This window comes from Euphorbia lathyris, chromosome 10 (genome assembly GCF_963576675.1).
Source record: "Euphorbia lathyris chromosome 10, ddEupLath1.1, whole genome shotgun sequence".
NCBI classification, from domain to species: Eukaryota; Viridiplantae; Streptophyta; class Magnoliopsida; order Malpighiales; family Euphorbiaceae; genus Euphorbia; species Euphorbia lathyris.
Genome location: NC_088919.1, coordinates 6,571,788 through 6,643,876, shown reverse-complemented (window position 1 = coordinate 6,643,876; position 72,089 = coordinate 6,571,788). Strand labels below are relative to the sequence as shown.

At 40.1% G+C, this 72,089-nt stretch overlaps 1 protein-coding gene across 1 annotated transcript; it reads right to left on the bottom strand.

Annotated features, from left to right (window-relative positions):
- Positions 1–34,571: 34,571 nt before the first annotated feature.
- LOC136209820 (thioredoxin-like protein AAED1, chloroplastic) lies at positions 34,572–36,690 on the bottom strand. The gene is made up of 4 exons (XM_066001419.1): positions 36,336–36,690; positions 35,920–36,051; positions 35,793–35,838; positions 34,572–35,656 (listed from the first exon to the last, which is right to left on the bottom strand). Exons 1-4 carry the CDS (start codon positions 36,377–36,379, stop codon positions 35,555–35,557), a joined length of 324 nt encoding a protein of 107 aa, XP_065857491.1. The 5' UTR covers positions 36,380–36,690; the 3' UTR covers positions 34,572–35,554.
- Between the last annotated feature and the right edge of the window lie 35,399 nt (positions 36,691–72,089).

Sequence of the window (72,089 nt, the reverse complement as noted above, 5' to 3'; positions counted from 1 at the left end):
TTTTTTTATTGCTTCATATTTTTATATTTTATACTATTAATTATAATTATAGTTATTAATATATATTAATTATGTCTGTGTACATTTAAATTTATAAATATTAATTATAATAAAATCAATTCCAATTTATGAATCTATTATTTATTATATTATTATTTTTTTTAAAAGGTCATTTGATACCTACTGATGAAAAAAATGTTTGTATTATTGACGGAATAATTTTGGTGAAACGTGTTGTCAAAGGTTCCGACGGTTTGAACGTCTATAAATGCATCAACACAATCTAACAGATACGAATTGTCAGAACAAGCGTTAAAATATATTGACAGAAATATTCTGTGAAATGGCATGTTAGACTAGTTTCCACAATATTCCATCAGAATTATTTCTAACGTGTGTTTACCTGATGGTTTCCATTCCGTCTACATGCTGTCAAACAAGTGATTTACTGATGGATTTTTTTATGTTTTCTGACAGAATTTTCTTGAAAACGGGTATTTTCTAGCAGTGAATAGTTTCTTTTGAGCCAATGACGAATTTAAAAGAAACTTAATGATACGGATTGAAAGCGAGAAATGAAGGTTTTAGTCGTAAACCAACAAAGATGTTCTTCTCAAGCTTAACTTGAAGGAGTGAATCCCGATAACAAGGTATAAACCTTAATTCTCAAAGAGAAATGATATTTGATTGATAAAAGTTGCCATATCCTTACAAAATGAGGGTTTAAATACAACCTCTAAAAGATAAGCAAAGGACAGGGACTACCCCTACTAGGGTTACAATATAGTTAATAATAAGAGGGTAAGATAGGTAATGCGCCCAGACAACAGGTACAGAGGTGCAGGTACGGAATGTCAGACTGTCTGTTGGTCGACTTCCTGAGGAAGGAATCTTGGCGATCCGCCCATGCTCATATGTGGATACGCCTTCTGGCGTACTCCTAGATCCGCCTTGCTCGCATGTCTTGGGGATCCGCCCTTCCAGGTGCATCCTCTGTGAGCTTGATTCTTGAAGACCCGCTAGAGTCCGCGCGATCAGTGTGGCCAGTTCGGATGTCCGCATCATTCTCTCCTTCTTTAAAAGAGTCCGGCACTGATTCGTTTTTGTTGAGCTCTAAAGGACCATCCGATTTCCATGGGCTAAGGTCACAGATGTCGAACGATGGTGAGACTTTGCCAAGCCAGTTTGGCAATGCTATATGATAGGCATTGGCGTTGATCTTTTTGGTGATTTTATATGGCCCATACCTCCTAGGCCGAAGTTTGCTGCTTGCGGTGTTGGCGAGCCTCTCCTTGCCCAAATATACCATGACCTCATCTCCAACTTCAAATTGTAGGTCCCTACGGTGCTCATCCGCCTTAGCCTTTAACTTCTGATTTCTATCCTCAAGAGTCTCCCTTACCTCTTGGTGCATCTGCATATAGTCCTGGGCCAGCTAGTTGGCAGCCACATTTCCCTTTGGAAGGTATGCTATATCAAGGGCATGGTTTGGGGTCTTTGTGTATACTACCTCAAATGGTGATCTCCCGGTTCCCGAATGTACAGAGCCGTTGTAGGCGAACTCAGCTTGGGCTAGAACCACATCCCACATCCGGGGCTTATCCTTGCACTTGCTACGCAGTAAGTTTTCCAGAGTTCTATTGACCGCTTCTGTCTGTCCGTCTGTCTGAGGGTGGGCAGTGGTACTAAACTTCAGAGAAGTATCAAAAAGAGCCCACAAGGTCCGCTAGAAGTGACTCAGAAACTTCGTGTCACGATCTGAGACAATACTCTTTGGTATGCCATGTAGTCTGACGACCTCCTTGAAGAACAGTTTAGCAGTTGCCGATGCATCATTGGTTTTTCGGCATGGTATGAAGTGTGCCATTTTTGAGAATCGGTCAACAACCACAAAGATGGAATCCATGCCCCTCTGAGTTCTGGGTAACCCTAGGACAAAATCCATGGACAGATCCTCCCATATAGTTTCTGGTACAGGTAGTGGTAGTTGCAAACCAGCATTAGTGGGGTGTCCCTTGGCGGTCTGGCAGATATAGCATCGTTCTACTAGGTACGCCACATCTCTCCTCATCTTGGGCCAGAAATAACGGGAACTTACTGCTTCATAGGTCTTGTTTCGCCCAAAATGTCCCCCCAGGGATCCGCCATGCAGATCGCGGATAACTTTTTCGCGGATGGAAGTGCAAGGTAAACAAAGTTGGTTACCCCTCATTAGATACTCATCCGTGATGTGATACGCTCCATCTCCATGCTGGGTTTTACATTTCTCCCAAATGCTACCGAAGTCGGGATCCGCCAGGTACTCTCCTCTGATATGTTCGAAGCAGTTGGTCTCCAGATTGACGGTTTTTATTAGTGCAACCCTCCGACTCAAGGCGTCCGCCACTACGTTTTGTTTTCCCGCCTTATGGATAAGCTTATAGGGGAACTTATCTATGAAGGCGGACCATCGGGCATGCATGGAGCTTCGAAGTTGCTTCTGACTTCCTAGATACTTGAGGGCCTGATGGTCAGTGTAGAGAATGAATTCTTTCCTCACTAAGTAATGCTCCCATACTTTCAATGCCCTCACTATGGCATACAATTCTTGATCATACGTTGCCCACTTTTGCCGTGCGTCACATAGCTTCTCACTGAAGTACGCAATGGGCCTTTTCTCTTGCATCAAAACACCACCAATCCCAATTCCACTGGCATCACACTCAACTTCAAACAGTTTATCAAAACCAGGATACGCCAGCACTGGCGCTGTACTCAGTTTTTCCTTGATCAAGGCGAAGCTCTCTTCTTGGGCGTCCGCCCACTCGAACCCCTTTCCTTTCTTCAAACATTCTGTCAATGGGGCCACTATGGAACTGAAGTTCTTAATGAATCTTCGATAAAATGTTGCTAGCCCATGAAAACTCTTGATGTCCCCCACATTCCTCGGAGTCGGCCATTCTCGGATGGCTCTCACCTTCTCTCCATCCACTTGGACACCGTCGCCACTAATCACGAATCCAAGGAAAACCAAACTTTCCATGACAAAGTCACACTTCTTGGTGTTGGCGAATAGCTGGTGTTTCCTTAACAGATCAAATACTGTCATGATCCGCCAAGGTCTGGCTATGAATCAAAATATCATCAAAATACACAACTACGAACTTCCCAATCACCGGGCGAAGCACCTGATTCATTAGCCTCATAAAAGTACTAGGGGCATTGGTCATCCCAAATGGCATCACTAACCACTCATACAATCCATCCCTAGTCTTGAAAGCAGTCTTCCATTCATCCCCAGATCGAATACGTATCTGGTGATAACCGCTCCTGAGATCAATCTTGGAGAAGACTTTAGATCCGCCAAGCTGGTCCAGCATATCATCCAACCTTGGAATGGGAAACTTGTACTTGATGGTGATCTTGTTGATGGCCCTACTATCAACACACATCCGCCAAGACCCATCCTTCTTCGGCGTAAGTAAAGCTGGAACGGCGCAAGGACTCATACTCTCCCTAACGTATCACATCTCGATGAGTTCCTCCACTTTCTGTCTCATGATGTCGTTCTCCTTCGGACTCATTCGATAGTGTGGGAGGCTTGGTAAGCTAGCCCCAGGCACAAGATCGATATGATGTTGGATGTCCCTCAAAGGTGGTAACCCACTGGGTAGCTCTTCCGGGAACAGATCTTGATACTCACCAAGTAGGCGGGTCACTTCACTCGGCATTTCCCTTTCGTCCCTTTGGGCGGATTCGTGATTCGCCTTAACCATTACCGCGTATACCATCTGGCTTTCTTCACATTCGCTGACAAACGATTTGTGTGTAGGACAGACTACCAAGGTAGACTTCTCGTCGGCCTTTGGCTCTCTCACCATTGGTGTAAGGACAAACTTCACCCCATTCTTCACAAATCTGTAAGTGTTCTCTCTTCCGGCGTGGGTGGCGTTGTTATCAAACTGCCAGGGTCGGCCCAACAATAGGTGGCATGCGTCCATATCGACCACATCACAACAGACTTCATCATGATAGTTACCAATCTCAATCAGTACCTTGCATCTCTGGGTCACCCTCAACTCGCCAACGTTCTTGATCCATCCCACCCTGTAGGGATCAGGATGTGCCCCCGCCAGCAATCCAAACTTCCGAACGGCGCTGCTACTCACAATGTTCTCCTGACTACCATTATCAATGATTACGTTGCATCGCCCTTTGTTCACAAGGCAACGAGTCCGGAATAGTTGATGCCTCTGATCGCCCTCTAGTCGGCTGGAGACTAATAAGCGTCTAACCACATGAATGGCGTATCTCCCTTCATCCGCCTCATCATCATCCTCTCCCAAGGGTTCACAATATACTTCATCCCCTTCTTCATAGTATTCTTCACATCTTTCCACCATGTTAGCACTCTTCCTCCTAGGACACTCGTTGGATCTATGGCCTGGTTCATTGCACCTGAAACATTTAAAAGGCGCGGGCCTCGCATATGGATTGTTGCTCTTAGGTGGTGTAGGTACCTCCTTGTTTGGCCTAGTATCTCCAACAGATCCTCTTCCCACACTGTTAACCCTGACTCCATTGGCACTCGCCACTTGCTTGCCTTTGTCATAAGACTTCACGTTATCTCTTCCTCCAGGCGTATACTCAGTAGCGGCGGATCTCCGGGTTCGCCCGCTTAGTTGAGATTCAGCCTTCAGGGCCAAATTCCTGGCATCTTGCACTCGAACCACCATCTGTGTGCCAATACGATCCTGGATGTTGTATCTCAACCCTTCTAGGTACCTAGAGGTCTTTTGGTTTTCAGTTTCAGACAAGTTGGTCCTAGCCGATAGCCTTAAGAATTCTGAGGTATACTCATGGACACTTCGGGCACCTTGAGAGCATCCTCTGTAGGAACTGTAGATATACTGCTCATAGTCCGGAGGTAAGAACCGCTCCCTCAACATCGCCTTCATTCGTAGCCAAGATCTAATTGGATCTCTGCCCCCTCTTCTTCTTTCTTCCCTCATCTGATCCCACCAAACTGATGCGCCACCCTTCAGGCGATACGCCACCAGCCTTACTTTCCTCTCATCAGGAATCCCAGCATATTCAAAGAAGCGCTCAACTTCCGATAACCAATCTAAGAACCCCTCTATATCCAGTTCACCACCAAAAGACGGTATGTCACGTCCGTGTCTAAATTTCTAGAATTTATATCTAGATATTAATATATATTATAATTATGGGGTATGTGATTTTTATTTGGTGTTATAGGAAAAAATTTGGAGTTAATTTGATGGGTTTAGGTGTAAATTAAAAGTTTAGGGTAAGTTTTAAAAGATTATATAAAGATGAAGGACCAAAATGGATATTTGCCAAATTTGGGATATAAATCCCAAATCCAGAATGTGTCGAGCATCTCTTTCTCTTTCTTTTTCTTTTCTGTGTTTTTTTTTCTGCTTTTATCCGTTCTTCGCCGTTCTTCGACCGTTTCTCCACCGTTTCTTTGATTTGCGGAGATTCGACCGTCCAAATCACTTGAAATTTAAACTATAGCATCCTTAGGCATAGATCTAAGTCCTAACCGAAGAGTTTTTGAGTTTTGGAAGCGTTTGGAGGGAAAACGTCTTAGACAGGATTTAGAGGCGAATTGAACAAGTTGTTTTCTTCAATTAGCAGTCAAGGTAAGTCACTATTAACTATAGTTTGAGTTTTATGTATAGAGATATATATATAATCAAAGAATTTCTAGAAATTGATATTTTAGGGTTATGCCGGAATTTTGTAAAATTGAGGTTTCATTGGTTGATTAATTTTGGAAATTTTATTTGAGTAAGGATTGATATTTTGGAGAATTGAACACTTGTGAACTTGATTATGATCAAGTGAAGTATATACATATATACATATATGTTTTTGGTTTCAATCTATATATATATATATGGAATTAAATGTTTGGTATCCATTGAGAGTAGTCCGGTATGGTGGATTTAATTTTCAAAGACCATATTTAGTGAGAAATACGGCCTGTGTACACAGTCTGAAGACCTATTGGGTATGGCAGAGAAGTGTTGGGTAAGACCATATGGGATAGGCCATGTTAAGAGACGTCTCGTATATGTTGTGAATTGTGATTTGAATTATAAGGGGATAAACTCAAGAATGGATACAAGATTATATATTTTGGGTTTTTGGTTTAATACCTTGATCCTATTATAAACTTTAGTTTGGAGTATATTTTACAAGGTTTTGATTAAATCCTTTATAAATGTATATATAAGTCGTTATATTAAGTAAAGTTGATTTTTATAGCTGATAGTTTCTTATTGAGATTTTTGTCTCATGTTTTCCAAATGTTTTTAATGTTTTGTTTTAGGCGAAGAAGTGCAAGGTACCGAGAGGGGTACTCGATCCTAGGGCGTGGTTCGGTTACAGCTACGAGGTGCAAGTCGTCTCTAGGGTATTGCATCCATTTTGTTCATGTACATATATGTGGATAGTATAAGGACACTTGTATAACTTATTTTTGGTGGTGTCCTTTGTTTGGTTTGTATTATCTACATGTATATATATAATTAGTTGAAGTTGAGAAGTTGTGGAATAGTGTGATATCGGTTATGATTAAGTCATAACTTTGAGCTAGATATAATAAAGAATTGTCTATATAGGTGATGCGGAAGAATTAGATTCATATCAGAATCTTGTAATGCATTTTTCGACCAGATATAGGCTGAATCTATCATGGAGTCCTAAATGAAAGTTCTTTATTATTATCTTACGTTTCCAGGGGTTTTTGAATCGCCTTAATCGGACTCCGTATGAAAAAGTTAAGCTGGAAACGATATATGTTATTCATTTTAGCTTTAAACCAGAATTTGGTTTTTGATTTGATTTTTCTCCTTAATTGAGAGATATTGCTACTGGTTTATATAATAAGTCAGTGGTAATGTCTCACCGTCTTATCTGATCTTATTTTGGGTCGGGTTTGACATTTTGGTATCAGAGCATAGGTTTAATCCATATCCATAAGTGGATATATAGGTAATATAATATGATTCTTTGTATTTCTTGTGTTGCACACATGACATCCATGCATAGCATATATCTACATATAATTATAATTGTGTCTTTATCATATAGATGCATCCGAGACGACCGCGTGGCCGACCGCCTCTAAATAGAGGTAGAGGTAGAGGTAGAGATGAGGAAAGAAGAGAGTTAGGATGGGATCTTGAGGGCATAGGGGATAGTGAAGCCTCTGATGCTAGAGTTCCACCCATTAACCAACCCCAAAGACAACAACAACCATTGCCTCCACGTCGACCTGTTAATCTTCCAGCTGAACAACCTGCACCGTATGTGGCTCCACAAGCTGCAATGCCACAAGTAGTACAACTTGAACCCCGAGCTTTAGTTGAAGCTTTTGTTACTATAATGGAAACACGGGAAGCACATAGAAGGCCCAGTGAGCTAATTGAGGATGCTAAAAATTGTGGGGCATTTGATTTCAAAGGTACAATTGACTATGTGGAAGCTGACAATTGGTTAAAGGCTACAGAAAAAGCCTTTAGTACTATGCAGTTACGTGATGAGGATAAAGTCAGGGTTGTGTTTGGTTTATTACATGGACCAGCAGATGCATGGTTAACTCGAGTCAGGGGTTTGTATCCTGAAGGTTTGAATTGGGGAGTTTTCAAACATGAGTTTATGAGAGAATATCTGACTGAAACATTCCAGAAAGCGAAGAGAAATGAGTTCTTTAATTTGAAACAGGGGACTATGGCTGTGAAAGAGTATGTGGACAAGTTTGATGATTTATATCGTTATGCTAGTCAGTGGTTTCCTACTGAGGAAGTGAAATGTGAGAGATTTAAGGATGGATTGAGTGCATTTTATCAGAATGAGCTGAGTTTATTCGAGGGTGTACATTATCGTGGCTGGGTAGAGAAAGCATTACAGAAAGAAAAGTTAAAGGGGAAGTTAGAATCTGAGACCAGTCAGAAGCAGTCAGAGGAATTTGGGAGATCAAAGTTTGCTAGAGGAGGACCATCTCAGTTTCGGGGTAGTCAGATACAAAGTCAGGCTTCAAGGGGAGCATTTGTGAATCGTAGTACTTTTCGAGCACCTGATATTTTTAGCCAAGCTTCACACAGTCCTTCAATTGCTAGCAGTGGTAATGTTTTAAAATGTAGTCAGTGTGGGCAATTTCATTCAGGTGAATGCAGAAAGAGAACATTACAGTGTTTTCAGTGTGGCGGAAGTGGTCACTTAAGAAGGGATTGTCCTTCAGGGAGGACAACTGAACCTCAGAGAAGAATTGTTTGTTATGAGTGTGGTGAGGAAGGACATGTACGTACTCGTTGTCCTAAACTGAATAGAGCTGGAAGGGGTAGAGGATTACAGACTGACAGAGGAAGTAGAGGTAATTTGTTTGGGAGAGGAAATAATCAGGGTAATGGTAGAGGTAATAACATGGGAAGAGGAGCTGGTAATACTTCTCAAGGAGCTAGGAATCAGGGTAATCAGTCAGATAGAGCTGCAACTCAACCTCGAGCTTTTGCTATGACTCCACAAGAAGCTGTTGCATCTGCAGAAGTTATCACTGGTACGATTTCTTTATTTGGAAAAGATGCTTATCTGCTTATTGATCCTGGTGCTACACATTCTTTTGTGTCTCCATTATTTATGTCTGATATAATTTGGGAGTCAAAACTTATGCCAGAACGTTTAACTGTTAGCATGCCTATGGAGAATCTTTAGTATGTACACATGTGTATCCTAATTGTGAAGTGAAGTTAGGAGAGTCTTTTATAGATGTGAATTTGATACCTTTGATGGTGCAAACATTTGATGTCATCTTAGGCATGGATTCATTATCTAAGTATCAAGCAATGGTAGATTGTTCTAAAAAGAAAGTTAATCTAGTATTAGCTAGTGGAGAGGGATATGTGTTTCATGGTGAGAGAGGTGTACGTAGAAGTATAGTCACAGTTATGACAGCTATGAAAATGCTAAGGAAAGGATGTGACGCTTTCTTGGCATATGTGGTAGATAGTAATAAAGAATCTCCCAAATTAGAAGATGTGCCAATTGTGAATGAGTATCCAGATGTCTTTCCGGATGAAATACCAGGGTTACCACCAGTAAGAGAAGTAGAGTTTGCAATTGATTTGCAGCCTGGTACTGCTCCTATATCACTTGCACCATATAGAATGGCACCGGCAGAAATGAAGGAATTGAAAGTGCAGTTGCAGGAGTTATTAGATAAGGGATATATTCGACCTAGTGTATCACCATGGGGAGCTCCAGTTTTGTTTGTAAAAAAGAAGGATGGTACAATGCGGTTATGCATTGATTATCGTCAACTGAACAAGGTTACTATTCGTAACAAGTATCCATTACCTAGAATTGACGATTTGTTTGATCAATTGCAAGGAGCAACCATGTTTTCGAAAATTGACTTAAGAACTGGGTATCATCAATTGAAGGTCAGGGAAGAGGATGTTCAGAAAACAGCTTTTAGAACTCGATACGGGCATTATGAATTCTTGGTTATGCCATTTGGATTAACTAATGCACCTGCTGCTTTTATGGACCTTATGAATAGGATTTTTAAACCTTACTTAGATACATTTGTGATTGTATTTATTGACGATATTCTTGTGTATTCTAAGGATAAGGAAAATCACAGTAAGCATTTGAGAACAGTTTTGCAGATTCTAAGGGAGAAACAATTATATGCAAAATTTAGCAAATGTGAATTTTGGCTTGATGAAATGATGTTTTTAGGTCATGTGGTCTCAGCTAGGGGAATTTTAGTTGATCCTAAGAAAGTTGAAGCTGTAGCTAATTGGGAAGCACCGTCGAATGTACATAAAGTACGTAGTTTCCTAGGATTAGCGGGTTATTACAGAAGATTTGTGAAAGGATTCTCGCTTATAGCTTGTCCGATGACACGATTACTGCGGAAGGGTGTTAAATTTGAATGGACACTTGAATGTCAAGAAAGTTTTGATATATTAAAGTCCAGACTTATCAGTGCTCCTGTGTTAGCACTACCTATAGTGGGTGAAGGTTATACAGTGTACAGTGATGCATCAGGGCAAGGTCTCGGAATTGTATTGATGCAGAATGATAAAGTTATTGCTTATGCGTCACGACAATTAAGGCCACACGAATTGAATTACCCGACACATGATCTTGAATTAGCTGCCGTGGTGTTTGCTTTAAAGATTTGGAGACATTATCTTTATGGTGAAAAGTGTCTAATATTCACTGATCATAAAAGTCTGAAATATATAATGACACAGAAGGAATTGAATTTGAGGCAAAGGAGATTGATTGAGTTATTGAAAGACTATGACCTGACTATTGAATATCATCCTGGTAAAGCTAATGTTGTAGCTGATGCCTTGAGTCGCAAGAACGTTGGAAGTTTGAGTTATATACAATCAGTGAGAATGTCTTTATTGCTTGATATGAGAGCTTTGAATGTTGAACTGGTTTGTGGAGATGAGGCAGTATTATGTGCAATGCTGAAGGTGAGACCGATTCTTCGAGACAGAATTAAAGAAGCTCAAAATCAAGATGAATTTTTAGAACAAATCAGAAAAGACGTTAGCGAGGGGAAGAAGATTGAATATAAGGTAACAGGAGATGGCATGTTAATGTTTGGAGACAGAATGTGTGTTCCAAATGTTAATGATATCAAGAAGGAGATATTAGAAGAAGCTCATGATTTGTCATATGCAATGCACCCTGGGAGTACTAAAATGTACAGAAATCTTCGAGAGCATTTCTGGTGGAAAGGAATGAAAAGGGAGATAGCTGAATATGTGGGTAGATGTTTAAGTTGCCAACAAGTCAAAGCAGAACATCAACGACCTGCTGGTACTTTACAACCACTTCCTATTCCTGAATGGAAGTGGGAACATATTACAATGGATTTTGTCAGTGGATTACCTCGTACACAACATGGTAATGATTCTATATGGGTAATTGTGGATAGATTAACAAAATCATCCCACTTTCTTCCGGTGAAAGTGACTTTTTCTTTAGAGAAGCTGGCACAGTTGTATATCAAGGAGATTGTTAGACTTCATGGTGTACCGGTTTCTATTGTTTCTGACAGGGATCCTCGCTTTACATCAAGGTTTTGGCCTAGTTTTCAAGATGCATTAGGCACGAGATTGAATTTCAGTACAGCTTTCCATCCACAGACTGACGGTCAAAGTGAACGTACCATTCAAACTTTGGAAGATATGCTGAGAGCTAGCATTTTGAATTTTCACAGTAGTTGGGATGTACATTTGCCTTTAATGGAGTTTGCATATAATAACAGTTATCAATCTAGTATTGATATGGCACCTTATGAAGCCTTATATGGAAGAAGATGTAGAACTCCATTATGTTGGTCTGAAGTAGGCGAGAGACAGTTATTAGGGCCTGAGATAGTGCAGTTGACAACAGAAAAGGTGCAAATCATACAACAAAGGTTAAAAGAAGCACAAGATAGACAAAAGAGTTATGCAGATCTGAAACGGAGACCAATTGAATATGATGTGGGAGATAGAGTATTTATGAAAGTATCACCGTGGAAGGGTTTACTTCGGTTTGGCAAGAAAGGGAAGTTGAGTCCTAGATTCATTGGTCCATATGAAGTTGTGGAACGAGTTGGGCCAGTTGCATATCAATTACAATTACCTCAGAATCTCTCCAATATACATAATGTATTCCATGTTTCAATGCTACGGAGGTATAGGAGTGATCCGAATCACATCATTCAAGAGCAGCCAATTGAATTGTCTGAAGACTTGTCCTATAAAGAGGAACCAGTAGCTATCCTAGCTAGAGAACAGAAAGTCCTCAGGAACAAAACCATACCACTTGTTAAAGTTATGTGGCACAGACACTCTCATGAGGAAGCAACCTGGGAAAGAGAGGAGGATATGAGACAACAATATCCCCATTTATTCACCTAGACAGGTAAGTACAATTTCGTGGACGAAATTTCTTAAGGTGGGGAGGATTGTCACGTCCGTGTCTAAATTTCTAGAATTTATATCTAGATATTAATATATATTATAATTATGGGGTATGTGATTTTTATTTGGTGTTATAGGAAAAAATTTGGAGTTAATTCGATGGGTTTAGGTGTAAATTAAAAGTTTAGGGTAAGTTTTAAAAGATTATATAAAGATGAAGGACCAAAATGGATATTTGCCAAATTTGGGATATAATCCCAAATCCAGAATGTGTCGAGCATCTCTTTCTCTTTCTTTTTCTTTTCTGTGTTTTTTTTTTCTGCTTTTATCCGTTCTTCGCCGTTCTTCGACCGTTTCTCCACCGTTTCTTTGATTTGCGGAGATTCGACCGTCCAAATCACTTGAAATTTAAACTATAGCATCCTTAGGCATAGATCTAAGTCCTAACCGAAGAGTTTTTGAGTTTTGGAAGCGTTTGGAGGGAAAACGTCTTAGACAGGATTTAGAGGCGAATTGAACGAGTTGTTTTCTTCAATTAGCAGTCAAGGTAAGTCACGATTAACTATAGTTTGAGTTTTATGTATAGAGATATATATATAATCAAAGAATTTCTAGAAATTGATATTTTAGTGTTATGCCGGAATTTTGTAAAATTGAGGTTTCATTGGTTGATTAATTTTGGAAATTTTATTTGAGTAAGGATTGATATTTTGGAGAATTGAACACTTGTGAACTTGATTATGATCAAGTGAAGTATATACATATATACATATATGTTTTTGGTTTCAATCTATATATATATATATATGGAATTAAATGTTTGGTATCCATTGAGAGTAGTCCGGTATGGTGGATTTAATTTTCAAAGACCATATTTAGTGAGAAATATGGCATGTGTACACAGTCTGAAGACCTATTGGGTATGGCAGAAAAGTGTTGGTTAAGACCATATGGGATAGGCCATGTTAAGAGACGTTTCGTATATGTTGTGAATTGTGATTTGAATTATAAGGGGATAAACTCAAGAATGGATACAAGATTATATATTTTGGGTTTTTGGTTTAATACCTTGATCCTATTATAAACTTTAGTTTGGAGTATATTTTACAAGGTTTTGATTAAATCCTTTATAAATGTATATATATGTCGTTATATTAAGTAAAGTTGATTTTTATAGCTGATAGTTTCTTATTGAGATTTTTGTCTCATGTTTTCCAAATGTTTTTAATGTTTTGTTTTAGGCGAAGAAGTGCAAGGTACCGAGAGGGGTACTCGATCCTAGGGCGTGGTTCGGTTACAGCTACGAGGTGCAAGTCGTCTCTAGGGTATTGCATCCATTTTGTTCATGTACATATATGTGGATAGTATAAGGACACTTGTATAACTTGTTTTTGGTGGTGTCCTTTGTTTGGTTTGTATTATCTACATGTATATATATAATTAGTTGAAGTTGAGAAGTTGTGGAATAGTGTGATATCGGTTATGATTAAGTCATAACTTTGAGCTAGATATAATAAAGAATTGTCTATATAGGTGATGCGGAAGAATTAGATTCATATCAGAATCTTGTAATGCATTTTTCGACCAGATATAGGCTGAATCTGTCATGGAGTCCTAAATGAAAGTTCTTTATTATTATCTTACGTTTCCAGGGGTTTTTGAATCGCCTTAATCGGACTCCGTATGAAAAAGTTAAGCTGGAAACGATATATGTTATTCATTTTAGCTTTAAACCAGAATTTGGTTTTTGATTTGATTTTTCTCCTTAATTGAGAGATATTGCTACTGGTTTATATAATAAGTCAGTGGTAATGTCTCACCGTCTTATCTGATCTTATTTTGGGTCGGGTTTGACCCGGTAAGTCTATTTTTAACTTAAAGGCATCATCCCTGTCAAAGTTTCCTAGATCTGGTTCTGCCCTAACCATACCCACACGTCTGTTATCATTCGGGCCAACACCCCTCATATTTCTAAAGGCACCATTATCCCCAATATCCTCAAAATCATCACTATCGCTATCAGCGTTATGCACAAGGACAAAGTCAGGCCTTCTTACCTCAGGATCCCTAGGACCCATTTGTGGACGTGGTTGTTCAAGGGCTCCTTCCTTTCTCTGAGTTGATCCTCCTGCTGCGGATTGGATTAAGGACCGAACCTCCAGTTTGAAGTTTTCCAGGGAGGTGGTTAACTCCAGGAACTTTTGATCGGTCTGTCTCTGCCGCTCATGGCTGGCCTGAATCTGTTCCGCGAGGTGCTCCCTTAGCTCCTCATACCTCCGGTCACTGGTTTCCATGGAATCTTGCGGTTGTCGGGGTAGAACCATTGCCAAAAGAAGTTTCGGGTCAGGAAACGATTGGCTCTGATACCAACTGATACGGATTGAAAGCGAGAAATGAAGGTTTTAGTCGTAAACCAACAAAGATGTTCTTCTCAAGCTTAACTTGAAGGAGTGAATCCCGATAACAAGGTATAAACCTTAATTCTCAAAGAGAAATGATATTTGATTGATAAAAGTTGCCATATCCTTACAAAATGAGGGTTTAAATACAACCTCTAAAAGATAAGCAAAGGACAGGGACTACCCCTACTAGGGTTACAATACAGTTAATAATAAGAGGGTAAGATAGGTAATGCGCACAGACAACAGGTACAGAGGTGCAGGTACGGAATGTCAGACTGTCTGTTGGTCGACTTCCTGAGGAAGGAATCTTGGCGATCCGCCCATGCTCATATGTGGATACGCCTTCTGGCGTACTCCTAGATCCGCCTTGCTCGCATGTCTTGGGGATCCGCCCTTCCAGGTGCATCCTCTGTGAGCTTGATTCTTGAAGACCCGCTAGAGTCCGCGCGATCAGTGTGGCCAGTTCGGATGTCCGCATCACTTAATCTTGAGATAATTTTGCTTATATTGCCACTTAAATAAAAAAAAATATAAAAATAAACCTTATAGTTTGACCGATTTGTAAAGAAAATCTTCGCGGTTTAAAAAGTGTGCAAACATGGGTCTGTGCCTTTTACAGTTCCCAAACTTTAAACATTATTTCCACAAAATATGTATCTTCTTTAACATTATTTCTATTTCTATAACATAATTACCGAAAGAACAAGATTTTTCTGCGTTCAATAATTTTTATTATTATTTTTTTTATAATTATTATTATTAATTTATATAATACATTTTTTATTTTATAAATTATTTGTTGATTAATTTAAAACATGTTCATATTATACATTTTAAATACTAACAGCAACAATTCAATATAATTTTACCAAACACTAATAATTAAACTGCAATAATTCAATATAATTTTACTTTCAAGTGATTAAAGGGATACAGTTCTTGATGGACACTTAAATGAATGGAACAACGAGATTGATTGCTTATTAGGCTTTTATTGATGAATTTGGTTTCCCTTTTAACGATTTTTATTTATTATATTTTAAATTGTTCATGACTAAGTATTATGCATAGTTATATGTTTTAATATAATTATGGCTTAATATATCATTTGCCCCCTGAGCTTGTCCAAAAAGCTTGATTGGCCCCTGAACTTTCAAAGTGTCTCGATAATCTTCTGAACTTACATAAAATGTCCAGTTAGCTCACTGAACTTGCGCAAAATGTAATCAATTGATCATCCGGTTCTAAGTTAAATGCGGAAAATGCATTGCACGCATCTTAAAAAAAGTAAAACGACCAAAATCGGGGTATGCGGTTCTAATATTAGAGAAGACAAGTTTTATAGTTGAACAAGTAATAACTTCATTTTTAATTTATTTTTGAATTATATATGTGCTAGCCCAGAAAAATAAAATAATTATTTTTATGTATATAAATGCTTAGGTTATGTTTTTAGGATATAGTTTATATTTTCTAGAAATAATACACCTATAAGCCAAGCTTCAACCCGTGGGAAAATCCGGCACCACGCGGGGCGTGTCCTCAATACGCAACGCGTAAACAAGGCGTCCGGAGAAATCAACGTCAAAACGCAAACACGCAGCGCGCCCTTCACCTTACGCGGGGCGTACTCTCTCACGCGGGACGTATTTTCCAATACACCGTGCGTAAGACGCATTCGCGGAGCATGCCAAGATCAGAGGCTTGAAGACGCGGGGCGTATCTACAAGACGCGGGGCGTAATCCTTCACGCAGGACGCGACACCAGAGACGCCACGCGTGAAAACCATCAATGAAACGCACTAGGCCTAATGTCCGCCAACACGCAGGGCGTAGCAGAGCATACACGGGGCGTGTCGTCTCGTCCAGAAGCAGTTAACGGCAGTTTGAGGAGGTTAAGTTAGTTAATTAGAGTTAGTTGGGTTTGGTTAAGATAGTTGGTGACTATTTACCAAAATACCACTGATTATTTACCAAAATTCCACTCTAAAAAACTATAAATAGACCCCCTTCCCTTCCTTATTTTTCACACTCAACATAAACACAATCCCCTTCCTAAGGTCCCTTTCAATTTTCTCTAGTTTCTAGTTCTTAGTTTTCAAGTTCTTAGCTCCTAAGTTCTTTAATTTCTTCAAGTTCTTCAAGTTCTTCAAGTTTTTCCTTTTCGTTCTTCGCTTTTTCTTAGCTTTGATCCCTTTTTAAGCTCTCTTTAGCTCCAATTCAAGTTCCAATAGTCTTTCTTTTAAGTTTCTCAATTCAATTTAGCATTCCTAAGCTGTTACTCTGCTCAATTTTCAATTAGAATTTCATTTCCGGATTAATTTTCCAGATTCATCCAATTGTTTTCGAAGCCCGATTCCGTCCATTTTAAATCATTATTTGCTTTCAATCCCTTCGACAAAGTTGTTCCTGACGTTTTGAATTTCAATCTAGTGTTTTTAATTTCCCGATTCCGTACCCAGAAACTATAGTTACACGCTGACCTTTTCAGCCCAAATTCTTTTAGTTACTCTACCCAGATTTGTCCAGATTCGTCCAGTCATTTTCAATTCTCAATTTCGTCCATTTCCAATTCGTTTTAGCTTTCGATCCCTTATACAAAGTTGTTCCTGACATTCTGAAGTTCAATTTACACTATTTACTCGTCCAATTCCGCATTCTTAAGCACTCAAACCAAGCTCCCGAAATTAAGGTCTAAATCTGCCCCATTTGCCTACCAACGTTTTGCCATTGCACCAAGCACATATCGTACGGGCCCGACCGATTGCAGCTCTCCAAAGACCTCACGCCGACGCCAAGATTCAACATCAATCCGAGATAGCTATTGTGGCTCCGAGTTTGTTGTTGAATTCCAATTTATTCTTATTGCATTTCAATTCCTTGTATTTGATTTGCTATTCCTTTTCAATTGAATCAGCTATATATTTAGTATAGAAGTTTTTCAATTGTAATTCATTTCCAATTTCATGTTTCAAACAATTATTCAATCAAAAAAATATCAATTTTTCACCAAATCTTGTGTCAATTTCGCACATTAAATTCCTTTATTTTCTCGTCCTCAATTTACCCGCATTAGCTTAAATAAAACAATTTATCTAGCAAAGTTTCTATAACGGCGCTAGAGACCCAAGAGGGACTTTTTCAATCCTTGCGTCCCTCGCCAATCGCTTCGTTTAGAATTTAAGTTTTGGCGCGCAAATCCATAAACTTAACCCACTTTAATAATTGAGAAATAATTTCTCTGGCACGCCCGCACCCTAACCACACGTGACAAGGTTGAAATTAGCATATTCGCAAAATAAAGCTAACAATTTTTGGCACGTCCAGTGGGACATTTTGTTTTCTTTTAGACTACCAAAAATTGCATATAGAACCTAAAACTTTCTTTTTTACACAATTTATTTTTTTTTTTTTTTGGACCTCGTATTGCACTTTTCTCGCCCCACTTTACCATACCAAAATTTATTAGCTAACGCTAACAATTTTTGGCACGCCCAGTGGGACATGTTTTTAAGTTTTGCCAAAAAAAATTTTAAGACTTGTTTTTCATACCACGTATATACTCTTCACGCTCATTTTTTTTATCGCTTGTTTTTCATGCTTTGTTTTTATCCCATTAATAACTATTTAATTATTTTCTTGTTCTTTCTTTGTTCAATATTAGATTACTAATTTGATTTCATCATTTTTTCCTATAAGTATTCACGAAGAATGCCTCCTAGGAAGAACACGGGGAAAGATCCCATCCCATCGGACTCCGAAGAGAGTCAAAATCAGAACCGGGACTAGAGCAACGAACCCGCCATGCCTGAAGGTTGTGCGGTGGAAACCGCGAACAATAGCGGAGGTGCAAACCAACAACCACCTCAAGGCTCACCCTCATTCGACCTAACACCCTTTTTTACGAAACTAGAAAACCAAATCGACCAATTCCTACGCGGATTTTCACAATCCATGAAGGAAAGTCATGAGGACATATGCAAGGCAATGCAAGCCAACAACGAGGTGGCAAACAATTCCAATAAGGGATCGGCTCTCGAGGAAAGGATCGTTGATTTAACCGGAGAGATCAGTAAAATCCCGGAGAAGTGCGCCGAGTTGTTCACACAAAGGTCGACATCTCAAGGACCGGGAGATTGCGGGAAGAAAACACTGACATCAGGAGCTGGGGAAAGGTATACCCCGCCACCAGCTCGAGAAGAGAATCTCAGGTTCAATGAGCGCGGTGACAGGATCAGCCCAGAACCTACTCAAGTCCCGCCACCTCAACAACAATTTAGGTCTCATACAGGACCTAGCAACCATGCCGAACATTACGAGGAAAGCTATGCTCGTAATGTGGGGGGCAATGTGAGACAAGCCAACTTTCACCCACAACGGACGACGAATACACGCATGGAGCCCACCACCGCCAACAACTTGGGAGAGGCCCAACGCATAAGAAACATCGTCCAAGAGATCTATGGGCCAGCCGTGAGGGAAGTACACCGACCCGAATTCCAGAAACCCTATCCACGACACTATGATCAGTTATACCCGTTTCCCCACAATTTTAGAGTGCCTGATTTCACTTTATTTTCAGGGAAGAAGGGCAATCCACCATGGAGCATGTGGCACGCTTCACCTTTCAGTGCAGTGGTTTAAGCATGGACACGAACTTCGACATGTTACGCTTGCGGTTATTCCCAGGTTCACTAACGGGACCAGCTTTCTCTTGGTACACCACCTTACCATCCGGATCCATTCTTGGGTGGGAGCAAATGGAAAGACTGTTCCACAACCAGTTTTATCGGACAGAGCCCGAGGTCTGTGTTGCGGAGCTGTCCCGAATGACACAGCGGCATGGAGAACCGGTTGAAAATTTTATCAACCGATTCAAAAAGATGCGACATTGTTGTCGAATCAACATCCCCGAGGTCGAGTTCGTGAAGATTGCCCAACGTGGGTTGGAATTCAAAAACCAGAAGAAGTTTCAAGGGATAGATTTCCGCGATTACTACGAGTTGGTGGCCAAGGTTTCCGAGTACGAGGAGTTGATGAGGGAAGATCATCGACGCAAGAAGAACTCTGTGGGAAGCTACCAAGGGGAGGTACAAACGCATGAGGTAGCCATTGCCGACTTAACAAACACCGGGTCTCGAACGTGTCCTGTGTTGCTAAAGAATCCCAAAGCACCGGAGGTGGTCAAGAGGATCCCAACCACCCAATATACGTTTGACGTCTCGAAGACAGAAGAGATCTTCGACTACCTGCTAAAGGAACAATTCATCACGCTGCCTCCTAGACATGTGATCCCATCCAAAGAGGAAATACGCGGACGAGACTACTGTAAGTATCATGACAACTGGAGCCACAATACTCAAGCATGTTTTGGTTTTAGAAATGCCGTGCAGGATAGGATTAACCGTGGGATACTCCAATTCCCGGAAAATAAAGAAAGCATGCTGATCGACGAGGACCCATCCCAGTAGCCAACATGGTCAATGCCACTTCACTAGTGTGGGGGGGCAAAGGAAAGCAACAGGGCGACGTGAAAACTCGACAAGTATGGGTACCAAAAGCGACGCCATCTAAGTCGGAGAACAGCTCAAAGCAGTCACAAAACGCGAAGAAAAGAGACGTGCAACAACAACGGCCACGTTTCGTGACACCCGCGAGCACGTCACCCCTCAATCAATGGCAATTAAATTGCCACAAGAAATTCCCAAGGCCTCTCTCCAGGAATGCAAAGAGAAGATTAAGGAAGAGAGAGGCAGAAAAGAGAAATAGTCAAAAGGAGTCATCCAGCGTCAACTCCAACGATGCAAAAAGAGGAGGAAAAAAACAAGAGAAGAACCTCCAGATCCGGGTTGGAGATTTTATCATACGGGTAGATTGTGCAGCTACCTCTTTAATCTTACCTTCAGACTTTAGAAGCGACGGCATTAAGAAGGAAATCCCCAAGCCTAAGCACAAGGAACAAGAAGACAGTACACCAAAAGAATCAGGTGAAGTGGGCATGAAGAGGGTTTACTTTGACAAACCCACTCCGATGATGACTCACCATATCAAACCTCTATACGTCAAGGCTCATGTGGATGGAAAACCAATTTCCAGGGTGCTCATCGACAATGGATCAGCCGTTAACATCATGCCAATGAAGATGGTCCTAGCCTTAGGGAAATCAGAGGAAGACATAATCTCATCAGAGGTGTCAGTTTCGGCCTTCACGGGAGAAATTGCAAAGACATACGACGTCCTACCATTGGAACTCACCGTTGGCTCTCATACCGCCATGGCCGCTTTCTTCGTGGTAAATTCAACCGCGAGTTATCAAGCACTGTTAGGGAGGGATTGGATCCACTCCAACTCATGCATCCCGTTGCACCAACTTCTTCTGCTTTGGAAGGGAGACGAGGTGGAAGTCATCCGGGCAAACGAGAAGCCATTTGAAACCTACTCAGATGTGGTCGAGGCGAGACTATACGAGGAATCTGTAGGCCCAATCCGAGTGAGATCCAAGTACGAAGAGCAATCATGTGGCGAAGAAATTAAGAACATCCTAAGGCCAACGGCAATCGTGCCCCGCCGAAGGCCATTCCATGATGAACCCATAATTGAAGAGATTCCATGATCAAGACAACATCCGGAAAAGAAGCGGTGGCTTCAGCCGCTATATCAAAACTGAAAGCACAACAACTAGCGGAGAAACTATACCAGGAGAACGACATGAGGGTCTCAGAAATCGAAGCACCCGAAGGAGTAGTAGAACTAGATCCTCAAGGAGAAGAAATCCAGTTACAAGATTTGAAAAGGGCGAACCCGAAGTTAGAAGATGAAGGTTCCATGGCAGTCGATCCTCTGGACGAAGTGAACCTAGGGACAGAAGAGGAACCTCGGGTTACATTTATCAGCAGCCTGCTACGCCCAACGTTAAAAGAAGCTATCATCGTTTTGCTACGAGAGTTCAAAGACTGTTTCGCTTGGAATTACGACGAAATGCCCGGATTAAGCAAAGACGTGGTGGAACATAGGTTGCCAATCAAACCGGAGTTCAAACCTTTCAAACAACCAACAAGAAGGATGAGCAAAGAGGTTGAAGGTAAGGTGAAGGAAGAAATAGAAAAGCTGTTCAAAGCCAAGTTCATTAGACCGGCAAAATATGCGGTGTGGCTATCGAACGTCGTACCTGTAGTAAAAAAGAACGGTAAGTTACGCGTATGCGTAGATTTCCGCGATCTAAATCTAGCTACGCCAAAAGACATCTACGTGATGCCTATCGCCGATATGCTAGTAGACGCTGTGTCCAAAAATGAATTAATATCTCTTTGCGATTGCTATGCGGGGTATAACCAAATCCCCATTGCCGAAGAAGACATTGCAAAAACTGCGTTTCGATGTCCAGGGTCAATCGGCACGTTTGAATGGGTCGTCATGCCATTCGGCTTAAAGAATGCCGGCGCCACATACCAAAGAGCAATGAATGCCATCTTTCACGATTTACTCGGTACCTCCATGGAAGTATACGTAGATGACATCGTTATCAAATCCAAGCGAGAAACAGAACACGTCGGCCATTTAAGGAAGAGTTTCGAGCGGATGCGTAAGTACAATTTAAAACTCAATCATCTAAAGTGCGCCTTCGGGGTCAAAGCAGGAAACTTCCTTGGATTTTTGGTCCATCAAAGAGGGATCGAGATTGACGATAATAAGGCGAAAGCAATCAAAGAAGCTCAACCTCCGAAGAACAAGAAGGAGTTGCAACGGTTCTTGGGCCAAGTAAATTACTTGAGACGATTCATATCAAACTTGGCTGGAAAGTCCAGGGCATTCTCAGATCTGGTAAGACTCAAAGACGAAGAAAGCTTCAAGTGGGACGACAAGCATCAAGCGGCGTTCGAAGAGATCAAAACTTACTTGAGTAATCCACCTGTGTTGATGCCACCAAGGGAGGATACTCCACTCAAGCTCTATATATCAGCGACCGACGAGTCAATTGGATGCTTGCTTGCCCAAGACAACGCAAACCGTCATGAACAAGCCATCTACTATCTAAGTCGAACCTTGCTATCGGCGGAGACGAGATACAGCCCAGTCGAGAAGACATGTTTGGCCCTTTACTTCGCTTGCACAAAGTTGAGGCATTACTTGCTCAAAGCGAGGGTTTACGTGATTGCTAGCACCGACTTGGTCAAATACATGCTAAACCAGCCGATCCTCTCAGGAAGAATAGGAAAATGGTCACTAGCATTGGCCGAGTTCACTTTGGTGTACCTCCCGCAATCCTCGATAAAAGGGAAAGCAATTGCAGATTTTGTGGCCGACCACCCACCCAACATTTATAAATGGAAGGAATCACGATGAAATCAGCCTGACCAATCAACCAAATCAACAAACCCAAGCAAAACTCTAGCCAATTATCTTTAGACTTCAGCATTTTTTACAATTCTCAATTGTTCCCTTAGATTCAATTTTCATTCAAGTTCAAGTTCATTCATCTTTTCCATTACAATTTTATTTTTATTTGTTGTTCAATCGTTTCTGTAAGGTCAGTATCGTTTTGATAATCGAATCTTTGGAATTTTACGGTCTCTTTTATTCCATACAATCGTTTTGATAATTAGAAGTTAGAAAGCGCACTCAATTTCATTCCATAGTTTGATAATACTATAATTATCTGGCACGCCCACAATTTCCCACAAAAGAGCCAAACAAAAATTAGCACGCCCAGTGGGACACGAATCACAATACCTCCAAGGAAAAATGATAAGAACAACAAAAATCCTGTAGCAGCCAACTCTGAAGAATAAGAGATTATGGCGACAGGCAATGACCCACATATGATGAAACGAATTGAAGTTGAAAATATTGTTAATTCCAGAGGACAATCATGGATCTCTGCAGAGATCCAAAGTTCACAATTCTTGCAGAGACATTTCAATTCCATTGAAAAGAATCTGGAAGCTATAAGGAGCGATATGAATCAGAAGATGGATAAGATACTCCTGAAGCTATCGCAACCAGGGGGCATCAAGAGTGGAGGAAACCATGTTCCTCAAGGCTCATTGGAGTCCAATGAAGGATGTGGTGTGTCCATCGCTGAGAAGTATCAGATTCCACCTTTGAGGGAGGATGTTGTCTCAAAGAAGGCCGCTACTTTTGCAGGCAAGAAAATTCTAGTAAGTCACATGCTCCTCAATGTTTTGAGAACACTAATCCTACCTCCTATACAGCTTCATATCACGAGGAGGCAGGAGGCCACCATATCATTGGAGAGATGGGGGGCAACTATAGAGGAAATGGAAGAAGCACTGGATTTCCTCATGTGCCTTATGCTCACCAGAAGATTGACATCCCTCAACCCCCAGGTACTATGGAGGTCATCCGAGAAGTTGTATTGAAACTATATGCTTATGCACTCCGTCAAGTTGGCCACTTTGAGTTTCATAAGCCAAGAAAAAAAATGAATCAGCGATGAGATGTCAAGTCGGCGAGTTGAAGTTGAGGCTAAGGAGCATTCCTCCAATTGAGGAAATGAAATATTAGCATGAAAATGACACAAGGGCCGACTCCACGGCCTATGCTTTTTGTGTCACCTAAAGAAATATGGTGTGACACTTTTAAAAGCTGACACCACGGCTTATGAAGAATCAAGCATGAAATTTACATTCCTCAAATTCATGCTTGAGGGGGGCAATTGTTTGCACCAAAAATAGGGGAACCAAGTGCTAGCTAATATTTTAACGTGTTTTCGTGAGCCAATTAAAAAGCAGGAACAAATCAGAAAGTGTATGTATCAATCCATCATGGAAGTTAAAGTGGAGGTTACTCAATGTGGTGGAGAACGTGGATTAGTGGAAGCAAGCAGGAAGTTACCTCCAACATTTATAAATGGAAGGAATCATGATGAAATCAGCCCGACCAATCAACCAAATCAACAAACCCAAGCAAAACTCTAGCCAATTATCTTTAGACTTCAGCATTTTTTACAATTCTCAATTGTTCCCTTAGATTCAATTTTCATTCAAGTTCAAGTTCATTCATCTTTTCCATTACAATTCTATTTTTATTTGTTGTTCAATCGTTTCTGTAAGGTCGGTATCGTTTTGATAATCGAATCTTTGGAATTTTACGGTCTCTTTTATTCCATACAATCGTTTTGATAATTAGAAGTTAGAAAGCGCACTCAATTTCATTCCATAGTTTGATAATACTATAATTATCTGGCACGCCCACAATTTCCCACAAAAGAGCCAAACAGAAAGTAACTTCAGTTTTGAATTTGAAGATGATTCAAACATTGCAGGTACCGAAATTAATCCATACGTGATTTCAAGTCCTGAAATTAGTTTCACGAATCTACTGGAATTTGGAGATGATTCAAACATTATTTCAGGTATTGAAAATACTCCACAACCTGATTCCAATTAATTAAGCTCTGAAATCAACTTCAATTTTGAATTTGGATGTGATTTTAACATTGCAGGTACCAAAAACAATCCATACATGATTCCAAGTCCTGAAATTAATATCAATCTACTAGAATTTGGAGGTGATTCAAACATTGCATGTACCGAAATTAATCCATACCTGATTTGAAGCTTTGAAATTAGTTTCACGAATCTACTTGAATTCAGAGATGATAATACACGGATCCTTGTTCCTTCCTTCAACCGAAGAAGATAAGGCTGTGGAACAAGCAACTTTTGAGATTGAAAACATGATTGGTTTCTCTGAAAACGCAGCCATTGAAGATGAAAACGTGATTGGAAGCTTAGAAATTACAAGTTTGGAATTAGGAAATAAGGATCTAAGTAGATTGGTGGCTTCAGAAGACGTGGATCTTGAAAAGTTGCTGCCTTCAGATGAAGATATTGAAGATAGTATGGATTTTGAATTGGATTTGGCTCAATTTCCAGAGCCCGAGTATGACCAGCTCCCATTCTTACTGGGTTTCTGAGTCTAGGAAACACACCAATACGTACATTTTATAATTAACTGAATGTGCTTAACCTGATTGTATACATTTTTTTATGGGTTGAAATAGTGAATTAATTCTGGTTTGGGTAATATCAAATTTAGGAGTCTAGAGAACTAAATGAAATCACATCCGAAGCTTGTTGTACCTTTTATTTCAACAAAAAGAAATGATGTATCAGGCAAAAAAAGGGAAACCGAATAACAGAAATTGTTATGCAACATACAATGAGCTACCTAAACTAAATCAATGAATTCAACCGTCATAGCTCCAATTCAAAGGCTCCAAAGCAATACTAACATAACCTCTAAGCAGTGGCGGAGCCAGAACCTATAGGTCGGGGGGCTAGACCATCGGAAAAAATTAATGCTACTTTAACATATTTATAAAAAGAAAAAAAAACAATATAAAAGACAAATTATATCATACAAATGAGAGTAAAAAGTATTTATGTACCTATAGTAAAAAAATTGATACGTTTTTTCTAAATAAAAGGAATAAGATATGGGAGGAGTATTAATTTAGCCTCCATGTACAAAATATCACTAATGTAGGCTTAATGTTTAAAAAAAGAGTACCATTTTAGGCTCGATAACGAAATGTGACACGCTATTCATATTAATCCGTTAAGTTCTGGTTTTTCTCCCCGTATACAATTGAAAGATCTTAACGAAGTAATGTGAATGACGTATCACGTTTGGTTATCGAGATCTAAATTGATACCAATTTTTAAACATTAAGCTTATATTTGTGTTATTTTGTACATTGAGCCTAAATTGATATTTTCTCAAAAACCTTAGACCGATTTTGGTACCTTATCCCTAAATAAAATAAAAACAAATAAATGAAATTAATCCCCAACACAATAAATCAATGATAATTTAAATTAAAGTAACTAAAATTATTAAATTATACCCTAAATTAAATTCGAAGCAAACAACATAGAAATCTCTAAATTAGAAATCCTAAATTGAAAGTTGAGTGAGATTGAAATTAATTGATCAATTGAAATTTTTAAATAAAAATGGACTAATTTGGAAATTTATCCCTCCCCTCAAGAAATCCTAAATTGAAATTAATTGAAAGTTGAGTGAGATTAAAATTAATTGATCAATTGAAATTTCCAAATAAAAATGGACTAATTTGGATATTTATCCCTCCACTCAACATGTTCTTCTTTGCTTTCTCTTTTCTTCTTTCCTTATTAAAGCATTCAGATTTAAAAATAAAAAAATAAAGAGATGGGAAGGGCATTTTTGCCCTTCCCCGTCTCTTTATTTTTTTTAACCCTCAACAATCCAAAAAGACGTGGTTTAAAAAAAATAGATGGGAAGGGCATATGAAGAAGAAGACGTGTGTCTTCTTCTTCTTCAGCCGCCATGGCTGGAGGGGCTCCAGCCATGGCGGTCCTTGACAAAACCAAGGTTCAGAACCTCTATTTAGGGAGTTTCTGGTGGAGCCGGAGGGTCGGCCGACCCTCCTCGCCCCCTCTGGCTCCGCCCCTGCCTCTAAGGTAAATAATTTATTGGTGCCATACTTTTTATCTAACACATTGTTTGGTCCTCTTATTCTGAAAAACACCTTACGAGATCCTTATCGTTTGTCATTTATACACTTTGGTCCTTTTGTCTATCTTGTTTAGACTTTTAATCGTTATATTTGACATAAACAGTCAGACAGGAAATAATAGAATAACAGACATTTTGTATTTTACTATGACTGTCCTAAAAGCTAAGATATGTTGAGTTAAACCTAAAAAAAATAGACAAAATGACCAAAGAGTTAATATTTACAAAAGATAGAGACCTTTTAATGTGTTTTTCAAAATAGAAGGATTAAACAATGTGTTATGTAAAAATGTGAGGACTAATAAATTATTTACTCTAACCTCTATATGTAAGAGGGCTAAAATAGGCACAAAATAAAGTAACGGTAAAGTAGTAAGTTTATACTTTTAGTTAACTTTTGCACCCATAACTCTAATTTAATGATAACTGGTCAAATAAAATGACTGATTGTCTATATACCAACTTAAATGTCATGGACAATGATGCAATTTTAAATCCTGTCTTTAAATATATCAAATATGGCAATAATCAAACACTACTGAACTCTTTAGGCCACTTCTTTGTCATTTAATTTCATATCAATAATTTGAATTCAGTTCAGTAATTTATAATTATTATTAGGCTAAAGTTCAAATAAAACCCCGTGGTTTCACTAATTTTCAGATAAAGGACTGTGGTTTACTTTTTGTCAAAACGAGGACTGAGGTTTTCAACTTTAGCAAAATAAGGACTTTTTCGATTGATACTATTAAAATCACCCTTAACAACTTCAAAAATGACATATTTTAATAACTACTAATATTCTAAGCAACTTTAATTCTTCAACTTTTTTATTTCGAGATCATTTAGATGATGTTTGGTAAAGAGAGAGAAAGTTAATGTTTAGAGAGAGAAAGTTCTAAAAAAGATAATTTTCTAAAATTGAAAATGTAGTTCCATAGAAAATATGACATTGAACAACTTTAATTCTTGAAAATTTTCATTTTCAGGTCGTTAAAGATAGTTTTAATAGCATTATTAAAAGTGCGAAACCTCAGTCCTCGTTTTGACAAAAAGTAAACCACAGTCCTTTATCTGAAAATTAGTGAAACCACAGGGGTTTTATTTGAACTTTACCCTTATTATTATTATTCGAACTTTTATTATTATTATTATTATTATTCTTAGTAGTGTTCACATGGATTTTAATGACCACGGTGAATTTGATCATTTATCGTTAGATATAGGCTGATTAAAATCTTAAGGTGGAGATTCAAAGTATCACAAAGTTTGGATTTAATCAGTTTACATTTAACAGTGAATTACCAAATTCACATGGTCATCGGGGTCCATGAAAAATATTGTATTATTATAAGCTTTATTTATTTTATTTAGGCTTAAGGTGTTATTGAGCTCCTGATCTATTCAAAATTTTATCATTTGGCCTATGATCTGTTATTCGGTCACATTTGGCTCCTGAACTATCCAAATTGGTGAAATTTCACCCAATTTATATGGAGACTTGACAAAACCATTATTCCCCTTCATATGTAATGATATTTTGACATATGAGCTTGATATGTCACACATCTTGAAGTTTCTTTGTCACATAAACTCTTTTATGTTAAAATAATTTTTTTTTTTTTTGAGGGAAAATTAAACTTTATTAATCAAATCGGGCCATATCCTGTAGTAGAATATTGCCAATAAATACAGGAGCTATACTATGAACGAAAGAATTAGCATAGGAACGGGCATTACGTGCTAATGCATGCGCTGCTCCATTCGCTAACCTTGAAATATAAACCACCGAGCAATTCGGATAGTTTTGAAAAAATAATCTAGCATAATCAACAACCTCTGACCCATACTCAGTGATATCTCTTTTTCCTTTCCGAATGTTATCCACAACCTCTTTAGCATCAGTTTCAAATTTCACACGAGTATGCCCAAGTGCCAAGACCCAGTCAATGCTCATTCTGAGTGCAAGAATTTCTGCCATCTTAACAGACACGCTTCCATACCTAATCATACTTCTCGCTCCTTTATACTCCCCGGACTCATCCCTTAAAATCGCCCCTGCTCCAAATTTCCCTTCCTCAAAAAATTGAGCTGCATCAATGTTGCATTTCAAATAACCCTCTCTTGGCCTAACCCATTTAATTCTTTGAATATTTCCCTCAAGCCCAATCTTATTCCTTAATCCCAAAGACCCATCCCATATCTCCCTCCCTCTACTCAAAAGCTGCACTTCCCTACCCCTGCTTTCCCTAACACCGCCATCCCCAGCATCTCCCTCCTCTCTCCTAAGATTTGACCCACCCTGCTCCCCCTCCACTAATTCTTCCATTCCACCAATTCCTAACCTTTCCCCATTTCTATCCCTTTCCACTTCTCTGCTTCCTCCACTTCTTAACTCACCACGCGCCCTCCTCTCCATTTCCACTAGATTAGAGCTTATCCCATTTTCCCTCTCACCATTAACATTAATTAACCCGCCCCTTTGTCCCTTCCCATAGTCCGATTCTTCTATCCCACCCCCATTTCCACTCTCTCCAATTAAATCATATAACCCACCGCTTGACCCCCTCCCTCTAACCATTTCTTCAATTCCGCCCCCTTGCCCCCTTTCTCCATTAATTCCACCTTCAGCCCCTCTTCTCTCCCCTACACCTCTTTGCTCGACCTGTTGGTTTCTATCCTCTACCTTGAGTCCTCTCCTCTTCGTGAATTCCATTCGGGCAGCTTCCCATTCCCCAATCATTTTTTGTGCGGTACAGACTACTTCCCTTGCCTCTCTACTTTTGTTATTCCAACATTTATCATTCCGGGCTTGCCAAATTGCCCAAAGTATTGCAGCATTTATCCTAATCACTTCCACTCTTGCTATACTGCACATGTGGATTACCCAATCCTCAATCCACTCCCATTCTTCTCCCGGTGATTCCAGACCTGCAACGGACCAACATTGCCTTGCATACTGACATCCAGCAAATAGGTGCCACCCATGCTCGACATCATTTGGGCACATCAGACATGTTATAGGGGTATTCACTCTTCTGACTGACAGCTTCATCCTATACGGTAAGACACCCGCCATTAGCCTCCAGAGGAACATTTTAAGCTTCGGAGGTAAGTGCTGCTCCCATAATCTTTTCCAACCCCCATTCTCTTCTACTTCATCTAAATTCTGTGTTACAAGTCTATATCCAGATTTTGAAGAATAAATGCCATCCTTGGTATAGTGCCAAATTAGTCTATCTTCCCTCCTCCCATTCGATACTACCATTTTATTAATTTCTTCAGCGACATGTGCACTAAACCAGGATTGGATCTTCTCTTGGTTCCATAATTTAGTGCCTGGTATAAATAACTCATCTACCCGCGCCTCCCTATTGCTCTCGTTTCCGGGTAACCCAGCCTTGAAATTCTCAGTACCCCAAATCCACGGATCCTTCCACACCTCGATCTGGTCTCCTTTCCCGATATTCCATCTAATTCCTTTCTTCAAGCAATCAATTGAACTCCACACGCTCCTCCAAACAAAACTAGGATTAGTGCCTAATTTGGAGGATAGGAAAGACTCCCTAGCATAATATTTTGCTTTGAACATTCTGCCAACCAAACTGTGTGGTTCATCAATCAGCTTCCATCCTTGCTTTCCCAATAAAGCCATATTAAAACTAAGTCCCTGAATCCTAGCCCGCCTTCACCTTTCTGTTTACATAGTTTCCTCCATTCGAACCAGTGAATTCGCTTACTACCATCATCCTTCGTACCCCACCAGAATGAGTTCATCATCTTTTGAAGTTCATCACAGACAGTCTTAGGTAGCAGGAATGTGCTCATACAGAATGTAGGGAGAGCTTGTGCCACAGATTTGAGTAGAACCTCCTTTCCTGCAGTAGATAGGAACCGGAAGGTCCAGTTGCTGAATCTTTTAGTCAGTTTCTCCTTTAAGAACCCAAAAATTGCTCTTTTAGACCTGCCTATAAGCGATGGTAATCCTAGATACCGCCCAGTATCAAGAGGCGCCTGAACTTGTAGGATTCCCTTCAACGTTTCTCTCAAATCATCCTTTATATTAGAGCTAAAGAATACCCCTGATTTATTCAAATTAACGGCTTGCCCTGAAGCCTGTTCATAATCTGTAAGCAGCTCTTTAACCTTTCTGCATTCATTTTCTGAAGCCTTAAAAAATAGAAAACTATCATCAGCAAAAAATAGATGGGACACCCGTGGTGCCCCATTACAAATTCGGCTGCCTGTGATATCTCCCACCTCTTCTGCTTTCGATAACAGTTGTGATAAGACCTCCGCACAGATTATAAATAGATATGGTGACAGCGGGTCACCCTGTCTTAACCCTCGCCTAGGATATATAGGCCCCACCAGCCTATCATTCACTGTAATAGAATACTTCACAGAGTTGACGCACAGCACTATCCAATTTACCCATTTTTCGCAAAAACCCAATCTAATCATTGTTTGCTTCAAGAAACCCCAATCCACTCTGTCATAGGCCTTACTAATATCAATCTTCAATGCGACATTTCCTTCTTTGCCTCTATTCTTTCTTTTCATGTAGTGAATTGTTTCAAAGGCAATTTGCACACTATCAATAAGTGACCTTCCAGGGACAAAAGCTGATTGACTCTCAGATATAATATTTGGTAAGATCACTTTTAACCTATTTGCAAGGACCTTTGCAATTATTTTATACAAAACATTACATAAGGATATAGGTCTCAAATCAGTCATTTTCCCGGGGTTGTCACACTTAGGGATCAGTGTTACAATTGTATCATTCAAATTGGGTGGGAACTCACAATTATTTAACCAACTCACACAAGCAGAAAAAATATCCCTTCCAATTAAGGGCCAGAAATGTTGGAAAAAACCAGGATTCAGTCCATCAGGACCTGGGGATTTCTCTGGGTGCATTTGGAAAATTGCCTCAGTAAATTCCTCGAATGTGAATTCAGTCACCAGTTGATTATTCATGTATGTTGTGACCTTCTCTCTCAGCCCATCTACGTTTCTAAGTCCCCCTGCACTTCCTTCATTAAACAGCTTCTTAAAATAGTTTTTGACTATCTCCTCCATACCTGCTGCATTAGTTATTTCCTCGTCTCTCTCATTTATCAAGCTTTCGATTCTGTTCCTCTGTCTTCTGGCATTTACATTTGCATGAAAAAATTTCGAGTTTGTATCTCCAGCAGCTAACCAAAAGACCTTCGCTCTTTGCCTCCAGTACGTCTCCTCTTGTTCCAGTAACATGTTTAGTCTCCTCTTTGCTTGTAAATACATTTCAATGGAAACTCTATCAACTTTATCTCGCAGACCTTCCAGTTGTCTTTTACATGCCTCAATTCTTCCCCTGAACCTTCTTCGAAATTGACGACCCCATTCATCCATCTCCAGACTACAAGCCGCCATCCTTCCCAACACTGTCGCTCCTCTATTCCTATCCCAACAGCCCCGAACAAGCTCATCAAAACCACCTTCCTGTATCCAGGCTTCCTTGAATCTGAACCTCTTCCTGACCTTACTTTGTTCCCTCTCCTGAAGAGTAATCAGCAATGGTGAGTGATCCGAGTATGTTGCCACTACATTCGTTACTTTGTATCCCGAGAACTTGCTACACCAGTCGCTGGACCTAAAAGCTCTATCCAGTTTCTCTCTGACCCAGTGCTGAGTCCCTTTCCCCCTTTCCCAAGTGAACTGGCTACCACCCATTCTTAATTCGAATATATTACTGTCCCGAATTGCCTCAGCGAACTGATTTATCAATTGTGTCGGATAATGTGGCCCACCAGCCTTTTCATTCTGGTTTAGAATGCAGTTAAAGTCCCCACTTACCAAACATGGTAGAGAACTACAAGCCGCCAGATTTCGTAATAGATCCCAGGATTCCTTATGTCTATTTCGATCAGCGTACCCATAAAATCCCACAAACCTCCAAGCATCAGTGCACCCCTCTCTAACAGTAGCCTCAATATGGTGATCCAAGAAGGATTTTATGTCCACCATATCTTTGACTTTCCACAGCAACGCAAGACCCCCACTGTGTCCCCTCGCATCCACTACAAAACATCCTTCAAAATGAAGTTTCTTACTCAACCCTTCAACTCTTTTTTTATCTACAAGTGTCTCCATAAGAAACACCATTGATGGGATGTGAGCCATTAATAACTCACTCAAAGATCGAACTGCCCGGGGGTTTCCCAGACCCCGACAGTTCCAGCTTAGACAACTCATGACTCTCGGCGGACCTGCTCCTCAGATCAATGGCTAAATGTGACCAAATAACAGGTCAAGAGCAAAATAACAAAAATTTGGATAGATCGAGAGTCAAATAATGGTTTAAGCCTTTTATTTATTGCGATTTTTTAAGTTTAATGGATGAAATCTTGTTGTCTCAATTTCAGTGTCTCATTCCATGCCTCTCTCACAAAAAATGGTCCCTATTTAATTAAAATAATATATTTTAATAGCTAAAGGGACCCACACAATAAAAATGGCCACTTTTTGTGAGATGTACATGGAAGGGGACACTGAAATGAGGACACAAATTTTCTTCCAAGTTTAATATTATTATTTCAGTTCAGTTTACTTAATTTCAGTAAAAAAAGAACATGGTCTTACTCATTTTTATGTTATTTCTATGTCTATAACATAATTATCGAAAGAACAAGGTTTTGTTGCGTTTAATAAAATTTTCATTTTTATTTTTTTATTTAGATTATTTTTATTAATTTTTGTAATAAATTTTTTATTTCATAATTTATTTGTCGGTTAATTTAAAACATGTCCATATTAAACATTTTAAATACTAACAGCAACAGTTCAGTATAATTTTACCAAAACACTAATAACAAACAGCTCTTAGATAATAGCTGAACCAAACAGACCCTTAATATCGTACAATAAATTAATATCATTTATCTTGTAATAAAATGATTTTGATTTTAGGAAACATATCTCAAGACTTTCGCATGCCTAACAAGTTTAAACTGGAATTCTACTAATTATCACAAACCTAGTTGCTTTTGTTCGTTCCTGCTACGATAATTTTGTGAACTAAGATTATGTTTAAAACATTGTTTGAAAAATTGCAAGAGCAATTTTAGTGGCAACATTGGCAAGTTAATCCAATTTCAAACCGATATTATTATAATAGCATATTTTATTCCATATTTTTGTATTAGTTGTCTATAAGTTAATTGTAAAAAAAGATTTCACATTTAAAAATAGAATTGAAAATTAATATAGAATAAATTTTTAAAAAATATTTTGATTTCTTTGATACAACTCGTAAAAAGTATAGAATAAATTTTTAATTTTTTTTAAAACATTGCACGTCTATTCATACAGTTATAATCTATTCTTAATAAGTAATAAAATGATGCATATGAAGTGTAAATGAACGATTCATGACTGAAAAAACAATTTTATAAATTATTTCTCAAATTAATCCAATGGTTTAATTGTATAGAGGCGGTTTAAGCCTCCTCTAGGTCATTTTTTTCAAAAATTATTTTTTGTTTTATATATAATAATTGAATACTTTTCATAATAAAATATATAATTATAAAAATATATTTAATAATCCCCATTCAATCAACTAAATTTTTAATCCAAAGATTGAGAATGAAGTGAGTTTTCATTTTTTTATAGAACATATCCAATATTTGTCAAATAAGAACTCAAACTAATAAAATGTTTTAAGAATAAGAACTAAAACTAATACATGGGAGCTGCCTCTATTGTTGGAGCTAGCTACAGAAAGTGATCACATTAACAAAATTCTCCCCCAAAAAAGATAAAAAAGACTGACAAGGAAAGACAATGGCCCTATTTGGCAAATAACTCTTAGCTAATTAAGTTGATTATGTAAACTTGTTTGGTAAAACTTAGCTAATTACTGATAGTTGTTTGTGTAAAATGACAAATAAGGACATAATAAAACTTTTGTGGTGGGGTTAAAGGATAATAATTAGAGGTAAAGATGTCCTGTAAAAGAGATGGACCAATAAACTAACTAAAAAAGCTCCTAGAACTCAAAATTATCTTTTTGAATACAATAAGCTCTTTTAAAACTCTCTTCAACACACACCACTACTAGAGGTTTCATATATTTCATCAGTTTTAACTATTTGAATGGAAGTATACCCATAATGTTCTCCACTTGTATGATTTTAACTATTAGAATGGGAGTATACCCATAACACATATTATTATCGTCTATGATACTCGGACTCTTCAGTTTGGCTGCCATACCAGTGTCGACACGATATGACACTGACATTGGTATAAAATCTGTGTTTGACACGATTGAAGAACATAGGATATGGATTTTTTTTTTAGAGCAGTTTATTCTCTTTAAAGAATTTGAAGCATAAAAAACAAACAATTAAGTCTCTTTAATTCTCTAACTCTTTCCCTTCCCTCCTAAACCCTAATTGCTCCTACAGTCTAAAATCTTCATCAAGAATAAACAATCCAGTATCCCCATACCCATGTCCAAATTTAGGACAGTATCCCGGTATCCAAAATTTTCAAGCTTGCCATACTGAATACTCGGATCTATACCAGTATCGGATACGAGTTCCCGAGTCCATGTAACATAGATCATCGTACATCAAAAGATGAGTAAAATTGCATTGAATAAACACATAATCTGCCATCAGTAATCTCTTAATGGCAGCAAATATCCATGGCTAAAATATATATATAATATACCTGGTCAACGCTGCCAGGACCAATTAGAACAAGTTCCACTCCTGATGCATCCATGATCTATAAAAAATTTACAGAACTTGAGCTCTGAAATGAAACTTCTTAAACTTCTAATGAATATGCCCAAACAGAAGATAATAAGAAAATTTAATAAAGTCAAAACCATGTAAACCAGTCCTCGGATCATGTCATTTACCTTCTTAGAAGCAAGATAATCAGCGCGTTTCCTGCAGAAGACACAACTGAAAACCAACAGAAAATATAAGATGAATTAATATGCCTAACTAAGCCTCAAATTAGTGCTAAAACAAATCATAATTTACCCAAAATGCCGGGCAAATGCAATAACAGCTTCACGATCTTTCCAGATATCAGAAATTGGGATTCCATACAATTTGGACTCCAATAGGCGTGACAATTCAACAGAGGAAAAATGCAGAGACCCAAACCTGGAACTGAATAGAAACAAAAACAATCCATGGCAGGTTACAATGATTAGAACTGAATTGGAAGTAAACTGAAATTGAATATGAGAACATTGATTATGAGAGAGATTACGAGAGAAAGAGAAAGAGTTGAAGGCAAAATGAAGAAAACTGAATATGAAATTTGATTTAACTAGTATAATTAGCGCTAAAAAAGTACGGTTGTTCCTGATGTTGATTCACCTAAGCAGATATAAATGAGTTGTGACCAGCTCACCACTAAACCAGAACAAAATTGATTATGAAGGATGTACCCTGTAGAACTGGCAAAATGATCTGCCCATGAGCTTTCTTGCATTCAAATATATGGACAAGCTCCTTTAAAAACCATTGTGAATCAGCGTAATTATGTGAGATATAACTTCGCCGGGGAAGAAGGATAAGTTGAATGGCCGTTGAACAGAGAATCATTTTGTGTGGTCGAGATTTCATTTGCTAGGTCTTGAAAATTGGAGCCGGAATTCGGACTCGACATTGTTGTCGGTCGAGAATTGATCAGATTATCAGAATCATCAGCCAGGCAAGAAATGTTGAAGGGATCATATGAAGAGGGAGGATTGAAAGATGAGAGAAGAGGGATACATACAGGAGGGAATGGTCTGGAATGGGTTAGGGTTTTTGATTTGGTTGGCCTAAGCCCAGTCCGAAAATTAATTAAGAAAGTAGTCTCAAAAAGTAGAATAAATACATGAATATCATACTTAAAGAACAAAATTACAACTAAATCATAACACTAAATTTATTTCTTAATTCGTCATTATTTTCTATATATAAAATTTTACGCTATAATTTAAAAATTTTAGACCCCAATTCATAAATCATAAACACTAGAAAATATATTCTAGACTCCTAATTTATAAATTTCAATCTTTAAAATATATTAGTAGTTTGACATAATTCAAAATCATTACTTGATATAATTGTAGATAATTTTTTAAAGGCATTACACTCAAATAGGTCCCTAAACTAAAATTTCAAAATCAATTAGGACCCTAAACTATCAAAATCATTATTTAGGTCTGATGACTAGTGGAGAATTTCCGATAGGTTTCCGTCTCTGCGGGGGCGTCGTTGGGTTCGACGGGGGAAGCTCTGATGCCAAAGTCAGTATAGAAGAACAAGAGGGCAAACTGAATTGACAAAGGGTAAGTGAATGTACCTTGATAGCCTGAGATACAAGTTATATATAGTCATGAAGTTGTAACTTTTAGTAACTAGAAAGTCTCCATTAATGCTCCATTAATGGCGGTTACTGGTTTCCTTTAAGTATGTCGGTTAGCTTATTGATAGCTTATTAATGGTCTTTATTGCGGGATCGGCTCAGCTGTTTCAATAGCGGATTGAATGGTTATGGCGATTCGCCTCACAGGTTCGCCCGCGGATCTCTTGTGGTGAGGTGTTGGTGATCCGCCTGTCGGATCTCTTTGCTCAATACGCCGTGATACTCCGGTATCAGGTGATCAACACGTGGCGTTCTAGGCGAATATCCCTTCTGATCCTTGGGATAATATCACATTGTTATCAGAAGCCCCCCTAAAGTTCCTTTAAAGTCCTTTAGGGCTTTTGAGCTTCTTCGCGCGCCGTCATGATTACCTGCATTAATGGTCACTCTGTTCGATACCAATCGATGGGTGACACGTGTTGTGGGCACGCCGTACGAGAAAAGAGAAAACGCCTCCTTCCTTCCTCTCTTTCTCTTTCTTCCTCATTTGTTCTTCTCTTCCATTTTTCTTTGCGCTTTCTTTGCCCAGAGTTTTTCCCGGAGTTTCAGAGTCCTCCAAGCTTTTACTTTCATGTAAGTTCATCTTTTTCATTCTATTTTTTCTGAATGTTTAGGAGCTCTTCTTCATCCTCCGAATCGACCTTCGAACTTTTTAATTTGACATCTTCCTCTGAAATCGTAGTTAGCTGGACTACTTCTTCATCGGAAAATTCTTATTCTTCCGAAGATACAGTTAGCTCTAATTTAGCTGAGTTGTGTAACTCGGCGCGAAATAGTGGTCGAACTCGCTTAAGTAGAATTCAAAACCTTTCCGTCCCCGTTACTGGTACTGCTCCGGCAATAGATTTTAGGCGATTTTCCGGGATGGTGGCTTCTTCTTCTGCCCCGTCTAGGAAAAAGGCGCCTCGTGCGGAGTCTACTCCATCTCGCATGAGCGCCGCGGATCTGGCGAGTCGCTTTCCATGGATAAATAACTATAAGACCCAGTTGGCGGCTGCCCATCAACGACCTGCCTGTCCGCCAAGTGGATATCTGTCTGTATATAGTAGTCATGTAGAAAGAGGGTTCCGACTTCCTTTTCCAAAGATGATGGCGGACATCCTTGCTTATTTTGACATCATTTCCAGCCAATTACATCCAAATGGCTGGTTAGATCTGGCTTTAGATTGCTACTTAGCTTCAAACTTAGGGGTAGTGTGCACCCCTCGTGTCTTTCGATCGTTTCATAAACCGTCAAAGCGAAAGTCTGAGTCTTTCCTCACTTTTGTAAAGTTTGGAGTATATTCACCGTTTAGCGGCAAGATGTCCAACGTCCATCTTTGGGACGAAAAATTCTTCTATGTAAAGATAAAAGAGGGCGAGTCTTTAGGCTTTCCATCGTTTTGGAATGCCAAACCTCTGCATATGGCGGGAGACATGCACATATTGACAGATAGTGATGAGGTAGTGGCGGAACTCATGAAGAATGTCAAGGCGGATGCTTGGACATACGCTGACGCCTTGGACTTCATGATGAATGACATTCCTTTGATTCGCCAAGAAGGGGACAAGTTCATTTACTCAAAGTTTGCACAATTTGATCAAGGTAACTTTGTTTTTTCTTTGAACCTTGATTACTTTATTGTTCTCTTTGTCAGGGGTTTATCTAAGGCCAATCACACTCTTGTAGAGATGTGCAAGAAACTGAAGGAGGATGAGGCTCGAAATAAAGGGCAGGCAGCGGATCCCCAAAAGAGTGCAGGGAAACGTCCTGCTGATACAATGGCCGACCCGCCTCTGAAGAAGAGGAATCCTACAGCTTCCGGCGGATGAAAGTTTATGGCGGATGCCATGAAATCCGTAATGCCCTTGGTGGAGAAGGAACAAGTAAGCTGTTTTTATCTTTTCCCTTTTGCCATATTTTGAATCTAAGTTCTGACCTTCCCATCTTTGTGCAGATGGCGAAGCCTGACCTGGGCGGTTACTGGTTCGCCAAACATAGTATCAAGGGATCTTTGGAGAATGAGTCTGTCATCAATGACCTGGACGAGGCTCTTGGTCAGCTGGGCGAGGTGCAAACGAGCCAGAACCAGATCCCAAGATCAGCCCATGTCCAAATGGGAAAAACGGAGCTTCTAACGGTAAGTTCCCTCTGTCATTTTGCTATTTTTTGGATGAATGAGTGATCTCCTTTGGGGAGAGTTTTACTATTGTTCTTTCGTTTGAATGGACTGTTTGCATTGACAGATGTATACTCGCTTGCGCGCCATGGAGGCGGAGCTCCTTCAAGGTGTGGCGGATAAGGCCACTGTAGAAAAGTTGGAGAAAGAAGTTGCTGATGCTAACGCGAATGCCGCGTCCGCCATTGCCCTCAAGGATGCCGAAATCCAGAAGTTGAAGGAAAAGATCGAAGCAGATGCTAAGGAGCATGAGGATGCCTTAGCAGACGCTGAATTCATGGCAGGGGAGCAAGCTTTATTTTATGGCGAATGGATCATGGCGTATGTCCAACTGGCGTATCCTGAGATTGATTTTACAGATCCGGAGTTCGCCGTTCCCGACCCGGATGTCGTCCTCAAATATCACAAAATCTCGGATGTCAAGGATTACATCCGTGATCATGTTCGAAAATGGATGAAGGGATCCGCCAAAGAAAGCAAACCTCTCGCCAACCTTAAACCCGTGGACCTCGATGAAATGCCTTCGAAGACAAGTGACCAGAGTGAGGAGCTAGTAACCAATAGCACTATTCCTCTAGGAGGAATTATCTCTGTTGAGCAGGAAGCCCCACTGGAGGGCGTATCTAGTGTTGTAGAGAAGGAAGCCCCTTTGGAGGGCGCATCGGGAAAAAAAATGCTAAGGAGGATGCTCCTATTAATGTGTAGCTTTGTTTGTAAAACTTAAGTACAGTTTGTTAATCCTTGCTATTATCTATTTTACTTTTACGTTTGCGTAAGTAAATTTATAGGCTTTCAGGATTTGTTTTGAAGTAGGTGGCCAGCCATACTCCATTGTGCGAACCTTTGTGAAGGTTTGAAGCTATTTTATTCCTTTAGAGGAAGTTAAGCTGCCTTAGGGATCGTCTTGCTACCTATCTTTGAGATGAATCGATCCGCCCTTAGGACTTGTGAACCCTTCTTTGGGAAGGATGTAAGAGAGTGTAAAGGTCTCGCGTCCGAGAGATGTTTTAACTCTATCTCTAATGGTGGTCATTTAAGAATTGATCCGCCTATGAGATTGATCTCCTATCTTTGAGGAGAAAAAGTAGCTATGTGATAGCAGTACTTTTTGGTGTGGGAAGCATTGGGTGCCCCCCTTCTTTTTTAGACTGAAATATTTATATTGCTGCAAGAAAATACTTAAAAAGAATATTGACAATAGAACAATTGCTTTTTATTGATTGGAGATATGCTTTATTACAGCAAGCGGGTCTTATATGTGAGCCTCATTAAAACCTTTAATAAGAAAAACCTCATGGGAAAAAAGCTTACTAAATGGAAAAGAGTACTCAAGACCTTGTTTACATTCTATTTTCTGGCGAAATATTTGCGGAGATTCCATGTACGTGGCAGTGTATTTCCCTCCATGTCTTGAATTTTAAATGTGGCGAATCCAATCTTGTCCACTATTCGATACGGGCATGTCCAGGTGAGTCCTAGCTTTCCCTTCCCTTCTTTAGATTGGATTTTGTCTGCCTTGCGGAGCACGAGGTCTCCCACATTCAAGTCTACAAGCTTAGCATTTTTGTCATGATAAGCTGCGATCCGCTGCTTGTATGCCGCCATGCGTACATATGCCTTTTCTCGCCTTTCTTCCACTTGATCAAGACTTTCTTTCAGTCTTTGACTGTTTTCATCCTCGCAATAGAATGCAACTCTGTCACTTGGGACCTGTATTTCGACTGGGATTACAGCTTCCACGCCATGAGAGAGAGCGAATGGTGTTTCGCCTGTGGCCGTTCTGGGAGTAGTGCGATACGCCCATAGGACGCTCATTAATTGATCCGCCCATTTCTTGTCATGCTCCCCCAATATTTTCTTTATTCCCTTTACAATCGTCCGATTTGTGACTTCGGTCATACCGTTGGATTGAGGATAGTAAATGGAGGCGAATCTGTTCTGAATGCCCAATTGTGCGCAGAAAGTTTTGAACTCTCCACAGTTGAATTGCATTCCATTGTTAGTGATAATCGTGTGGGGAACTCCATACCTTCCCATGATATTGTCTTTGACGAACTCTGATAGGGGTCAAAAACCCATATCTTTGGGTACGGTTTTAGGACGGGTTTTAGGATTATTTAGTTAATAAGCGAGCATTTCTCGCATTTAAATGCTTTTGTGTGAGTTAGTTAGGAATTGGAAACGTTTTATTTATTTTCCGTTGTTTAGGCTCGTTTTATGACCAATTTAGGCAATTACGGCCAAAATAGCATGCACAGTATAATTCCGTTATCTTTTGAAGCTAATTGGTCCGTCAAAAGTCGCACCAAACGAAGCGTTTGCTCAAAATAAGCGATTGGCGGGTCAATTTAGCCTTTGGACTAATGTTATCTGGAGTTTCTGTACATGCGCAGGTATAAGTTCGGACGAAAAAGGCATCGACGGCAGTCGGCAAGCACACGGGGGCATACCGGGCAAGAATGCTCGACGAGCAGGCCATGCCTGCTCGACGAGTAGGCCACCAGAGGCCTGCTCGGGCGAGCAGGATGCCTGCTCACCGAGCAGGCCGCCAGAAGCCTGCTGGCCGAGCAGGGCGCTGCTCGTCGCGAGTAGCGCCTGCTCGCCGAGCAGCTCGCCCTGCTCGGCGAGCAGACCTGAGGGAATTGGTCAAAAAGACCAATTCCGCCCCCACGATGCCACGACGGACCCCACGACTTCCTACCTGCATAAGGACACGAAAATAGGTCAAAAAGAGGGCCGAGGCACGCCTATAAATAGAGTTTTTCCAATGTAAATTAGTATCTTTCATTATTTGTAAATTATCTTAGCTTTCCCCTTGAATATCCTCTCCATCTCCTCCATCTTCATCAACCTCCATTGAAGCTCCTTCAAAGATGTTCTCGAGGAATATTCAAGGTCCGTCCTTAAGACCTAGGAAGCCGATTGCAGAGTAGACAGGTTCCTTGAAAGGGATATTCGTATCTCCTTTTACTTTTCCTTGTTTTTACTCTTTGATACAGTCTATGAATCATAGGCTAATTGTATCCTGTGACATTATCATTCATCTTTAATAATATTTTAGGTCTTACTTTGTTCTATGTTTAATTGTTTAATCTTTGTCTTACGCTTTATTCAATTGGTTTAACTCATTCAAAAGCCCCAAAATCGAGTAGGCACATATTGTGAGCTGAATCTGACCTAGTCAGAGCCTATGAGATTGACGACCTCTTAGTTGATTAAGCCCAAATTGCTGAGCCTTAGACCTAGTTTCGGCCTTACAAGGGAATCACGCACTAGGAACTTCAGGAGGGTAAGTAGTGTTAATCGCCTTGAATACAAGTGACTTAGATTAGGTTTTTAATCAATAGACCTAATAACCTAACCTCATTATTATCGTTCATACCATGTTCCTTCGGGTAATTGCATTAGTGAAAGATCAATTAGGAGTAGTTTAACTTAATTAGGCGTAGAATAACTTAGTTAGAACTAGATAACTTAGCTAGGAGTAGCATAATTCAACCTAGGAGTAGATTAACTTAATCAAAACCAATTCAAACCCCACAAAGCCTAGATAACACTTGAGACCTAGTAATTCGATACTTGTGGTAAATAAGTCCTGTGGATTCGATACCTGGACTTTCCAGATTTATTACTTGATAACGACGGGGTACACTTATCCCTTAGTGAGTCTTCTTCACCGAAGGTGCATCAAGTTTTTGGCGCCGTTGCCGGGGATTTATTTCTTCTGCAATATCGAACCAAAGGTCGATTTGTTAGTTTAGGCATTCATTGTGAATACCTTTGTTTATATCATTTATACTTGTCTATATATATACTTGTTTATAATCATGATACTTGTTCATACGTATCTATATCGTTTATACTTGTTTATATATACTTGTTTATAAGAATCATACTTGTTTATACTTACGCTTGTTTATATTCGTTTATACGAACATGTATTTATACTTGTCAACTTCATCTATACGTATCTATATGTGCCTGCTTATACCGTTTTGTACTTGTACACTCCTATACTTATATATGTTCATATACATACTTGTTTATCTTTACTAGTCTGTGCCATGTACATCAACCCATATTTGTCAATATAAACCAATACTTGTACAAAGCTGTGCAACCTTGTATAATGTGTATAATTTTCTTTCCGCTTTCATTTATTTCTGTATTTATCCCTTCTCAGCGTATGCCTACGAGATCAGCGAAAATACCGTGTGTCCCTCTTAACCCTGAACTTGAACGTACTCTTCGCAGGAGCAAACAAATCGGAAAGTTGAAGCAAGACGAGATCATCGAGCCTATCAAGATGACTGACAATGAACGGAACAATGAACGGAATACTGAGAACACCGGGCCAGAAAATGACACTCGTCTGATGAGTGAGATCCTGGCACCACACCGGCACCAGCATTTGTCCGGCATTGCCGCTCCAAATATTCCGGCTAATACATACGAAATCAAGTCTGGTATAATTCACTTGATCCAACAGACCGGACTGTTTGGAGGAGAAGCACATGAGAGCCCGAATGATCATCTGGATCGCTTCCTAATGTGCGTAGACACCGCAAGAACAAATGGGGTTCCCCAAGATGCTGCTAGGCTGAAATTGTTCCCGTTTTCTCTGACTGGGCAAGCTTTGGAATGGCTGAGAACACTGGAGCCTGGATCAATCACGACTTGGGCAGGGTTGGAGAAGGAATTCTTGTCCTACTACTTTCCTCCCTCGAAGATAGCAATGCTCAGGGGTGAGATCACATCCTTCCACCAACCCGAGCACGAAGCGCTCCACACAACTTGGACCCGATTCAGAAAAATGCTGCGCATGTGCCCTCATCATGACATACCCAAGCATCAATTGGCGAGCGTCTTCTATCACGGACTGACACCCACCAACAGAGCTATTGTAGACTCTGCAGCGGGTGGAGATTTGTTTAGGAAGACAGCAACAGAGGCATATGACATGATTAATGAGCTGGCCAGAAAGAGTGTGCAGTGGCAAGAACAGAAGCTCGTTGGCCCCACAAGGCAGCGGGTATTTGCTGTGGAAGAACAAGAACAAAATTCGAGTGTTGCGGATATAAGTAGGAAGATGGACGTCCTGTTGGCTCAATTCAGCCAACGTCCCACCTGTGTGCACTGTGGCGGCGACCATCATGGAAAGGAATGTCAAGCAGGTAGCCCTTTCGCTGGAGACGGGATGGAGATGGTCAATTACGTTGGGGGACAGCCGAGGTACAACCAGAACTATAACAACTACAACCCCAACAACCACAACTCCTACAACAACAGCAACAACTACAGGAGGCCTCAGCACCCGAACTTATCTTACGGGAATTCAAATCAGAATGTGCTTCGACCTCCTAGCGGTTTTGTTCAGGAGCATAGAGATCAGGGGCTTGGCATGCCCCCATATCAACAGCAGAATCAAGGTCCAATGCAACCTCCTAAGGAATCTGACGAGGTGGTCACTCTTTTGAAGGAGATCTCGGCTAGGCTTGCCAACAATGAAGCCTTCTGCAAAGATTTGAGCAATCAGGTAGCTCAGATCAATAGGGACAGGCAGGAAAGGCCACAGGGTTCTCTCCCAAGCACAACGGAGAAGAATCCAAAGATCCTGAGAAAGGATTGAGTAAGGGGGAGAAATCGAGTTCTCCTTGGTTTAAATTCAAAGCTTGAACAATTTACTTCTGCATTTCCTTTTCTTTTATTTTTGTTAATTTTGGTTGTTGAATTTTAATCTCATTTTTCCTTTTTTTTATTTTGTCAAGCTTTGTTCCCCCATACTTTGTTATATAAAAAAAAAACGAATTTCGCCCAACCCGGACGAGTTAGGCACTGCCCAGCTCGCTGGGATGGTCGGCCGAGCCAGTCAGCTTGGCCAACATGGGCTGTTCGGGATTTTAAAATCCCGAACCCAAAAAAAAAGAGAAGGAAGAAAGAAATAAGACAAGAAAAATAAGAAAAGGGGGGGGGGATGACTCATCATCCCCTTCCCCACCTTCTTCTTCCCTTCTCTCTTTCTTTCTTTTTTTTATTTCATTCTTTCTTTCTTCCTTTCTTCCTCTCTTTCCCTTTCAAAACCTAACCCCCCAAATCCACCATACTAACCCGAATTCAAGATATAAGGTATGAATCTTTACCCATTTTTGATTTCTAACATGTTTCTAGGCTTAGATTTTAGCTTAGGGCGATAATTTTTGAGATTTAAGGAAAAACCTAAGTTTTAGGTTTTTCTCTTTTTTCACAAATAAATCTCTTGTTTGCTTTTAATTCTTGATTTCCTTGCAATATATGTTAACATCATGATTAATTTGTGGTTTGGGTGTGATTTCTGTTCTTAATTTGTGAATATTTGGAGAAATTGCTCAAATTGGGTAAAATCTCCATTTTAGCTCAAAGTTCAACTATTCAATTTATAGTTAAAAACTTGCCCATAGAGTTATGAATTGCATTCTTACCATGTTTTAGTCATTGGGCATCTCTAATTTTGCATGAATTTGTGAATTACGGGTAAAACACTTAGGGACCGAATACTTATGGTTTTAGTCCCTAAATTCCTAAACTATGGTTTATGCCTATGAATGGTTTATTTGGGGGTTTATGTTCAAAATTGTAAATATGTCCTAACTTGTCCATTTTTGGTCTATTCCTCAGGAACTATGGGTAAGAAGGGCAAAGCCAAGGTCGTAGTTGAGAATGAAGCCGAGTCTGACATCGAGTTCAGCGATACACTCCAAGCTAAGTATGACCCACCTTTTGGGCTCGTTAATGAACGTGAGGGGGTATTGTATGATAGATTTTCTAAGCAAGAACTTGCCACCCATATAGTTGTTGATCAAACATATTTAGCGTCTATAGGCTTGAAAAAGGATTTCAATGAAATCCTCAAATTCCACGGCTGGTATAGACTAGCCACAAAACTGACCCCAGTTTATCACAACTTCACTATGGAATTTTTGACTACTTGGAAAAAAGAGCTACCCTCGGGCTATGGTAAGCATTCTTTTAGACTGAATGGTAAACCTTACCGTCTCAGTGATACCACACTAGCAGCCCTGATGGGAGTCTATAACAACCCAGAGGCAATCTCAGATTTTGAGAAACCCATGATAAAAGATATGGCCTGGGAACAATTAACAGGCATATCAGACTTTGACTCCCAGACTGCTAGCCCAGTCGCTCTCTTGGACCCACTCCTCAACCTTGTTCACAAGTTTGTGGCTCACAACTTGTTGGGCAAAAACGAGAGCAATAAAGTCTCAAAGACAGAATTGCTCATACTGTGGTGTGTGGCCAACCACAAACACGTGGATAATGTCAAGACCATCTTTGAGGGCTTCTCAAGCCAAACGAGTAGAAAACGCGATTCCCTTGGCCTTGGACACTTAGTTACCAACTTACTTGATAGCCAATTCAAAAATTTGGACATTCAAGAAGTTGCTTTTTACCCTACTCTGCTTAACTCCAAGTTTTTGGGGAGATCTACTTTTTATGAAGTCTTAAACAGGAACCCAACCGGAGGAGCAAGCTCTAGCAGAGGGGGATGAAAAAGAGCACAAATTCCACCACAGCATAGGGACGAGGAACCTGAGGAAGAAGAACCTGTGACAGCAGGAGACCAAATGGAAGACCAAGCACCGGGGACGGAGGCCCAATTCCAAGCCATCAACACCATGATGGCAGAAATGCGAGACCTGAACCTTCGGACATTCAACACTGTTCAACAAATGGACCATCGGTTCACAACCTTCGAACAGAACATGGACCGGAGGCTCACGGGCCTTGAATATGTAGCGTCAGACTACTGCGAGCACTATAACATGCCATGGCCACCTCCCCCGGCCGATCAGTAAGTTGTCTTCTCCACCCTAACTCTTTACACTCGTACTTTATGATTCGTGATGCAATGTTGGAACTTATTGCATATTTTTAGTGTGAGGAGGAGGGGTAGACAAACTTACAAAAATTGTATAATTTTTTTTAATTTTTGTTGCGTCGTGTCTAGTTTAGTTTTGCGTTTTTCGGGTTTTATTTATGTTTTGCATGTTTAGGACCTAAAACCGTGAACCTCCTTCGAATCTAAACTTCGTTATTTGTCCTTGAGGGCTGAGAACCGAATCTAAGATTGCATGACAACTAGTTTAGGTGTAGGACACAATCCTTGTATCTGTAAAAGCATGAGCTAAAGTTTGCATTTAGACCCTACTTTTGAAGAAATGCTAAAATCATTACTTAGGTAGATAACTTAAGAATTGAAGGCATGTGATATTAAACTTGAGTTTGGGGAGAACTAGTAAACACAAAATTGAAACCCAAAGAATTGTGAGTTGAATTTGAGCCTAAGAGCGAACATCAAAAAGCTCTTTTTCTTGACTTTTTTTGTGTGAATGCTTTGACTTGTGGAAAGATTACAGATTTTGCTCCTAATACTGTGTTGAACCTACATGCAATGATTTGAGATGATAAACGATGAAATCAGCCTCATTAGAATTAACCCTTTTCTTTACCTTATTTTCTCTTTTTCATCCACTCTAGGAAGCCCCTTTGAGCCTATATTTTTGTAGTTTATAGATTTTTCTTTCGTTCTAACCTATTTTTGCAAACCACAACTTGGTTTGCTACTTAACACAAAATTTTTGCAAAGCTCAAATTGAGCCTTTGTTTTCTTCTAGCGCTTTATCTTTATTTATGGCATCAAAGTAGCAAGCCAAAAGGCTAAGAAGTGAATGAGCATTACTATCCAAAAGAAAAACAGAAAAAGAAAAGAAAAGAAAAGAGACGAACAAAGAGGGGAGAACTTCGTTCCCCAGTTCTTAAAATCAAAACGTCTCCAAAGAAAAAAAAAGAAAAAGAAAGAAAAAATTTATGAATAAAAAGCTCAGTCACTTCATATTTGCTAAAGCCATTTGAACTTTGTTTTTCTAGCGCTAGAACTATTAACCCTTGTTGTACCTTTAACCCTCTAACCACATTACAACCCAAATTCGAGGCTGTTTTTGATATCATCGGAGTCATATAGCATAGTAGATGAACTCGGATGAACGTGCAAAATCAACGTAATCCTAAGCAAGAACATAAGCCGAGAGTAAACACTTTAGCCACCAAAATTGTGTGAATTGAGTGAACTACCTATGGTGAGGTGTTTTACTTATCGATCCCCTCAAGCTCGTTTAATTGAACATGTGTCCTTTTGCTTAAACCTATGGCCTATGATAATTGAAATGCGGCTTTTGGATATCGTGTCTCTACTTTGTATTTCCGAATGCATGTAATTACAGATGCTCGAAATTGTGTCAAGCACCTAGTCAAACCGGGAGGTTTTCTAGCTTGCTTGTGATTGCGGGTTTAGTTTTTTAGTTTACTTGGGGACAAGTAAAGTTTTAAGTGCGAGGAGGTTTGATAGGGGTCAAAAACCCCTATCTTTGGGTACGGTTTTAGGACGGGTTTTAGCATTATTTAGTTAATAAGCGAGCATTTCTCGCATTTAAATGCTTTTGTGTGAGTTAGTTAGGAATTGGAAACGTTTTATTTATTTTCCGTTGTTTAGGCTCGTTTTATGACCAATTTAGGCAATTACGGCCAAAATAGCATGCATAGTATAATTCCGTTATCTTTTGAAGCTAATTGGTCCGTCAAAAGTCGCACCAAACGAAGCGTTTGCTCAAAATAAGCGATTGGCGGGTCAATTTAGCCTTTGGACTAATGTTATCTGGAGTTTCTGTACATGCGCAGGTATAAGTTCGGACGAAAAAGGCATCAACGGCAGTCGGCAAGCACACGGGGGCATACCGGGCAAGAATGCTCGACGAGCGGGCCTCCGTAGGCCATGCCTGCTCGCCGAAGGCCTGCTCGGGCGAGCAGGATGCCAGAAGCCTGCTCGCCGAGCAGGGCGCTGCTCGTCGCGAGTAGCGCCTGCTCGCCGAGCAGCTCGCCCTGCTCGGCGAGCAGACCTGCGGGAATTGGTCAAAAAGACCAATTCCGCCCCCACGATGCCACGACGGACCCCACGACTTCCTACCTGCATAAGGACACGAAAATAGGTCAAAAAGAGGGCCGAGCCACGCCTATAAATAGAGTTTTTCCAATGTAAATTAGTATCTTTCATTATTTGTAAATTATCTTAGCTTTCCCCTTGAATATCCTCTCCATCTCCTCCATCTTCATCAACCTCCATTGAAGCTCCTTCAAAGCTGTTCTCGAGGAATATTCAAGGTCCATCCTTAAGACCTAGGAAGCCGATTGCAGAGTAGACAGGTTCCTTGAAAGGGATTTTCGTATCTCCTTTTACTTTTCCTTGTTTTTACTCTTTGATACAGTCTATGAATCCTAGGCTAATTGTATCCTGTGACATTATCATTCATCTTTAATAATATTTTAGCTCTTATTTTGTTCTATGTTTAATTGTTTAATCTTTGTCTTACGCTTTATTCAATTGGTTTAACTCATTCAAAAGCCCCAAAATCGAGTAGGCACATATTGTGAGCTGAATCTGACCTAGTCAGAGCCTAGGAGATTGACGACCTCTTAGTTGATTAAGCCCAAATTGCTGAGCCTTAGACCTAGTTTCGGCCTTACAAGGGAATCACACACTAGGAACTTCAGGAGGGTAAGTAGTGTTAATCGCCTTGAATACAAGTGACTTAGATTAGGTTTTTAATCAATAGACCTAATAACCTAACCTCATTATTATCGTTCATACCATGTTCCTTCGGGTAATTGCATTAGTGAAAGATCAATTAGGAGTAGTTTAACTTAATTAGGCGTAGAATAACTTAGTTAGAACTAGATAACTTAGCTAGGAGTAGCATAATTCAACCTAGGAGTAGATTAACTTAATCAAAACCAATTCAAACCCCACAAAGCCTAGATAACACTTGAGACCTAGTAATTCGATACTTGTGGTAAATAAGTCCTGTGGATTCGATACCTGGACTTTCCAGATTTATTACTTGATAACGACGGGGTACACTTATCCCTTAGTGAGTCTTCTTCACCGAAGGCGCATCAAACTCCACCATTCGTTCAGCATGGATGGAGGAGACAGCCTCAGCCTCTACCCATTTGGTGAAATGATCCACAGCTACGATGGTATACTTCCTCTGTCTTCTGGTATGAGGGAAGGGTCCAACTATGTCGATTCCCCAGACCGCAAAGGGTCGACCTTCGATGATGGGCCTTTAAAGATGCTTTGCAGTGTGCGATTCATTTGCGTGAATCTGACAATTATGGCAAGACTCCACAAACTTTTGGGCATCGAGTTCTACTGTAGGCCAATAAAATCCGGCTAACCTGGATTTCTTCAAAATGGAGGCAGATGCCTCATGAGCTCCACATGCACCCTCATGCAACTCTCGGAGGATTTGTTGTCCCTCTTCCGGCACGATGCACTTCAGCCAGGGGTGGCTAAAAGACTTCCTGTATAGGCAATCATTTATCATGGAGAAATAGGCCGCCTTTCTTACTATCCGCCGAGCTTCTTCCTTGTCCAAAGGCAATGTTCCATCTGTTAGATACTGGCGGATTGGCGATCGCCAATCGTTCTCCATAGGCATGAGTAAGGATACTATTTCTGAGGCGAATGCCGGTGCTGTTTTAACCTCAAACGGGCATTGTAGATCCGTCCAATGCTGTTTGCTTGAAGCCATTTTGGCTAGGTGATCCGCCTCTGTGTTGGATCCTCGGGGCACATTGATTAATTCCCATTTGGTGTCTTTGTCTTCGAGGTGATTTAGCAATTTCTTAACTTCTTCAACATATTTGGCAAGAATATCATCTTTGACCTCGAAATTTTTGATCACCTGGTTGACCATCAGTTTGGAATCGCTGTAGATCACGATCCGCTCGGGAGTGATCTCCTTTAGCAGGCGTAGTCCCAATATCAAGCCCTCATATTCAACTGCATTGTTGGTTGCGAGAAAATCCAATTTTGCGGCATAGTGTAGCTTTATATATTGGGGACCTTTGATCACGATACCTATACCTGCGCCTTCTACCGAAGAAGCCCCATTGGTGTACATTGTCCATTCCTCGACTTTAGCCTTGGGAAGATTCACTCCCTCTTCGGTGAATTCATTCACAAAGTCTACCAAGACTTGGCTTTTCAGGGCTGATCGGCTTTCATAACGAACATCGAACTCGCCTAGGCGGATTGCCCATTCCATTAACCTTCCCGAAGTTTCTGGCTTTTGCAAAACTTTCCTCATTGGTATACTTGTACGAACTATGACAGTATGAGCTTGAAAGTAAGGCCTGAGGCGTATGGAGGTGGTGACGACGGCCAGTGCCATTTTATCCAGCTTGGGATATCGGGTTTCAGCATCTTTTAATACTTTGCTCATGTAATAGATAGGATATTGCTGACCCTCTTCTTCCCTTATCATGACCATGCAAACAGCCTTATCTATAACTGAAACATACATATAGAGATTCTCACCTTTCAAGGGGCGACTCATAAGGGGTGGTTCCGTGAGAAACCGTTTGATCCCCTGGAAGGCTTTCTCGCAATCCTCGCTCCATTCAAACGCCTTTTTCTTCTTGATTACTTCATAAAAGGGTTGGCATCGTCGAGCTGAACATGAGATGAACCTGCCCAAGGCCACGATACGCCCATTAAGACGTTGCACTTCCCTAATATTCTGTGGCGCTTTCATCTCCAAAACTGCTTTGATTTTATCAGGGTTTGGGCTCACTCCCTTCTGGCTAATCATGAATCCCAAGAATTTTCCATACGTTGCCCCAAAGGTACATTTCTCCGGGTTCAATTTAATGTTGTGATGTCGGAGTACGCCCAGTACCTCCCTTATATCATCTGCATGCTTTTAATGATCATATCATCCACATAAACAGAAAAGTTATTCCGTCGAATATTTTGTTCATCATTCGTTGATAAGTTGCACCCGCGTTCTTAAGCCCAAAGGGCATGACTTTGAAGCAATAGGTGGCTTGGTGAGTTACGAATGAAGTTTTGATTCTATCCGAAGGCTTGATAGGGGTCAAAAACCCCTATCTTTGGGTACGGTTTTAGGACGGTTTTTAGAGTTATTTGGCTAATAAGCGAGCAATTCTCGCATTTAAATGCTTTTGTGTGAGTTAGTTAGGAATTGAGAACATTTTATTTACTTTTCATCGTTTAGGCTCGTTTTGTAATCAATTTAGGCAAATACGACCGAAATAGCATGCGTATTAGAATTCCGTTATCTTTTGAAGCTAATTGGTCCGTCAAAAGTCGCACCAAACGAAGCGTTTGCTCAAAATAAGCGATTGATGGATCAATTTGGCTTTTGGACTAATGTTTTCCGGAGTTTTTATGCATGTGCAGGTGTGAAGTCGGACGAAAAAGGTCGCGGAACTCATCGAGCTTGGATCGAGCGCGCTTCGGGCGAAAACGCTCGGCGAGCAGGGCCCCACGGGCCATTTCTGCTCGCCGAGCAGGCCGCCAGAGGCCTGCTCGGCGAGCAGGGGGCTGCTCGGCGCGAGCAGCCCTGCTCGCCGAGCAGCCTTTCCTGCTCGGCGAGCAGCCCTGTGGGAATTGGTCAAAAAGACCAATTCCGCCCCCACGAAGCCACGTTCGGCCCCACGTCTTCCTACACCAACAAGGACACGAAAATAGGTCAAAACGAGGCCCGAGATGCGTCTATAAATAGGATTTTTCCATTGTAATTTAAATATCTTTTACTTTGGTAATTAGCTTAGCTTCCACCTTGAGAAATCCTCTCCACCTTCTCCATATCCTTCAAACCTCCATTGAAGATACCTTCAAAGCTCCGTTCACCGAGGATTACTCAAGCTCCATCCTTAAATCCTAGAAAGACGCCTGCATTGGTAGACAGGTTCCCTGAAAGGGATTTTTCTTCTTTTATATTCTGTCTAGCCTCTGATACATGCTATGAATTTTAGGTTTATTGTAACTTCGTGACAATACATTCATCTTTGATATATAATATAGTTTTTGTTCATTCAATTGTTTTGATGTTTTAATCTTTGTCTCACGCTTTGTCTGATTGGTTTAACTCATTCGATAATCCCAAAATTAGGTTGGCACATATTGCGAGCTGAATCTGACCTAGTCAGTGCCTATAGGATTGACGACCCTATAGAAGATTAAGCCCAAATTACTGAGCCTTAGAGCTAGTTTCGGCCTTACAAGGGAATCACGAACTAGGGACTTTAGGAGGATAGGTCGGGTTAATCGCCTTGGACACAAGCGACTTAGTTTCAATTCAATTGCTTAAACATTCTATCATTGTTATCATCGTATTCCTTCATGTTCATTCAGTTAATTGCTTTGGTAAAAGATCAATTAGGGGTAGAGTAACTTAGTTAGGGTTAGAATAACTTAGCTAGAATTAGATAACTTAGTTAGAATTAGATAACTTAGCTAGGATTAGCATAATAACTTAGCTAGGATTAGCATAATTCAACCTAGGAGTAGATTAATTAAACAAACCAAACTCAAACCCCCTAAGCCTAGGTAACATCCGAGATCGAGTAGCTTGATACTTGCAGAAATAAATCCTGTGGACGATAACCTGGACTTAAACCAGAAATTTATTACTTGATAACGACGGGGTACACTTATCCCTTAGTGAGGTTTCGCAGAAACCGCATCAAGGCTCCATTGGGATCTGGTGATAACTCGACTTCACGTCGATGAAGGAGTACATGGCGTGTCCCACGGTCCCATCTACTAGGATATCAATACACAGCAGGGGGTAGTTGTCTTTGGGACAAGCTTTGTTGAGATCTGTGAAGTCAATACACATGCGGTATGATCCGCCTGCTTTCTTGACCAGAACCACATTCGCCAGCCACTGTGTATAAAGTACCTCCTCGATGGCATCCGCTCGCTTGAGCTTGGTGATCTCCTCTTCTATCACCTTCTGCCTTTCAGGGCCATGGTTTCTCCGTTTTTGCGCTACTGGTACCGCGTCCTTATTAATGTTGAGTTTATGAGTGATCACATCTGGACTAATCCCGGGGAGAATCTCATCTTTCCACGCAAAAACATCTTCCGATTCATGGAGAACCTTTGCGATAGCTTCTTTTATTTCTCCTTTTAGCCCTTTAGCCATTCGTACCTGCTTTTCATCTGCCATGAGGTACATCTCTGTTTCACCCAAGGCCATTGTGACAAGTTCTTCCTCGTCTTCATCTTTTGACTGGGGGCGAATCATTAACGATGCCGAATACGTCTCCTGAGCCACTTTTTGGCTTCCTCTGATCATTACGCCTCCCTTGGCCGTGGGGATGTAAAGAGTTAAGTGGAGTATGGAGATAAGAGCTGCTGCCTCGGAGATAAAGGGTCGCCCAAGGATGATATTGTAAGCTAACTGGCCATCCAGGATAGAGAATTCCAGATCGCCTTTCCAGATTTGATCTTCATCTGCTAACTCACAGTCTAATGTTACCTGGCCCTTTGTTTGGATGGTGTGCCCTGTTACTCCCAGGATGTCCACTATGGTGGTTTCCACTTGGATTGGGTCGACCATAAGCTTGGTAAATGCTCCTCTTGTGATGACATTGCACGAACTCCCGGTATCAATCATCACTCTTTTCATTTCCCAGCCTTCCACCATCATAGTAACGACCAGGGCGTCCGCATGAAGAGAGATCTCCGGGTCGACATCTGCAAAAGGGCGATTAAGTGATGCCCTGTCTAGAGCAGTGGTTTTTGCCTTTTTCAACACAGGTTGGTACCCAGGTTCGCCTGCTATGACATTGATGGTCCCTTTTGCCTTCTTCTTCTGATCATCTCTTGATCTATCACCATCTCCCTTCTTGCCATCATTTTGGACGAACCGGTCCAATTTTCCTCTCTCGATAAGCCTTTCTATCTCTCTGGCTAACTCCCAGCATGCGTCTGTATCATGGCCATTTTTCCTGTGGTATTTGCAATAATTTTTGGGATTTTTCCCAGTGTTGGTGTACCCCCCCCCTTTTGGTTCGGGGTATGAAATGCTCCGCTTTTGCTGGCTATTCTCAATCCACATTAGTACTTCGCTTTTAGAGGCATTGAGTGGTGTAAAGGATGACACAAATGTCGATTTGTTCTTAGAGCCCCTTCGCCGGCTTCTAGAGGATGAATCCTGGTGCTTGTCCTTCTCTCTATCTCGATGACGAGATTCGCCTTTGTCCTTCCTAGGCGGAGACAGTGACTCTCGACGAATGTCATCTACCTCCATAAAGTCCTTGCATCTTTCGATTAATTCTGCCATATCTCGGGGCTTCTTCCGAATTAAATCTTCTTGCAAGATTTTGCACGTGGTGTTTTTCACTAGAGCTTCTACTGCCATGGAGACATCCACATCGACAATTCGTATACACAATTTGTTGAAATTGTCTACATATTCTCGGAGGGTTTCATTCTTCTTCTGCTTCAATTCAAAAAGCTTTCGTGATTTGACCACTGGAGGAATACATCCGGCGAATTTAGCACAAAACTCCCTACTCAATTGATCCCATCCGTCGATTGATCCGGGAGGTAAAAATTGGAACCAATCATAAGCGGGGCCTCCTAAGATGGTGATAAACATCCGGCATAAGACTGCCTCACTTGCACGGTTAAGGCTGAGCAACATCCGGTACTTTCTTGCATGGGCCTCCGGGTTGTCCGCACCCATGTAAACGGGTATATTAGGTATTTTAAAATGCCTCTCCGTTTCTTCAGCTTCGATCCATGCTGTAAAGGGCGAATCACGATCAGCGAATGGATTATGTCGGGCATTCTCTTCATTAATGCGGAGCACCGCAGCTCTAACACGATCATCAAAAAATTTCGGACCCGCCTTAGGGCGTCCTCTTCGTGGCGATCTACTCGGAGAAGATGAAGAGCTGGAGCCGGACGACGGATCTGATGGTGAACATCCACCTCCACCACCCTGTCCTCCAGGAGGAGCTTGGCCGTTATCAACTCCGTGGTCTCCTAGAGGAACGCGTCTATCCTCTCCTTGCTTTGGTGGCGACGGTGGCCTATCCGGATGCGGCGTCTCTACTGGCCTCTTGCTTTGTCTACAACCAGTAGATGGGGGTGATCTACCCCTATGGAAAGATCTCTGTCTCGGGGGAGAAGGTGATTTCGACCGCCTAGTTTTCCCCTTTCTCCGCTTTTTGTGCCTTCGACCTTCTGATCCGCCCTCGGGGAGACTCGACCGTGGGCGACCTGGGATACCTGATCCGCCTAGATTTATCCCCTGGCCTGTGGAACCTCCAGGGAGAGTTTGGTTATCCCTTCGACTTCCTCCTGCGCCATCAGGAAATAATTCCCGATTGATTGGCCGTTCACCAAGCGGTAATGTGGTGGTCACCAAGGAGTCCGTAGTGTGAACTTGGAGAAATGAAGAGTTATGGGCATTCGATCCTATAGCCGCCTGCGGCCACTGAGATAGCGTAGACGTGGGTGCCATGCTCCAAAGCGGAGGAATGATCATGAATGACCGTAGGCGATTACCCATCTCAGGTCCAAACTCTCTTCCTATTGCTTCTGCACACATGTCGATGAATGCGTCCGGCGCCACACTCCTTTCAGCTTGCGTCGTAGGAGCACTTGAATCAGCACGACCAGCACTGGTTACAAGTTGGCTTGATGGTGTTACCAATGGTGTTTCAACCCCTGAGGTGGGATTATGTTCTCCATTCGTCATATCTTTTTAACATGAACGAAAACCCTTTATTTGATTAAGGATTCCACCTTCACCGCACCAATTGATGACTAGTGGAGAATTTCCGATAGGTTTCCGTCTTTGTGGGGGCGTCGTTGGGTTCGACGGGGGGAAGCTCCGATGCCAAATTCAGTATAGAAGAACAAGAGGGCAAACTGAATTGACAAAGGGTAAGTGAATGTACCTTGATAGCCTGAGATACAAGCTATATATAGTCATGAAGTTGTAACTTTTAGTAACTAGAAAGTCTCCATTAATGGTGGTTACTGGTTTCCTTTAAGTATGTCGGTTAGCTTATTGATAGCTTATTAATGGTCTTTATTGCGGGATCGACTCAGCTGTTTCAATAGCGGATTGAATGGTTATGGCGATTCGCCTCACAGGTTCGCCCGCGGATCCCTTGTGGTGAGGTGTTGGTGATCCGCCTGTCGGATCTCTTTGCTCAATACGTCGTGATACTCCGGTATCAGGTGATCAACACGTGACGTTCTAGGAGAATATCCCTTTTGATCCTTGGGATAATATCACAATGTTATCAAGGTCCCTAAACTAAACAAAAATCATCAATTAAGTCTGCATCATATCTGAAAATCAGAAACTGTGACTATTTTATATAAAATATAATAATCTATGTGTTGGTTCTAGATGAGTTTGGGTAACAGGGTCTGAAATTGCTCAACCGAATGAATTTCAATTAGTCCTCAATTGATGATTTTTTGCTTAGTTCAGGGACCCGATTGATGATTTTAATAGTTTAAGATCCTAATTGGCTTTACAGCCTTAGTTTTGGAAGCCAAATAGGTATATGTCTTTTTTAAAAGTGAGTTTACATGTAAATTTCCCTAGAATATATTTTACTACTGGTGCTTTGAAATAGTTTAGGTGCAAATTGTTCTTCATGAACTCGGTTTTACTCTTACTAGTCCTTCATGCCTCTTGTGTAACAACCTCTCTTCTACCCATCTTACTCTCAATCCCATCTTTCATCAAACATATGAAGGTGGATCTTTTTCTTTGTTCGTGATTGATCCCATCTTTCATCAAACATATATTCATGATCGTCGTGCAACTAAAAAGTTACTTCGAGTGCAATATATCTTCACCGTTGATCAAGTTGCTGATATCTTGACCAAACTCTTTTATAAGGACCGATTTCGCATGTTATGCTCCAAATTGAGCATTTGCAAAGCCCCGATTCAACTTGTGGGAAGGTGCTAGAATATAAATATAGTTATTCTACATGTATATAATTATACTTTGTATTATGGATTAGAGTTTACTTTGTGTATAAATTCCTTCTAATGTTAATATAAAGAGGGCGAATCGTACACTTCATATAATATGGGATAAATTATATACGTGGTGTACAATCTTTACCCTGTTTCACACTTTGGTGTATAACTTTCAATTTTGCACACTAAAATGTACGATCTTACAATAACCTCCTACTAAAGTGTACAGCTGGTAATTATGACCGATCAAACTTGATCAAACTGACACATCATCATTTTTACCAAAATTTGATAAAAAAAAAAGTGGGACTCACAAATTATAAAAAAATTAATTTTATCTTTTTCTCTTTTTTACCACTCTCTCTCTCTCTCTCTCTTCTTCTTCTTCTTCTTCTTCTCTCCATAATTCAAATTTATTTATTTCTCTCTCTAACCCCTCTCTCTCTCTCTCCTAATCCTTCTCTCACCTAATTCTCTCTTAATTTTTAATTGATCTTCAAGAACAAAACTGGTTCAATTACATGCAATAAAAATCAAATATTTATAAAATAAGGACATCCTGGCAACTTCATCTTTACAGTTGGAACATGTTCTGGTCACAACCGGAGTGTCACCTCCGTGTCCTGAATTTTTATTTATTATACCCCGAACCCTAAGTTATATTATATTCGTTTTAGGATTAGTCGATTAATTGGATGTTATGGGTATAGTTTAGAGGGTAGTTGCATATTTATAGATAAATGAAAATGTAATTAGTTATTGTCCGTAATGTTTATGGTACGAGTGTTACACGGAGGATCCATGTAGAGTTCATCGATTATGCGGCGATTTGGGGATTTTAGGATTGTTTTACAGGTTAAGAACATATCTGTGATTTTTAAAAGCATATTTTTTAAGATCTACACTTCGATTATGCGGCGATCTGGAGAAATCTCTCAGACTTGAAACTCCTTTCGCCATGATCGCCGTTAGCAAAATATTCTCCTTAGAGATGTCTAAAATTAAAGCACTAATTCAAGCATGTAGGAAAGCAATCCACGTGAGAATTAAAGAAGAAATCGAGATAATAGACGGTGAATTAGTTGAAATCCAAATTGATAAGAGGGGGAATAGAAGTAGGAGTTCGTCACGATGAAGGATAAAAAATGGTGAATTCAATTTTATAGGCTTGAAAAAAATAGTGATGGCTATGAAAAAATAGTGAATTCAATTTTCTTGAATAGATTCAAGTTTGTAGATATCCAGGAGCCATTCACAATCTACCATAATAAATTCTATATTTTTAGAGAGAGAGAGGATATTTTATTTTGAGAGAGAGGGGGTGATATATAAGAAACAGAGAGAAAGAAGTGCAAAAATGGAGGAGAGAGATGAACATGAGGATAATTATTTAACGGTAAGAATGTAATTATATATTTAGTGGGTCTCACTTTTTTAAGAGATGAGTTGAAAATTGATGATTTGACAGTTTGACTTGCATTGACTAGAGTTGACCGGTCATAATTACCGGCTGTACACTTAAGTGGGAAGTCACCATAAGGTCATACATTTTAGTGTGCAAAATTGAAGGTTGTACACCAAAGTGTGAAACAGGATAAAAGTTGTATAACACGTATATAATTTACCCTATAATATGCTCTCTTTTGTTTTTAGTAGAGTTGATTTTAGGATTATCAAATTATTCCGAGTTGTGAATTTCAGCAGCGGAATAACATCTATTTTGAAGCGACAACTATGGAACAGCCTCAATCAAAGAAAACTAAGATCACGGTTTCAATTGAAAAAGAAAATAACCAGCGGAATCATATCAATTTTGATGATGAATTTGCAAACAATGAAACAACAATTATGGAGCAGCCTGAATCATTGCCGATGATACCAACATAGCTGCAGGTGTTTACAATAATCAAAATCTGATTTCAAACTCAGCAAGTAACTTCAATTTTGATTTCGGAGGTGGTCTTGAAAACATGATTACAAACATCACAAGCAATGAAGAAACAAGTATAGAGCAGCCTGAATCAATGAAAAGTATGTTGGTAGATGCAGATGCTAATGATACGAACATTGTTGCAGGTATTTACAATAATCCGAATCTGATTTCAACCTCAGAAAGTAAATTCTGTTATGAGTTTGGGAGTGATTCAAACATTGCAGGTACAAAAAACATGATTGCATGCTCTGAAGTTAGCAATTTTGGAGATGATTCAAACATTATTTCAGGTATGGAAAGAAAATACTCCAAAATTTTATTCCAATTAAGCTCTAAAATCAACTTCAATTTTGAATTTCGATGTGATTTTAACATTGCAGGAATCCAAAACAATCCATTCCTGATTTCAAACCCTGAAATTAGTTTCATAGATCCACTAGAATTTGGACATGATAATGCCGAGAATTGCCATCAAAGCTCTTTGTTCCTTCCCAACGAGGCTGTGAAACTAGCAACTCTTGAGATTGAAAACATGATTGGAAGCTCTAAAAACGCAGCCATTGAAAATGAAAATGTGATTGGAAGTTTTGATAATAGAAGTTCAGAAATAGAAACATGAGGATAATTATTTAAGGGTAAGAAGGTAATTATATATTTAGTGGGTCTCACCTTTTTAAGAGATAAGTTGAAAATTGATGATTTGACAGTTTGACTTGCTTTGACTAGAATTGACCGATCATAATTACCTGCTATAAACTTTAGTCGGAGGTCAACATAAGGTCGTACATTTTAGTATGCAAAATTGAAGGTTGTACACCATAGCGTGAAACAGGGTAAAAGTTGTACACCACGTATGTAATTTACCTTATAATATGCTCTTTTTTTTAGTAGAGTTGGTTTAAGGATTATCAGAGGATTTCGTGTTGTGAATTTCAGCAGCGAAGAACATCTATTTTGAAGCGACAACTATGGAGCAGTCTCAATCAAAGAAAACTAAGATCACGATTACAACTGAAAAAGAAAATAACCAGCGGAATCATATCAAGTTTGATGATGAATTTGCAAATAATGAAACAACAATTATGGGGCAGCCTGAATCATTGCCGATGATACCAACACAGCTGCAGTTGTTTACATTAATCAAAATCTTATTTCAAACTCAGCAAGTAACTACAATTTTGATTTCGGAGGTGGTCATGAAAACTTGATTACAAACATCGCAAGCAATGAAGAAACAAGTATGGAGCAGCCTGAATCAATGAAAAGCATGTTGGTAGATACGAATGCTAATGATACGAACATTGTTGCAGGTATTTACAATAATCCGAATCTTATTTCAACCACAGAAAGTAAATTCTGTTATGAGTTTGGGAGTGATTCAAACATTGCAGGTACGGAAAACATGATTGCATGCTCTGAAGTTAGCAATTTTGGAGATGATTCAAACATTATTTCAGGTATGGAAAGAAAATACTCCAAAACCTTATTCTAATTAAGCTCTAAAATCAACTTCAATTTTGAATTTGGATGTGATTTTAACATTGCAGGAACACAAAACAATCCATACTTGATTTTAAGCCCTGAAAATTAGTTTCATGGATCTACTAGAATTTGGAGATGATAATGCCGAGAACTGTCATCAAAGCTCCTTGTTCCTTCCCAACGAGGCTGTGAGACAAGCAACTTCTGAGATTGAAAACATGATTGGAAGCTCTAAAAACGCAGCCATTGAAAATGAAAACGTGATTGGAAGCTCTAAAAATAAAATTTCAGAAATAGAAACATGAGGATTATTATTTAAGGGTAAGAAGGTAATTATATATTCAGTGGGTCTCACTTTTTTAAGAGATGAGTTGAAAATTGATGATTTAACAGATTGACTTAATTTGATAAGAATTGATCGGTCATAATTACCGGCTGTACACTTTAGTGGGAGGTCACCGTAAGATCATATATTTTAGTGTGCAAAATTGAAGGTTGTACACCAAAGTGTGAAACAGGGTAAAAGTTGTACACCACGTATGTAATTTACCTTATAATATGCTCTCTTTTGTTTTTAGTAGAGTTGGTTTAAGGATTATCATATGATTCCGAGTTGTGAATTTCAGCAGTGGAATAACATCTATTTTGAAGCGACAACTATGGAGCAGCCTCAATCAAAGAAAACTAAGATCAGGGTTTCAACTGAAAAAGAAAATAGCTAGCAGAATCATATCAATTTTGATGATGAATTTGCAAACAATGAAACAACAATTATGGAGCAAACTGAATCATTGTCGATGATACCAACATAGCTGCAGGTGTTTACAATAATCAAAATCTGATTTCAAACTCAGCAAGTAGCTTCAATTTTGATTTCAGAGGTGGTCTTGAAAACATGATTACAAACTTTGCAAGCAATGAAGAAACAAGTATGGAGCTGCCTGAATCAATGAAAAGTATGTTGGTAAATGCGGATGCCGATGATACGAACATTGTTGCAGGTATTTACAATAATCTGATTCAGATTTCAACCTCAGAAAGTAAATTATGTTACTAGTTTGGGAGTGATTCAAACATTGCAGGTATGGAAAACACGATTGCATGCTCTAAAGTTAGCCATTTTGGAGATGATTCAAACATTATTTCAGGTATGGAAAGAAAATACTCCAAAACCTTATTCCAATTAAGCTCTAAAATCAACTTCAATTTTGAATTTGGATGTGTTTTTTGTTGGTCCCTTATAACGTGACAAGTTTAGTTCCAAGGGGGGGATAGGAACTATTTAAAATTTTGTCCGTTTAGGCTGACTTCTTTTCTAAAGAAAAGGTTTACACAGCGGCGCTAAGTAATTCTAAGACACAAGCTTAGTCAACTTGTGACTAAGTCTGTTTCTTTCCTTGAGTCAGGAGATAGCACTTAGAGTCTATTCCTGAACTCAGCTTCTTAATGCACTCAACTCAGCGTGAGTTCGTTACTTAGTCAGTTTTATAGCAAGCAATATATAAAGGAGTTTAAGGGTTAGAAATATGTTACTCAGCAGACATATCCTGGTTCGGCCTTTCCGCCTACGTCCAGTCCCCGGAACTCGTCCGAGCTTTTTGAATTCTCTACTGAGCTATTTAAAGTTAGAGCACGAAACCTTTTACAATAGAAGCTGAGTATACAAGAGTACCTTCCTCTATACCTCTACTCACTCCTATATCTACCGCTGAGTACTATAACCGAGTACTCAGCCTCTCCTTTCTATTCTTCTAGAAATGATAAAGTGTTTATCCTAAACAACAATTGCTAAGACACTTTAGATGATTGAAAATCACTCTAGACTATTACAGAATAATATGGAAATTGGTGTAAGGTTTTTACTTTGCTTTTCTCACAGAACTTCGAGTATGAATTTGGACAGCGTTTCAGCTAATTGAAGATCTGCCTCGAATGAAGCAAATGAGAGGCCTTTATATAGTGACACTTGAGGCACCGGTAATTTCGAATTTCGAAATAACCGTTGGAGGGAATGGCTTCCTGTCGTTGTCACTCAGTACGTGCACAGTGTCGTTGGCCAATGAGATTCTTGCATCTTCTGTCCGCGGCAGTGCTCGATAGCTTTTCGTCCGGTAAACAGAATGTTTCGACATTTTTGGCAGATTCTTCCAGACAGCTTCCTGCGCATTCTGAACTTTACCCAAAGTAGAAATACTTTTTCTAAAAGTTGGTTCTTGTCTGCCGATGTCCTGACTGCTTGTCACTTAACTCGGCAGCTTCCTCTTGAAGCTTTTGCTAGAAGGCTTCTCGATCCTTCTTCATGCTGAGTCGTCGTTTTGCTTGATACGACTTCGTTTCCTCTTCTTGGGCCGTGAGGTCTTGATTATGTTGACTTGGGCTTGACTTCCACTCATGGGCTTTTAGACTTTATATCTTAATGTCTTATAGATAAATAAACTCAACATTGAACAAACACATTAGTAAAAATAAATCAAAGCATTTAAATTTAATGTGTCAGAATATTTTTTTTATCAATTACTTAAATAATTTTGTCAAATCAAAATCATATGGAAAGGTGTTTCAACAAACTCCCCCATTTTGATGTTGGCAAAAATATTCAGTCAAGAACTGAGTAATGAGCTCCCCCATGATAGTTGACCTTATATTACTCAGTATACTCCCCCGTAAGGGTTGAGCGGCTAACTTAGATTTACTTTAAACATTTCAAGGTTTAATCAAGTAAGTTTAAGGTCAGTTTCCGGAATTAGGTCAGCTCATGGAACATATTCTTTTTAACTCAGTTTATACGGAAGATTTAGATATCAGAGAGCGCTGAGTATTTCTTTGTTCAATGTGTTTAAGAAGACATGTAAAAGAGGTCAACATATTGATCAACACAGCATACAATCATAAAGCAATGTAGACAAATAGCACAGTTGATTTAGTGAAGATGCGTTTAACTATTCAATACAAAACATAAGTAAGCATCATATAAGATTGGTTAGTTGTTGAAAAGATAGATGCATGCATAGTTTTGTATTCAGGTCAGCATAACAAAAAAAATACATACAGGAAAGACTACAAGTTTAACAAAAAAAATTGAATCTAGTCAATCCTAGTCAAGCTATTTCTTCTTGTAGTTAAGTTGGGCTTCATGCTCTTTAGCTTTACCCTTTCCCTTGTATTTTTGCTGACTACCTGAAGCTTCCTCTGAATGCTGAGTTCTTTGTACTTGTTCTTTCTCCCCCTTTTTGCCACCATCAGCAGGAGGATGAATGAAGGTGTCTTCAATGGCAGCTTGAGTTAGGCGTTTAGAGAATGCCTTAAGCTTTCGTGTGCTTTCATTTATGCCGTCAAAGATTGGAACACCATCATCCAGAATAGGATGTGGAATACGGATAGCTGCAGCACTCAGCATACTCAGAATATATGCTTGAGACTTTCCAACCTAGTGTATGCTGTCAGTGAGCATTGCAAAAGCTTGATGAAACATCTTCAGCAAAGACGAATCAAAATACTGACGCTGAGCATTGGTGTGTCGCACGTGGTTGAAAGTAACTCGAGAGTACTTCAGGATTTCATTTGTTTTGAGCTGGTCAGTTTCCATCTCTTCCTTGCTTAAGTTTAGCAGACGCACAGCCTCACTAATTTGCTCAATGGAGCATTGGGAGGAGGAAGAGAGTTGGTGATTGGTTTTCTCTTGCTCAGTGTGAAGCTGGTTGAAGAGTTGATGAACTTCGGCAGAAGTTGCATACATTGTGTTCGCAGCTGACAATTGATGAAGTTGACCCTATAGAGAGTTCATGTGATTTACCATGGTCAGCTGGAGTTCGGCCAGCTTTGTTATATAGTCCTGCCTGGGCTGTTGAGATTGTAATGAAGTCATGACACTCAGAAGATCCTTCAGACCTTTGATCTCAGTAAGAAGCTGAGTGACAGACGAAAGCTGAGTGGGCTCAACATTAATGGACCCAGCGGCATCGGCATTTGTTTGATGAAGGTCCTGGAGAAGGGATTGAGCTGAGTCAATGATTCTTCGACCAGACTCAGAGGCAGTAAGATAGCTGAAGGATTCATCATTCGTTGGCCCAGATGCCGAAAGAGGAGTAGAACCGAGTGGAGGCGGTGTTTGGTTCTGCTCAACATTAGAAGTGCCAGCATGATCAGTGGCTGGTCTTGAATTAAGATTTCTAATAGAAGCTGACTGGATTAGATTCTGCACTTGGATTTGTGAAAGAGGAGGATCGGCAGAATATGTTACTTGCTCAGGGTCAGGCTGAAGCTGACTAGATATTGGAAGTTGAGGAAGTTCAGTGTTCACCTGAGCAGGTAATTCCTTAGCTTGCTCAACATGTTGAGGAGCAGGATCTTCGAGCACTTGCTCGGCATCATTTTGGCTAGGGGAAGCAGTTAAGTCGGCATGTTCCTTCAGCTGAGAAACAGAGGCTTGATTTTCTTATTGCTCTGGTTGAGACTCAGTAGGATTAGAGAAGAACTTAAGGTGTACTTCTGTTAGGTCAGTGATCTCATCCCTCAGAGGTGAATCACCCATGAGGTCGATGACGGGGGCTCGATAGGCCTTCTTCTTAAGTCTTCTTAGTCTCTTTAGCTTTGGAGGAGTAGGGTCAGCAGGAATGGACTCAATAGAGTCAGTAGGTGAAGTTTCCCTTTGAACATCGGGATGATTTGCCGTTGGCTCATCGTATTCTTCGTCAACCAACTCAGTGTTGGTTGGTTCATATTGCTCATCATCAGCTGTCTCCTCAGTGTCAACCTGACCACCTAGTTCTTCTTCTTCTTCAAACTGACCACCCAATTGGTCTTGTTCTTCCCCTTCTTCAAACTCACCACCCAATTGGTCTTGTTCTTCCTCTTCTTCTGACTGTTGTTCAGTGTCAATGTCTTGACTCTGTACATAATGTGAGTTGGGAGGAATGACAACGTCAGTTGGAAGGGCATCGATAGGACTTAATTCAGAAGAGATCTTCTTCTTCTTTTTTAATGGTTGCTCATCAATATCCTCTCTTTCTTCTACCTCAGGCTCAGCTTGCCTTGGTCTTTTCTCAGCTGACCTAGGTCCATCCTGACCTTGTTGAGGTTGAGGCTTAGTTCCTCTGGATACAAACTTAAGCTTCTTTGGTGCAGAGACAGCTTCTTTAGAGGTGCTTTGAATAGCTTTCCTCTTTCTTTCCGTCCTTCCCTTTCGAGTCACCAGCCCCTCAGTTTCCTGGACAGCGGCCCCTTTTCCTTTCTTGGGCACTATTGGTTGATCATAGAATAGACCAAACAGTGCCGCAACAGTGATCTCTGTCCCTATTGCGTGGATTTTCTCAACTAAGCTCACCCTATGATCCTTAAGGATTTTGGTGATGATGGAGCCCAGCCTAAGGGTTCTGGTACTTCTTTGGAATCCACCGATTATAAAGACAGGCATGTTTATCGGTGTATAGGTCAGCATGTGCCAGATGAAGCACTGCTCGAAGTTTGTCGCTGAGTTGGTGCAGTTGATTTTGGGGAAGATGAAATTGGTCAGTATGTAGTGGGCCATCTTCTGATTCCGACCCATAGAGGTACTCAAAATTTCCCCTACATGACCAGGGGGTTTGCAGAACTCAACGGAGTATTTGGTTTTGTCTTGGTCACCAGATTTACGAAGAATTGCTCCTTCGTTTTTCAGCTTGAGTAGTGAGGCAAGATAAATAGGGTTGATAAAGATGTCCTTCCCTTTAACCTTGGTAACCATGTAGTCCCGGTCATCATCCGCGACTTTTAGGTTAGCGTAGAACTCTTTAACTAACTCTGGGTAGGTTTCTTCGCAAATAGAGAACAGCTCGGCCCAGCCGTTATTCTTTATCCAGTCGCAAAAGGGTTGCTCTGCTTCCACAAAACCCCGTGAGAACCATCTAGAATGGTCTACCTTATACCCTCTCACACTCTCGTAAACTTGAGTGTAGGTGCGTTCCACAGGCTTCTTTGCCTTATCCTTCTGTTGTTTTCCTTTTGAGGAGCCAGCTTGGTCAGCTTTGGTTTGCTTACTCGGCGTAGTGACCTTAGAGTGGTCGCGCTGGGCAGGGGATGAAGGATTTTCATCGGAGCGATTAACGGCACCGGAGACATTTTGAGAATCTTTCATCATGATTCTTAGAGAAGTTTGAGAAGTTTGGGAGATTTTAGAGAGAATATGAGAATACCAGAAATTTCTAAGAATAAAGAGATAAAAGTGGGAAATCATCCACTATTTATAGAGGTGTCGAATTGATCCTAAACGTTGAGGTGGCCGTTTGACCTCGAGATACTCAATCGACAAGTATTCTGGCATTTATGACACATTCGGCGCATGTGTTTTCTAATCATCGCGCTTACGTCATCCTAGGTGGCTATTTAATTCACGTGTTATGCATTAAATTTTGCAACGGATCTTTACTCAGTGTTTAAGGATTTCAAACGTTTAAGGTTCTGAGTAGTCAGTGTTATGCAAAGGAATAATTCTCATGCTTAGTTGCTCAGCTTAAGATAAACACTCAGCATGTGAAAGTTATTGATTTAGCATAAATCATTCAGCATGGTAATTCACTCAGCATGCATACATTCTATACTTGGAATTTATTGAAGAGGATTAAACATACCAATGGCTTCTCTAAGTATGTTGAATTGCTCACGAGCCAGTGGTTTTGTGAAGATATCAGCAAGCTGCTCATCCGTTGGGACATAGGTCAGCTTGATCTCTCCCTTGAGTACATGATCTCTGATGAAGTGATGTCTTATGCTGACATGCTTCATCCTGCTGTGCTGGATTGGGTTCTTTGATAAGTCAATGGCACTCTTGTTGTCACATTTGACTTCAATCGTTTTAGTCCGAACGCCATAATCTTCAAGCTGTTGCTTAATCCATAGGACTTGAGCAACACAGCTTCCAGCAGCAACGTACTCAGCTTCAGTGGTTGACAGGGCTACTGACGCCTGCTTCTTACTGAACCAGGACACAAGACATCTCCCAAGGAAGTGGCATCCTCCTGAGGTGCTTTTTCATTCAAGCTTGTCTCGTCCGTAGTCAGCGTCAGTGTATCCAATGAGTGTGAAATCATGAGTATTGGGATACCACAAACCTGCATTCACTGAGCCTTGCAAATATCAAAGGATTCTTTTTACAGCTATGTAATGAGATTCCTTAGGGTTAGATTGATATCTAGCACAATAACATACAGAGAACTGAATTTCCGGCCTACTAGCAGTTAAGTAGAGTAGAGAACCAATCATACCTCGGTACAATCTGCTGTCTACTGACTTACCATTTTCGTCAGCGCAGAGGACAGTGTCAGTGCCCATTTGGGTAGATATTGACTTACAATTCTCAAGTTCATACTTCTTCAATATCTCCTTAGCATACTTAGTTTGACTGATGAAGATGCCATTTTTCCCTTGTTTGATTTGAAGTCCAAGGAAAAAGTTGAGTTCTCCCATCATTGACATTTCAAACTCAGTCTGCATCTGCTTACTAAACTCCTTGCACATTGACTCATTAGTGGCACCAAAAATAATGTCATCAACATATATCTGAGCCAATAGGGTATCTTTACCCTTTCTCTTAATGAATAAGGTTGTATCAGATTTACCTCTGACATAATTTCTAGTCAGCAGGAAACTGGTCAGCCTCTCATACCAAGCACGTGGTGCTTGCTTGAGACCATACAAAGCCTTTTTTAGTTTATAAACGTGGTTTGGGAACTTGGGATCCTCAAACCCTAGAGGCTGATTAACATAGACTTCCTCGTTTATAACTTCATTAAGGAATGCACTCTTAACATCCATTTGAAACAATTTAAAATTCATATAACTTGCATAAGCACATAAAATTCTTATAGCCTCTAGCCTTTCCACTGGGGCGAAGGTCTCACCGTAGTCAATACCTTCTTGCTGACTGTAGCCCTGAGCTACAAGTCTTGCTTTGTTCCTGACCACATTCCCTTGTTCATCCATCTTGTTGCGAAAGACCCATCTTGTTCCTATGGTCTTCTGGCTTTTTGGTTTTGGCACTAAGTCCCATATTTCATTTCTTCTGAACTGATCAAGTTCTTCTTGCATTGCATTCATCCAGAACTCATCATACTCAGCCTCAGTAAAGTTCTTTGGTTCCTGAATTGAGACGAATGCTACGTTGCTGAGGTATCTCCTGAGTTGATTTCTTGTCATCAGGGTGTTCTCAGCGGCATCAAGAATGGCACTCTCTGAGTGTCCTCTTGGTATTATGCTCTCTTTTGGTAGATTGATGTCTTGTGCTGGTTGTGTTTCAACAATCTCTGCAGGTGTAGATTGGTCAGTGAAAACAATTTGAGTTTCGCTTTTACCTTTGGTCAGCCCTTGAGGCAATGACTCAGCGGCTGTTTCTTGGTCAGCGGGAGCTGAGTGGGGATCATCCTTAGTCAGCTTCATGTCTCTTCCTACAGGGTTAGTTTTATCGAACTCAATGTGTACTGACTCTTCTAAGACCTGAGTTCGTTTATTGAAAACTCTGTATGCTTTGCTGTTTGTTGAGTAGCCTAAAAAGATAGCTTCATCAGCTTTTGAGTCAAACTTAGCTAGGCTGTCTTTGGTATTTAAGATAAAACACTTACAACCGAAGGCACAAAAGTATCCAATGTTGGGCTTTCGTCCTTTCCAAAGTTCGTAGGGGGTCTTCTTTAATATAGGTCTAACTAGAGCCCTATTAAGTATGTAGCACGCTGTGTTGACAGCTTCTCCCCAAAAGTACTTTGGAAGCCTATGCTCACTCAGCATTGTCCTGGCTATTTTAACCAAGGTTCTATTTTTCCTTTCAACAACCCCATTTTGTTGAGGCGTTCTAGGAGCAGAAAAATTATGGTCAATGCCGTTGGCTTCACAGAATTCAACAAACTGTTGGTTTTTGAATTCTCCACCATTATCACTACGGATGTGAGCTAACTTAAGGCCTTTATCATTTTCAAGTTTTCTTACTAAATTTGAAAACGTCTCAAAGGTTTCATCCTTGCTACTCAGCAAGATGAGCCAAGTGTACCGAGAAAAGTCATCTACAATGACCAAGGAAAATCTTCTACCACCCAAGCTCAGCGGCTGGACTGGACCGAAGAGATCCAAGTGTAGCAACTCTAATGGACGCTTAGTTGAGACAATGTTTTTACTATGAAAAGATTGTTTGGTTTGTTTTCCAGCTTGACAAGCATGGCATAGTTGATCTTTTTCAAACTTAAGTTCTGGCAGTCCCTCAACTAATTGCTTTCTTGCTAATTTGGCCAGGAGGTCCATGCTTACATGACCAAGTCTCCTGTGCCATAGCCAGGAATTTTCTTCCTTTGACACTAAGCATACAGTTTTTGAAAACTTCTTTTCTAAGTTCAGCATAAAGACATTATCAATACGAGGGGCAGTTAAAATCAACTCATTTGTTTTACCCTCGAATATTTTACATCCAGTGTTATCAAATATAACTTTTCTCCCATTGTCACATAGCTGAGCTACGCTGAGTAAGTTATATTTGAGTCTGCTGACTAGGGAGACTGACTCAATAGTAGGATTACCACCAACGGTTCCTGATCCTACTATCTTACCCTTTTTGTTGTCTCCAAAACTTACACTTCCACCTCGTTTACGCACAATGTGATGAACTGAGTTTCATCACCAGTTATATGCCTCGAGCATGCGCTGTCAATGTACCACATCTTTGACTTCTCAACACACCTCAGGCTTACCTGCAATGTAGCTAGTTACTTTTAGGTACCCAATTCTTTTTGGGTCCTTGTTTGTTAGGTTCAATAGGTAAAGCATCATATTTCATTTTATGATGACACACTTGGACAGTGTGTCCATTTTTCCCACAAAAGTCACAACTGACCTTCCGTTTAGGATATCTCACTGACTGGTCAGCACCCCAGTGCTGAGCGTGCCATCACACCTTTGTGGTGTGTCCTTTCTTCCCACAGAAGTCACACTGGACATTACGCTGAGGATTCCATCTCTGCTGACTAGTACTTCGGTACTGAGTGTTCAGAGGAATATTTCTTTTATTCGGAACCTTAAGTTGGTTCTGAATAGATGTGACATCCTTCTTCAGTTTCTTAGAATCTGATTGGACCTCAGCGACAAACTTTTGCATAATTTCTACATTACTATGCAAAGTTGAGTAGTCCTGGAGAAGATATCGAAGCTCACTCAGCTTGACCTCCTCAATCTCGTCACATCGCCTGCTGAGTGCTCTAACCTTTTTGGTACACTTTTTGACAAGTGTGTAGAGGTCACTCAGGGCATTAACCATTTCATTTCTGAGCAAGGGTAGTGATATTACCTCAGTTGAGTGTTCCTCATCGTCAG

What these genes read in the sequence shown, in the direction of transcription:
- LOC136209820 (XM_066001419.1), bottom strand. Translation starts at nt 36,379, where the DNA reads ATGCAAGAAAGCTCATGGGCAGATCATTTTGCCAGTTCTACAGG. An exon ending in CATTTTGCCAGTTCTACAGG is followed by an intron (nt 36,052 to 36,335) that starts GTACATCCTTCA and finishes GTTTCTATTCAG; the next exon opens with TTCCAGGTTTGGGTCTCTGC. An exon ending in ATTATCTTGCTTCTAAGAAG is followed by an intron (nt 35,657 to 35,792) that starts GTAAATGACATG and finishes AATTTTTTATAG; the next exon opens with ATCATGGATGCATCAGGAGT.